The 72,089-nt window shown below is 37.4% G+C and overlaps 1 protein-coding gene across 1 annotated transcript; it reads left to right on the forward strand.

The window, feature by feature from the left end:
- Nucleotides 1-6,452: 6,452 nt before the first annotated feature.
- On the forward strand, nucleotides 6,453-53,421 carry AQR (aquarius intron-binding spliceosomal factor). Its single transcript, XM_058025994.1, has 35 exons — nucleotides 6,453-6,566; nucleotides 7,474-7,530; nucleotides 8,351-8,391; nucleotides 9,380-9,415; nucleotides 10,442-10,562; nucleotides 11,854-11,994; nucleotides 13,584-13,652; nucleotides 14,128-14,228; nucleotides 14,873-14,949; nucleotides 16,156-16,220; nucleotides 18,112-18,228; nucleotides 19,677-19,790; nucleotides 20,541-20,644; nucleotides 21,154-21,256; nucleotides 22,270-22,390; nucleotides 24,127-24,268; nucleotides 24,973-25,151; nucleotides 26,941-27,108; nucleotides 27,536-27,705; nucleotides 30,824-31,065; nucleotides 32,528-32,671; nucleotides 33,191-33,260; nucleotides 34,203-34,313; nucleotides 35,462-35,571; nucleotides 36,908-37,043; nucleotides 38,705-38,914; nucleotides 39,727-39,864; nucleotides 40,738-40,809; nucleotides 42,233-42,420; nucleotides 44,096-44,267; nucleotides 46,524-46,694; nucleotides 47,412-47,497; nucleotides 48,296-48,470; nucleotides 49,755-49,868; nucleotides 52,898-53,421. The coding sequence occupies exons 1-35, from the start codon at nucleotides 6,471-6,473 to the stop codon at nucleotides 53,141-53,143; spliced, it is 4,407 nt and encodes a 1,468-aa protein (XP_057881977.1). The 5' UTR covers nucleotides 6,453-6,470; the 3' UTR covers nucleotides 53,144-53,421.
- Nucleotides 53,422-72,089: the final 18,668 nt, after the last annotated feature.

Genomic DNA, 72,089 nt, shown 5'->3' on the forward strand with positions numbered 1-72,089 from the left:
TCACTCTCCACTCAAAGTCATCTGGGTGTGTAGGTGGATATGGTGACTGTCCAGCTTTGCCTGTGGCCCTGGAATGTGCCTTGCTGACTCGGTGAAGGAGGAGAAACAGAATTCTGTGGCCATTGCTATTTAAAAAAGTAAAAGACTGTTCCTAAACTAAAGAAGCCAGTTATGCATTGTGTCTCTCCTTTGTACTCCTAATACACTGCATTCAAATCCTATTGACATAAAGGAAAACACTCTCTGGATGCTGTAGCATTACTTCATCTGTGCATTTTTAAAGTATTAATTTTAATCCCTAGTATGTGTTTGTAAAAGCAGAAAAATCAGATTATTTTCTCAATTTCTAGCTGATTTTGTTTCTAAGATGATTCTGAAAACAAAGCAGAGCCAAGGGATTCCTGCTAGTGACAATAGTCCTACTAAATGAAGTAGAAATCTGCTAAGCTATCTAGACCCCCCAGGTGTAGCAGCCAATTTGAGGATAATAGAATTTTAAGTTCAAAACAGGTTAGGATTTTTTCATTACACTGAGAGCAACCTTGGACCAGTATTTTGCCAACATTGTTTGCTGTAGTGTACTATATCTTGTATTTTTACTTTTGGTCTTAAAAATAGCAGGTACTTGGATAATGAGAATAGCTCTGGAGGAATCCTCTCAGATGTTGAATAATGTGTCTGGATGCTAATGCAATCAGTGGAGGAAAAATGTCTATTTGCCAATGAGCTAAAATGATTTGTTGGGTAATATTGTAATTTATATTACAGTAGAAGGGTTGTTACAATAAAAGGAATTATTAAAAGTAAAAACTTTTTTTTTTATTACACGGGTGTGAATTTGCTGTTTTCCATATGTATTCTGTTTTATCGCTATTTTATACTCCTTTAAAATCCTGAAATGCCAATGGAAATGTCAACCAAAAACCTAGAGAATATAGAGAAAAGCAAGGATGAAAGCTTTAGGAAACTGGAGCTAGCTCTCAGCATCTTAGAATTGCTGTCTTGAGTTTTTTGCTGCATATTAGAAATGTTACAGTTTTGTCTGCAACCTGTATTTTCTTCCCTGATTGTGAGAAAAGAGATGTGACCAAGAATGTACTTTTGCAATGATGTTGCAAATGGATCCAAATTTCTATAGCACTTCTCATGTCAGCACTAGCAGAAAGGAAATTATTTGCCTTAAAAATCTCACTTCAGTGATGAAACTTCTCCATCAAACAGATTTATTTCACATTAATTTTTTCCACACAGAAACATCACCACGTAAAAGCCTCTCACAGGATTTTTATCAATATTGCTAGAGCTTTTCTGACCATTGATCTCACCTTCTTACCACTGTTCTCTCTCAGCTGGCAGGAACCTAGCTAGAAGTCTCTGAAGAGAATTAGAATAGTCCTGAGCCTGCTCTAACTTGAGCTGTTACCCAAATGTGAGCCCAGCAACAGAAAGCTAAGAATGACACAAAGTCTCCTCTTTCACCATCTCCTTCACTAGAGGCACTGCTTGCTATTCTGGGATATAAAAGCAGCTGGGTTGCTGAATTAACCATATTTTCCTCTAGTCATGAGCTCAGAATATCCATTAAAGTTACTGTAAGTTTTGCACAAAAATCAAGGGCAGTACATTGGCCAGAATGTGTGCTAAATAAATATTTACACACAAATCAGAATGCTACTGATGGCTTCTTTACACTTTAAAATTCTAAATATTTTAAGAAGCATCTGTTACTAAACTGAGGCATCATTTTTGAAAGTACCCATATTTACTGAGTGGAAGTACACATATTTAATGAGATGAACACAGTGATAAAAGTCTTGGACTAGAAGAATGCACATAAATAAAATAGTAAAACCAACGTGACATGATTGAATTAAAGCTGTAATGAACAGACTGAACATTTAGTTTATATGAATATTAACTGCTATGAAGGATGAGCTATAACCAAAGCAATAACCCCCTGTCATTGTGTCTAAGCTTTTTACATGTTCAAGGATTCCTCTAATCTTTTTTGAGAAGATTTTCCAAATTTTATTTACCTGAAAGCAAGTTTAAATTAATATATTTTTTCTATAATTTCAACCAGTAAGAGACACAGAGATTTCAGCTCTTCTTTGCTTAATGTACATATTATTCTATTTATATGCAGTTCATCTCCTCATCACTTTCAAAAACTTATTTCATATAACTTAGCAAGAAATATTTCAAAATATTGCATATTAATAATCACTTTTGTCCTTTGATTAGAAGAAAAGTGGTACATGCAAGTTGGTATATTTACGTGATGCATGATGACACTTGAAATTCTCATATGTCAAGATTTCGGTTCCAGAGCTTTTCAGAGGGATGCCTCTTGAAAATCTCATGTGTACGTGCAAAAGTCAATAAACTAAGATAAAAGCTGATTTTAAAGCGATGTGTTCCCTAAGCTTTACAGACTCACTTCACAGAAAGCCTACCCAACATATGGCTTAGTGTCACTCAGGCTGAGATTCATCTGCTTTAAATGAAGGTGTACAGCGTGCAGTTGGGCACCTCCCCAAAGCCAAGTGTACACATGTAGTACGATGCAATGACATTAGGCCAGACAACACAGGCCCATACAGCAGCGAGGTGCATGCCAGATATTTCAACCCCCATCCTGAGAAGCATAGTTCTATTAAAAACCACCTCAAAATCTGTAAGTTGTGCACAGAGAAAGCACAATTCAGTCACCAAAACTTCGCTGGTTTTGTCTTTCTGCACACAGAGCATGGCTGTCAGAACACTCAGGGCTCACTTTCAAAAAGGGAATGTAAACTTCCCTTGGCCTCTGAGTTATGGTACACATGGGCCAAGAAACACTAAGAGCATTCAGTATATGCAAAAAGGAGAAAAAACTGCTGTCGAAAAGGGAAGTACAGCCACAGTCAATGAATTGGGAAGGAAGAAGAGTCTCCATCTATCAGGCCCCAGTGTCTCTATCAAGAAGCAGTTGAGGCCAAAGACTCAACAGCCTTGGTCATGTACTGGAACTTTATGCCTAGCTCGAAACGTTACAGGTGGACCAGCAGCAAAACAGCTCCTGGATGGGAGAGCATGGGGCAGTACAACAGTGCTGCTGTCAGTGAGCTGCTTTTCTCTTTTATGAGAGTGGTGTTAGCATGCCCTCAGCTATGAGGGAACAGTCTTCACCCTGGAAAGAAGGTTTTGATATCTTCAATTCCATCCTATGTCAGGGGAACGTTTGTCCTGCTCCCCTGGCCACCTGGACAGGTGACAGTAGAGCTGTGAAAGTAGCCACCCCATCATTCCAGATCAAAGAGCCAGGAATAGTCACTGCTGCTGTGCTGCAGTGACCAGGCTGAGGCACATGGGGAAACATCTGCCCCAGCAGAATGCTTCCTTGGAGGAGAACAAGTCAGTTGTCCACCTGACAAGATGCCTGTTCATAATTTTGAAAAAATTGGATTACTACAATGGGCAAGATAATGCCATTTTGCATGCTGAGTACAGTGTTGGTATTTTTTACCTGCTTTGGAACCAAACTTTCCCACCAGAGTATACAAAGGTACAAGATGGTATCCATACAGAGTCGTAGAGCAGAGTTTATGTCTAAGAAACTGAAGTCTAAATCTTCATGTGATAGACAAACAGTCAAAAGTGAAACAGTGTTTACATTAGAAGTATGGCCCTGCTAAATCTATGGCACCGCTGAATCTGCTGAATTCACTGGTCATGTCTCACTGATGACTCTGTAACAGTAACAAACAAAATCAATAAATGTTTGAAATCTTTATCTATGAATTGTCTGGAGTTTTCATTGCCAGGAATTAATATGTTCTGTGGCTCTAGGAAGAATCTAAAATAATCCACAAGGTAGAAAGCAGAGAACATAGACTCAACCCCTGCTGATTATCACTAGGTACTTCCTGTTCTGGTGGAACTGTGCTCAGGAGAGTATAACTGACATAAAACCAATGGCCAGCTCACTGATGACCTTGCCTTACACAGTTTACAAAGAAAAGGAGAAAAGCCTATTTTTCCTGGTTACAATAATATAGAAGGGGAAGCATCCAAAACAAGAGGAGCTAATTAAGCGAGAAAGCAGCATGGAATATAAATTGACCAGGACTGCAGCCTAGGAATGAACAATAGTCTTGAAAACTGCATCTACTCAAATATGTGACTTTTAAATAATACATGTCTTCATTAATGAATTAACAGGTTTTTGAAAGGAATGTTTGATTTTCTTGACATGTTAAACCAATGAGTATAGAAAGATGGAGAACTTCACAGAAGGCTGCTGGGATGATGGGGTAGAGGATTTTATTTCTCCTCAGTTACAAAGGAGTTTGGAGGGGAAAGTGTCAGATGTGCCTCCACTCTGGGGAAACTGAGCATAGGAATTCAAGAGACCAGTCTTATTAGACAGTTGTGAGCTGGGGTGAGATTTGCAGATGGGGACAAAGGTACAACACTGGGTGTCATTGTGCTTAGTCTCCCACAATTCTTTAGAGGTTCCCCTGCTCTTGAGAATGAAAGCAGTGTATTTTCCAAAGCATTAATTTATACTTTTGCTATTCATTTGTAGTCCTACTGTCCCCAGCACTCTCTAAATAAACAATATAAAAAAATACCCTATATAGAGAAAAAAATTATTATCTATAGGGAGAGGATCTTTGTCACTTGATTTGACATTTTCACTGAGGGATGTAATCCTACTGCCTAACATTAGGCATCTAATATTAGTTTCTGATACCAGAAGCTCCTTCAGAGAATGAGAGCACTCAGATTCATTCTGGCTTGCCCTTTGGAAGGACATCTGTTGCCACACTGACTGTAGTGAGGTTGAAGACAACTGACCTCCTCACTGGGACACCCAAACGACTAAAGTTAGGTAAATGTGGATTCCTCCTTGAGGTTTCATAGCTTTGATAACATATAGAAATTTGTGGGTTTTGACACAGGCCTGATGACCCAGCATAACCAGAAGATTTAGGTTAGCCTTGCAAGGCTGTTTGAGAAAATTCACAAATTTTTTTACAAAATTTACAAAGTCCAAAATGCATTTGTCTCTCCTAATTGTCCCATCTTAGCACAAACCAAACTTTTGGCTTCCATCTGAAATCCAGTTCAGAAATGTTCCTATTTTCAGTCTATATATACGTAATAAAATTACATTCCTTTGTCCTTTTTTATCACTGTTTTGTAGCTTCAATTTCAATCCTTGTTATTTACAAAATTTGTTATTGGTACTTTTGTAAATTTTAAATTTTACGAGTTCTCGTCTTTGATCTTCCAAAGTAAAGGTATGCAGTAGGCATATTTATTTGAATGCAGCCATTGTCTGATCCTATTCAAGGTACTGCCATTACCTTTCCCACTCCCATTGTACATTCTAATTCAACTTCAAAAAGAATATTCAGTTTAACCTCTGCTTGAAGAAATGAAATGGAGATCACCTTGATATGAAAACAAAGGAGGTCATATTCAAACAGACTTCAATGGGACCTGCCTGGAAGTTTAAAGCACTCAAGTGGCAGGTGATGGATAATGAGCCCAGAAACAAAGCACAGTAACTTCCCTGGGGAGTCTGGTTATTTCCTCCTTAATTAGTTTACCAAATAGGGTAAATTAATTGCAAACCATTCTAAAGCATTACCAAACTGTTGACTTCCTTGAGCATGCAATTTTACCCTTGTAAAATTGCACACATTTCAAGAGATTCAACAGAGTACGCTGAGTTGGAAGGGACCGGTAAGGATCATCCCGGCCAACTCTTAAGTAAAAGGCCTTAATTTCGGGCCTGTGGATGGGACAGAGCGCTCAAACACGCTCAAGAGTCGGTGGCAACTGTTTGATATTAAAAAGAGTGTGGGGGTTTTCCACGTCAGATGGACGGGAAGCTGCGCTCTAGGTGATACATAAAATAGGAGTCCCCGTAAGCGTTAGAAAGCTGAGTGTGGCAGCAACGCGGTGCGCTGACAGGCGGCAGGGACGGAGCAGCAGTGCAGGAAGGAGCTGTGGCGGTGCAGGAGTGAGGGAGCTGCGGCGGTGCAGGGACGGAGCAGCAGTGCAGGGACGGAGCAGCAGGGCAGGAGGGAGCTGCGGTGCAGGAGTGAGGGACCTGTGGCAGTGCAGGGATGGAGCAGCAGTGCAGGAGGGGGCTGCGGTGCAGGAGTGAGGGACCTGCGGCGGTGCAGGGATGGAGCAGCAGTGCAGGAGGGGGCTGCAGTGCAGGAGGAGGGAGCTGCGGCGGTGCAGGGATGGAGCAGCAGTGCAGGAGGGAGCTGCGGCGGTGCGAGTCGAGCTGCAGCGGCACGGAGGGAGCAGCAGATGGCGCGGCCGCCGCCCGCCGCCCCGCGGCCGCTCCAGCCCTCCCGGCCCCGGAAGCGCTCCCGCCTCCGCTGCTCCCGGCCCGGAGGTCCCTCCCTCGGCCTGGCGGCGCCGGGGCACCGGGGCCTGTGCCGGGCGGCTCCAGCGGCGGCACCATGGCGGCGGCCGCGGCGACGGCGGCGTCCTCGGCCCCGCCGAAGAAGATCGTGGCGCCCACGGTGTCGCAGATCAACGCGGAGTACGTGACACAGGTAGGGCCGGCGGCGCCTCCGGGCCGCCTCTGCCGCGGCCGCGGCTCGAAGGGACATCCTGGCGGTGTTTAAATAGCCTTTGCAGGCCGTGGGTGACGGTGACAGGGTCTCGCTGGTCGCAGCTGGTGAGGGATGTACGCCTCTGTCCTGTACGAGAGGTGCTTCCCCCCGCGCTTCCGACCAGCGGGATTTACAAAGCAGCGCTGCCAAACGCACCCGTGCAATGCACTGCGCATCGCTGTAAGGCGTGCTTTAATGTGAGAAAAGCTGCCGAGAGTTCCTTGTTGGTTAAAGTTCTACGTGATTTCCTACAAGTCTTCTTTCTTCTTTTCTTTCTTCTTTTATTTATTTATTTTTTTATTTTTTTATCTGCTCTCCTTCCTCGTCCAGAGCATCAAGAAGCTTGAATAAAGTTGCACAGGAAGCTCTTGTCACCATTGCTCAGGAGTATTGGTGAAGTGATGGCTGCAGCAAAGAGCCTTACAATGCTACACTTTTCTATATCGCCTCTAGTTACTTGTCACATTCCTCAAGGAAGCATAATCACTAGCCCTTTGGCATTTGCAGTTCCTAAAAGTTTATGGCTTACTTTTGATGGATTTGTTAGACGTTAGTTAAGAATAGGAAATGTTTGTTAGATAGCAGCCTATGCATCTGAAATTTTTCCAAAGAATCGCATTTCTGTTGAAAGAGGTTTAGGCATAAAAGCCTATAAACAGCAGTGCTTATCAGCCTTAAATAAGCATGGCTGTTAAAAAACATGATTTTGTTACTTGTAGTTAGCATAAGCTGAAATTAAGCAAGATACTAGTGAAATAAAGTGTGGAGATGGGATATGTTGTAGAGATGTCGTGTCATTGACATGAAAATGTATGTATTTAACCTTTCTTTTTTTATCCTTGTGCAGTTAGCAAATAAATACTGGGCTCCACATGTGAAGAAAACATTGTCTTTTGATGTAAAGGTAATTACTCCTACTGGAATTTTGTTGGGGTCTGTAAAGGAATGAGGATCAACCAGTCTGTGATGTGCCAATATTTAGCGTTGCTTATTTTATATGAGACTATTAGGAGACTGCTTGGAAGGTCAGCTGTTGCTTGAGACAATGTAATTTGTTATGTATTTGTAGTTTATAAATGTAGGCACTACATTTACAGGAAGGTATGCTGTAGCATGCAGTTGATTTGTATTCTATTCAGTTTATTTTGGCCCGAAGTTATGAGGGCAAAAGACTTTCAAGCATCTCCTTAGAGGTGAAAAGATGCTTGAAGAGGTTCTACTTTTAGAAATCAAATGGGGATGAAAGATGCAGGTATTACTGAACTGTGTTCTTTCTAAAAGCTTCTTTGGTAAGCTTCCATCGGACAACTTTATTGCCATTCTGGTGGATATGTGCATTTTGAATGTTTAAAATTTGGCATAGTGTGTTAGGTTTTGTGTACTGCAGGGTACTTAAATGTTAAGTTTCTTTTCCTTGTGGATGTTTGCCAAAATCTCCGTTTAGCCTCAGTTTATTTTGTAGTATTTGTGATAGTTAGAACTGTAGATTGTTAGGATGTACATCAACATCTGAACAGCATCTCTGTGTCATGTGATGTCAAAATGTGCCAGACTATAAGTCAGTTACGACTTGTAGTGCAGGTTCTTTCATTATTGTTGGAAAAAATTTTTGAAAGTATTTTAATAGCTGTAAGCAGAGAGTATCTAATTCAGAGTAAAATGTCTTAATGCATTTTGAATCACATTTGTGGGTATATAAAAGTCTCTTAAATTTTTTTCCATAGGTCATTGAAGATGTTTATACAAAAGAAATTGTCAGGTCAAAGTAAGTAGACCAGTTGCTTTCTCTTATTTACTACCATTCCAACATTAACAATGTTGGAGTTGTTTCTAATGTTTGATAGAATACTTTCAAACTTGCCTATATGTTAAAAGCAGATGAAAATTACTCAAGTGCGTTTAAGTAATTTAACCATGATGGTATTTCAAAGTCTGAGTGTGGTAAGAGAGTTCCTAAGCCCATAAACCTTAAATGTGATGGTTGGAGTGAATATTTCAGACCCTTTCCCTGGTGGTCTGTTGTCTTTTATGTTGGTTTTGTTGTGGTAGTTATAGAAGGCTGATCTCTTCTTTTGCCACTAAGCAATGTAAAGAACAAAAACTGCTGCAGAGTGCACTGCCTCCACCTTCCTCCTCTGTTCTGGCTGCTCTTACAGCAGGGAAGGTGGTTTCAATGAATTGTACTGTTAGATGGGGGAGACAAATCCGAGATACCCTGCATTCTGCAGCTCTCTGTGCAGAAAAGAGGTGTAACTGTAGCTGGAGCTTTTTGGGGAAGATTGAGATCTGCAGAGAATTCTCTGTATTATTCCTGTATGAAAACAATCTAAGAATTTGTCATATGGAGTCAAAGCAAACTTCCATTGCCAGTCACTAAGAAGAAAACACCATTTTGAACAGATTAAATATATAATTGTAGTTTTCCAGGAGACGCTCTCATCCACAGGCAGTTTGTATCATCCAGGCTATTAGAAGTGGTGTTTTCATATTTAAAAGACCTACATGAATCTCTTTAAAATGTGAATTTAATTGCTTAATGAATCTCTATGAACTTGAGCATCTCCAGTGTTCCAGCAGTTGCTTCTGCCTTTAAGTGGTTGCTATTGCATGGAAATGTCAGGACAGAAGTAATTCCTGAGTGTTTCTACAAGTTTCCTTATATAATAAAATAAAGGAAAATATAGTCATTTTCCATGCAGCTGTGTATGGGAGGCTCTCTTTCCTGTGTTAATTGATTAATTTTTCCTTTTTAGGTTTGCCATTAGGAAGATAATGCTTCTTGAATTCAGGTGAGCTACTGGGAGGGAAATTTGGAGTTATATTTTCCTAGGAACCTGTAAAGGTGAGAAGCAAATGCAGGGCAGTTTGAAAGTAGTGTATTCGTTCATACTTTGTAAGGCCTTGAATTGTGAACTGAGGAAAATTAAGTGAGGAGACCTTAGTTTAAAGACGAAATAATTCCATAAATGTGACATCTCAGACTGTCTTATGATTCTCAATTTCTAGTGTAAGTGGAACACTGAGAAAGAGAGTATGAATGAAATAAGTGAAAAACTTGGGTCTGTAATTTGGAATGTATCATTAAGCCTTAAATCAGAACTCACTGAAATCAGAGAAGTTTTTGGATTATGTCTCTTAGTATGAGGTTAAAAATGGATTGTGCTGCAGCAGCATCATTAACGTTTTCTTGTCTTGAAAAAGAATGGAAGTCTGTTTAAACAGTGGTTCACAACTGCTTCAGACTTTCCTGGAAGAATTTACAGAGTATGTCTAAAAATATGTAGAAGAAATATTAGCAATATGTACTTAAAACCACATAATTTTATGTTCTATTTGGTTCTTATATCTCTCAAATCTTAAGAAAAAATATGAGATTTTTTTTTGTTTGAGATACATTATATGTTTCAGAAAGGCTCAAGTCTCTAAGTTAGTACCAGTAACTAAAGGACAAACTTCCCTTGGTTTTTTGCATCTTAATTAGAAAAAGTGTAGAAGAAAAAATGTCAGCTGTGGTTAAGGGTTTGACACTAACAAATGGCATGCAGTGGACTTCTGGAATTTGTATGTCAGCAGTAGAACAGGGTTAGAGGTTCCTGTCCTTTCTGTGAAAGTGTTAGTGTCATCAGTTACTGAGTCTAACAAGTTTTGCTTCAGTGACCTAGATGAGAGGTAACTTGAGGAACTGCTCACAAACTATGAAGATGGCTTTCGGGGGAAGAAGGGGAAAAAAAGCCTTGTGGATAACTGCTTTTTTAAATGAGTGACAGATTATGTGGGTGGCTGCAACTAATGAAATACTCTTTATCTCTTCACAGTCAGTACCTTGAAAATTACCTATGGATGAATTATTCTCCAGAGGTGTCCAGTAAGGCATATTTAATGTCAATCTGCTGTATGGTGAATGAGAAGTTCAGAGAGAATGTCCCTGCGTGGGAGGTAACTGATTTCAATTGCAGCTAGAATTGACTTTGATCTGCAAGTTGCAGCTTTTACAGTGTGCTCACTTACAGTGACAGAAGGTGGAAGAGCTTGTAGTGTTAAAAAGGAAATGGTGCCTCAGCTGGAATACCTCATGTGGTGTTCCAAATTTTGTGTTCTTTTTTGGAGAGGGGAATGGACAGGTGAAAAATTACTTGATTCCTTCTGCTGTGAAAGTCCTTGGTTCTGCTGTGAGATGCTGAACATTATAACCAGCATTTACTTTTTTGCCACTTGACAGAGGTTGGGTATTTACAGGGAAGTTCTTGTTCTGATATTGAAGGAAAAAGAAGGATTTCTATATCTGTATATTCAAGAAGGCACCACTGAAAGTCTAATGTATTATCCAATAACACCTTGCTTGAAACATGTGCATATTGGTTTCTACCTTTTTTTTGCTTTATTTTAAAATAATGTCTTACTCTTCTTTTGTGTATATTGTTTGGTTGGTTGTGTTTGTTTTTTTTTTTTTTTGGTAATAATAGGTTTAGAAATTATTTAATGTTTCTACAAACAATCCAGGTTTTACAGGCCACCTCAACAACAGAAGCCTAGTTATGCATGGCATTATTTCAGAAGCACACTGAGGTCAATGTGTGTGCCATTACTTGAGTGTTGGCAAAGCACAAAGGATTAATAACTTGCTCGTATATTATCTGTGTGCTTTTCTTCTTGCACACGTGCCAAAAGTAAAATGTCAGGTGCACATTATGTTCCAAGCAGCTTAGTTCAATTTATTTGGTACATGACTGCCCTTGTAAAGGAATGACTTTATCTTGGTGATTATTGAGTTTATCTTTTTCCTGCTCACGTAGCTCAGTGGAAGTTCCAGGACTATAATTAATCTCTGGTGGTTTTTATTTGCTGACTTTTTGCACATCACTTAAGGCTGCCATAGCTTTGGCCAAAACCTACCATTTATCTTCTAGCTGGGAGATGTTAGAGTATTTCTGTGCAGTCACGAGGTGAACATCCCCACAAAGCTTCACCTGTGCTTCTTGTTTAGTTTGTCCTGTGCATCACCTGTTAGACTATGCAGAAGGTATTAGGGGGAGGATCCCTTGTCAGAAGGATATCATTAGTCTGTTTTGCTTGTGCTGCCTAGTTAGAATAAATGAAAATGAAAAAAAATAATCCCTTCTTTTATAGATTTAAATGGATTTAGAGAATTTCTGCTATGTTATGTGGATGAAGATTGAAATTATTTCTATCAACCTGACTCAAATTTACCTTCCTCTTCTATTCCTAGACATTCAAAAAAAGGCCAGAACATTTTCCTTTCTTTTTCAAACGCATACTGGAAGCATCGCTGGTTGAAAATGAGAGTGAGTACTCTCTGCATGAACAGACAGTCCTGCTGCTTTTCCTTGATCACTGCTTCAATAGTTTGGTATGTTAAAAGTAAATGTAAATATTTCCAGTGTGTTTATGCTGTTTTGTGTTTGTAGCAGTTTAGTTTGAGCAATTTCTTCTTACAAGACAGGTGAAGCAAAATTCTGATTTAATGAAAACACAGTACCAGAGGGCTTTTACCCTCTGTTTTGACTCTGACTCATCTCTCTCTACACATTTGCTTTTCTCTGGTATAAGGTCATAGATGAGACTTGCAACTGAAGGATTGGCAGTTAGACAATTATAAAACAGGATTTAATATAAATTTTTGTATTAAAAACGGTACTGTAAAATTTATGTATTTATTTTTGAAAAGATGCTTCACATTTAAAACCGATTAGTTACTACTGTGCTCTCTTTAGTTTGCCTAAGAAATAGCACAAAAATTATTTCCCTTAATTATTGAGAAAGACAGTGAGGCTTTTTTCACTTTTGAAACCAGGTTTAGATAAAATTTTTATCTGCAGTTCTCCTGAGTTAGTTTTAAGAAAGCATTAGACCAACTTGTGTTCTCAATCTGTGGTTAAAACAGAGTTAAAGATCCTAAGTAGCAAGCAGGAAGAACACTTTACCTGTTATATGTAGCAGTGCTCTCTAACCTCTCTTGCTGCTGGGCTTTTTCCTTACTTATAGTTCATGTGGGATGTATTATCCAAAATCAGTGTCTGCACAAATAAAATTGTCTCTCAGACAAAACAACATAGAAAGTGTATTAGTTGATTTTGGGATTAGGAATGATTTTGGGAGCCAGTAGCCATCTTGAATTTTATGTGTATAGTTTATTGAGATAGTGTTTTTCTGTAGTGGCCACAATGGTAAAATGCATCTTCACTTTACATAGTTTGATGGTGACTACAGAATCCTTCTTGTAGAGCATATTTCTAGTAAAACATCATAGGGAAACTGTTGAAAATGTTCCTGTGGAAGCACACTGTTATTAGAAGCTGCCCTTCTTTGTGAAAGGCAGAATGGAATAGTCACAGTAGGGTTTTTAGTGAAGAGCACTGAAGTTTTAAGTTTCAGAATGCTGAGAATGGAGTATTTGTCCATGAAGACGTACTTAACATGCTAATTGAAATTTTTCAGTAGCTCAGGAAAGAAGGAAAACTTTGTGGATCCAGATCATAGGCATAGTTGGAGAGAGCACGTTTGAACTGACATGGAGAAAATGGTTTGTTTCAGACAATGGGAAGAGTGTAGAAGTGAGAGAAACTTGATAAATTAAGGGCTCCAGGAGACAAAGAACAGCTTAAAAACAAGTAGAGAAAGCACGGTGGGTGAGTTCAGGAATAAGAAATGCTGGGAGAAGGAACATCAGTTCTCAGCAGCTTTTGTCCTAAAAGTACTTGCAGGGATGGGGCCCATGGTGAAGTGTTAAGAACTGACAGACTCCATGAAAAGAACCTAAAGTACAGAGGTGTCTCTGGGTAGGGTTATAGTGCAGGTTCCTCTTAGGAAGTTGTGAAATCTGATAAAACAATATAAATGTTTTTGTCAGATTTGTACATAGATGTATTTTGTAAGACAGGCATATCAGAAAACATAAGAATGTTCTAAAATTTTTTACCATCTGTGACTTTCTAACAGGAAGTGGATTTGATCAGAGGACAGGTGCAGCAGCTGATTTCCTTACCCATGTGGATGGCTCTACAACCTGTAAGCATAACACTGTTAACTGGCAGAGCAGTTTTAGGCAGTGTCCAAATCCTGCACAGTGAATTCTCATGTTGAGGAACTCTAATATTTACAGCATTGCTGTGGAATTACATTTTTGTCTGCTTTGCTAAATCCTTTTTGGTTTTTTGTTGTAAATTTCCATGTAATAATGTTTTTTATGAAATTTTTCAGAAAACTGAGCTTTGTTGTTTATAGCTTCTTCAAGCTATAATTTGTAGACAAGGCCATGAGGTCACAGGGAGGCAGTTGAGTTGACATCTAGTCATGGCTGGACTCTCTAGCATTATTTCCTTTTTGTTTCACAGTGATACTTAGTGAGAGTAGACAGAGACAGTTCTTTATTTCAGTCTGTTATATATTTTTTCCTTTTTTTTTTTAATAAAAAGACTGGACTGTATTTTTATCTCATGAAAACAAGGTTCCTTGGTGACTGAATATCACTTTAACATTACAGAATCGATTGGAACAAGAGTTGAAAAAGACACCAAAACTAAGAAAATTCTGGAATCTAATTAAGAAAAATGATGCAAAAATGGATGAAGAGTCAAGAATGCAGTATGTACAGAAGCCTTTTTTCCTTAATGCATTCATTGTGTTTCAGCTAAAATAAATTGTTTCAATGAAAAAGGTGGTTTTTGAATACCTATGGCCAATGAGAATTCAGCATACATGGTCTCCTGGAAGCTGTTCTGTTTTTCAGTAGTTTTTATGCAAAATACTGTTACAGAACTTTATATTTTATTTGGTCAGTGAATTTGTGATTTCAAATCTTAAAACTAAAGGATGAAGGCACAAAAGAATATTCATGTAACTTCTCACTTTTTTTCACAACCTTTAGCAAGTGTTTCACTCTTAGGTATATATAGCTTATGCAAGAATTTCAGTAATGTGTGTCTATCTCACCAAAATTAAATGTTCCAATGCTTTGTGCTAAGGTGTAGGAGGGGACTGACTTCTCCTTGACACATAAGAAGCATAGGTTGTTAACCAGTTTCTGTGCCCAAAAATGTAGGCTGCTAATCTGTCTTCCTGAGTGCAGAGAGAAAAGTTTTCATCTAAACAGTTTAGGTGTGTTTCAAAGCAGCCTACTATCAGTATAATAATTTTGAGGCAGCTAACTTTGTATTTGTGAAAGCTACAATATCCTTCCAGTCTGCATTTAAGGAGTATTAATTATTTTGTCTTATGTCCAATTTTAGAGCATATCGAGAGAGAAGATTTCTTTCACAGCTCATTCAGAAATTCATTTCTGTTTTAAAGTCCATACCTGTCTCAGGTAACTGTGTTTCTTATGTTACTTTGTTATCTGGTAATCTGTTTGAAAATCTTTTTGTGTTGCTGAAGCAACTAGTCCTTAGGGTAGAAGCCTGAGGTTGGGGACCTTATTCAGATGAGCCTTGTAGTGGGCACTATGCCTGTCTGCATGGATTTCATATCAAAATGAATATGCAAATCTGTATAAACTTTAAAAATTAAACAGTAAAAAGCTACTTTAAACCTCCTTCTATTCAGTATGTATTTAGTAAAAACAATATTTCTGGGAACTGATATTCTTTACTGTGTGCTTAGAGCCTTAAAGCATTTCATACTTACTTAAGTACCTTATTAAATAGATGGTATAAATGGATATCATAAGGCTCTGTCTGTTCATACTGTTGATTTACAGTAAGAACAAAAGCCTAAGTGAAGTGAAATTCTGTAAGATTTGACTGCTCTTGAGTCATTGTGACAAGCAAAATTATCTCCTTGCCTGATTTAGAAAGGAAAAGTGTTTGTGGAGGAAGGTGTTAGCCTTTTAACAGAAAAGGGTTATTATGCTCTAAGCACAGCACAATTTGGGTGAAATCAGTTCCCAGAGTTTTCCTTTCTCTGTTAAACTCTTAGCAAACTTCAGCTCTTACCTAAGCTGTAAATTTTGTAATGTGGCTTCCTCAGAAAGGATACTTATCCATTCTGATTTCCTAATTATACTAAACCTGTTTTAGATGTACTTCAACATTTCTTTGGAGGCTGTAAGAGTTGGAAAGTCATCAAGGGAGATGTGGTGTGTTTTGACATGATTCTAAAGGCTCCTTAGGAGTCACCTCTGAGTACCTTTGAATATGGTCAAGGCCTCTTGCACACATCTTGTTTGCAGCTTTTAAAAATGTATTTTTGAGTACCTGGCATTAAAAGTTGTTAACAAGCATAATGGGCAAGTGTTACCTTGTGGAAGTGAGCATTTTTGCTTGTTATTCCAGGTTTTTCAAAGCAGATAAAATCACTCCTGAAATTCTGGTTCTGTTACTCTTTCATTGTTAACCAGAAGAATTTTTAATATAAGGATTGTTTTAAAAAGAGAATAATATTTTAATTAGCTTTTAACAAGATTAAAATTAATACTTTTATATTTGTAGCATTTATTTAGTTTTTAAGGAATTGTTCAAGTGTAAGTATATTGTGATATGGATCAATTTAAACTTTGTAAAATTTTTTTGTCTAGGTCCTATTTCTATGGACAAAGTTCATTATTGTGAGCGGTTTATTGAACTCATGCTAGACCTTGAGGTAAGTTTTTAAATGGATTCAGCCAGTGTCCAGGTGTACTTTTCTAGGGTTAAAGTGCATAAAGTAATTATTACAACCTTTTTCCAAATAGGAGGTGATTATGTCACAGCTGTGCATGTGGTTGTTTAAAAGTGATTTAAAAGTGATTTTCCATCTGTAAATTAGAGGTTGTAGCATTGCATCCATACTGGGAGCTGACCAGCAATGTTGATAAGCCAGCAGACAAAACTAGGATCCTAAAATGCTTAATGAAGAGGATTTAATTGGAATAGAGGTAATAATACTGGCCATTTCTGAAAATGTGTAATGCTTTAATTGGTAGGAATAATTCAGAATTATTCTTCCCCCAGTGCATAACAGGTCACTTAAAGTCTCTTTTGTGTTGTTGGGTTAAATCCCAGAAAGCAGCAGTAGTCTGAAATGCAAACTATTCCTGTTTGGCTAGACTTCATTATTTAGAAGTACCAGGTCTGGGGATCTGCAGTTTATTAGAGTCATAAGGCACGGAGCAAGGTTTTGTGAAGTTTTCAGCAGATACCAAGGAAGTGAGACAGTTTTAAGCACCACAGTACCAGTATTAAAATGCATTCATTTGCAATTTTTTGCATGAGTAATTATTTTAGAGTAACTTCAGATTCAGAAGGCGCTGTGAAATAAAACAAGCATTTTCTGAAACAGTGTCACAGGGAACTTTAAAATGCTTTTGTGGTGAATTTCTGCAGGCTCACTCTGTTAAATCACTGAAGTAGTCTGTTCTTGTAGTTGTAATAGATTGAATAATTTAAATTAGATCTTGCTGTCTTATGTATGTAATATACTCTGGTAAGAGAAAACGTGTTGGAAAGTGAACTAAAGTCTGACCTAAAATGCTTAGAAGCATTTCTAAGATTGGTTCCCTCTAGGTATTATAGAAAGATCAGAATTCAGACAGGTTTAGAAAGTCTGTTCAAGTGACTGTAACAAGCAAATGAGAAATTATCTGTAAATTCAAGTCTTTTTGCCTTTGTAGCATGTGGGCTACATGGGCCCTTTTTACTTGGCTTTTTTCAGAATATTACTGTTTCATATTACAGTGTATATGCTGCATATCAAAACTGGTGATTTGATAATTTGAAAGTAATAATTCAGTGGAGAGTTCTTAAGGTTTTATGAGTTTGTTTTCATCATTATTGTACAAGGCAACCAACATTTTCTATTACAGATTTTTTTTATTTTTTTCATCTCAGTTCTAAACATCATACTGATGGCTTTCTGGCTTTCTAAATTCAGTCTGCAGAGAACAGCTCATTTTTCACTTAAATTGTTGTGGTCTTCTGTATGCTGTTCAACATTTGCTACATATAGCAGCTTAATCTATTTATTATTTCTTTATTGAAAAGATCTCTATTTGTGTTGTTATTAAAGATTTGAAAAACAGTTGAGTATTTTGCAAAGAAGGGAAGATACCCTATCATATTTAGAAGAAGCAGTTGGCAATTTTAAAGACCTCAAGCTTAAAATTAATTTAGTTAGTGTAGAAAACAGACATTTAAAACAATGCTGAAGCAGTTTGACTTATCATTTTTAGCACACAATCATTCTGTAGACATTTAGTAGTAGAATAATTGCTTTATTTAATTTACTTTTTGACTGGCAGGATGACTGCTCACTCATGGCAAGTTCATGCCATGCTCCCTGTTATATAAAGGACTGTTCATAGCAGCTTACCTGCATCAACCCAGTGTCTTGGCATACATAACTGCTGCTTTAATACCTTTGTGAGGGTATTAGATATGCAAATAACTGCAGCAAGCTGTCTTAATATGCCTTCTTGCAATGGAAAATCCTGAGAAGCCAGGACGTCTTACTTTTTGAGGAGCTGCTTGTATTAACATGATGTTATTTACCACAGGCTTTGCTCCCCACACGGCGCTGGTTTAATACAGTGTTGGATGACTCCCATCTTGTTGTTCACTGTTACCTGTCTAGTCTTGCTAAAAGAGAAAAAGAGGGTCATCTCTTCTGCCAGGTGAGATACAATGTTCTTGAAAATAACTTTTTCATTCCCTTTGTTTCTGAATGCTGCAGTTGGTTTCTTTTTTTTTTTTTTAATAGGCTTTTGTTTGATACAAACTACATCTTTATTTAAATCTTTCACACAGTATTTTTTCTTACCTGTACCTATGTGTGTAACTACTCACATAACTTTTCATGGAATCACAGAGTGGCTTGGAACAAACCTTAAAGATCATCCACTTCCAATGCTCCTGCCATGGACAGGTTCCACTAGATCAGGTTACTCAGAGTCCCATCAAACCTGGCCATGAACACCTCCAGGGATGGGGCATCTGTGGGCACCCAGTTCCAGTGCTTCACCATCCGCACAGTGAAAAGTTTTATCCTGCTGCTGTCTAATCTAAACCCACCCTCCTTCAGTATAAGGCCATTCCCTCTTGTCCTATGACTACATGTTCAGTGAAAAGTCCTTCTCCATCCTTGTAGTTCCCTTTAGATACTGTAAAGGAAGCTATAGGGTCTCCCTGGAGCCTTCTCCAGGCTGAACAGTCTCGACTCTCAGGCTGTTGTTACAGAAGAGGTGCTTCAGCCCTATAGTAAACTCCTCCGGACATTTTCCAACAAGGTTTTTTAGTGTTGGAGACCCCAGAGCTGGACACAGTACTGCAGGTGGGGTCTCACCAGAGCAAAGTAATATTTCTGCTTCTGATTTTGAGTTCTTAAAAGTACAAGCTAGAAAGCAGTGCAGCTTCTGGCATGCTTTACCACACACATAGCAGAAGATGTCACCACTGCATCTTCTCTCGTTCATTTTGACTTCACCCTGTTTTGCACTGCAGCTGTTTTTCACTTCTGTCCTTCAGTTTACTCACTCATAGCTAGTACATTGTTTTTTATATGGCAGGGTCTGAAGATCTGTCCCCTTTCCTGCATCTCAGCTGCTTTTCCTGCTGCTTGCTGTCCCCCATCTCTGCCACTTCTTCGTTTTTGCTGAGGGTCAGTATTGATGGTACACAAAGGCAGCAGCATATCTGAATTATTTTCTTCCCCCAAGTTAAATAATCCTGTTGGAAGGTCAGATGAACTTCAGAGCTGCCATCAGAGAGGGCAGAAAGGCACAAGGCCTCTCCCTTTTGGTAACAGGAAGCTATACGTTGGGTTCAATGACAGCCTCTGGCTAGATCACCTTACTGGATGAGTTTCAATTTCAAGCCCTAGTATATCAAGAAACCATATTGCTTGTGGACTATACTGAAATTTTGATGGCTTGCAGATGAGATACCTAACCAAAACTGTTTTGTGCATCAGCCAAGTATAAAATTCAGATACTATTCCCAGTTCTTCTAGAACTTTGAGGAGCTCTTGTTTGTGCATTTGCCCTCTTGAACTGTGGTTTTGTTTGTCGTGTTTGTGGGGTGTCTCTTATTGTTAATCCACTAATTTATATTGATGATGTCTCAGCTTTTAGATATGCTCAAATTCTACACTGGCTTTGAAATCAATGATCAGACTGGAAATGCTTTGACAGAGAATGAGATGACTACAATTCACTATGACAGAATTACTTCTCTGCAGGTAAGTAGAGGATGAAGTGCTTATGAGAGACAGAGGATTTGGTTTTGCTGTTGTAGTCTAATTTGCATTTGGGATAGGCAGGCGGTTATTTCCCAAATCAAACCCTTTATTTTCCCTCTTGAGTTACAGGAATAACTTTAGCTTGGCTGTCTGTAGCAGTTGAAGATGTGTAGTGGTGGATGAGACTATGACTAATTAACATGCTCTAGCAAAACATCAGCATTTTTGACCTTGTGTTACCAGAATGAACTGTTCCTGTTGAGTCTGTTAAGAAGGGAAAGCAGAATGCTGTAGGATCCTGTGGTGATGCAGTAGGTGGCAGCATTTCCTCAAGATCAGTGTGCACATAGGGGTCCCTTGTACAAATTCACTCACACTTTTTAGAATTGTTTGCATCAGTTTTAACAGAACAATTCTAGGAAACATGGTTAAGTTAAACTTGTTCCTGGCTTTTCTTAGTTGCTTGCAAAGCTGTGTATCTGCATCCTTATGTTTTATTTTAATGACAACAAATGGTGGTATAAGGGTGAAATAAGGAAGATAGTGTGTCAGAAGTAGAGGAGTAACAAATAGATGGCCTTAAGAAAAATGGAGATTCAATCTGACTTGTATTTCTATCCTGGTGGGGTCCATAGAGTGGGTCATGTTATGAACCAGAAGAAACTGTACTTTTTACTAAGTATTTAAACTGTTACTAAATAATTTCATTAATACGCTTACATCCACTTTCCATGCATGGATCTTTTGCAGAGAGCAGCGTTTGCACATTTCCCAGAATTATACGACTTTGCACTCTCAAATGTAGCTGCAGTAGATACTCGTGATGCACTGGTGAAGTTATTTGGACCTCTTAGGTAAGTTAGCAAATTGAAATTGAAGTTCTTGATTCTCAGTGTGATTAAATTTAACAAATTTCCAGCCTTTTTTCTTCTGACTTCTCATGTGCATAGCCAGTAGTTAACGTCTAACTTGTTTAGTTTATTTTTTTTACTCTGTTCAGTAGAAGAACTACAGCAGAAATCATGAAAGCATGCCACTGTATTAACTGTACTGCATTGTAAATGCTGTGAGTAAAAGGATAGCAGTATGTATTTTGACAAAGGCAGTGTATGCTTTGTTGCTTGCTTCTGTGTCAGGTCTTGAAATAATACAAAAATATCCACCCCTTGCCATGTTATCGTGGGTGAGGGGTTCAGCTTACACCTTATACACAAACCTCACTTAAAAGCCTGACCCGTAATTGTTTAGCTCTGGTGGAATCAGACGGCTGGAGTTGTCTTTCCGGAAAAGGCAGCTGCAGTAAGTGAGTGCTGTCCCTGGTTTCAGTGTGACAGAGGCTTCTTGTTTTCCTTTCGCCGTGCAGCTCCAACGTTCTCCACCAGGTGGCGTCGTACCTGTGCCTGCTGCCGCCGCTGGCCGAGGGGCAGGACACGAGCCACGAGAAGGAGTTCCTGCTGGAATTGCTGGTAAAAACATGAATAATGCTCCTTGCGCTTCTTCTATTCAAAACTCAAGGCATAGCTACATCCAGCAGCTGCACTGCAGTAAAGTAGTCGTTTAGAATGTTTTCTGAGCCACCTGTGAGCCACAGCAGTGTTGTTGCAGTAATTGGAATGTTAAGATGGGGTTTAAAACTATATAAATTAAGTATTCGAAAATGCCTATTCATAAATATAGTTTCCATGAGAAACTATATTTATGTGTTTTTTAGGTCAATAAGCAGAGCCTTGGAAACAGTTTTGAGTTCTTCTGAAAAAGTTTTTTTCCCATTTAAAAACAAAAAGATCTGCTAAAGTAGATCTAGATATTCAGTATCTATTTGGGCCCCAAACCAATTTCAAATATTGTTTGATGCACATCATGGTTTTTTGGATATTCAAGGTGTAGCAATACTATTGTAGGCTTCTAATTGGATACCAGAATACCGTAGCTGTTTTTTGAAATCTCATTCATGAGTTTGTTTCGTGGTTGGTTTTTTTTAAAATAGTTCATGTGGTTTTCTACGGTATTGAAGGTAATGATATGCCTATGGCTGCCATGGAAAGATATTTGTTCAGATAATATATTATAGTATTGGATAGACTTTTTTTGTGTTCCAAAGAGGAAACAAAGACTAACTGTTACTGAATGAGTAGTATTAGTTAGGTACCAACCATATTTTTAATGGAAAGTAAAGTAAGTTTTATTTGAAGTTGATTCTCTGCTGAGCCTTGATTGAGTATTTTCAATTCTGTTGTGCCATTTTTGGTCTGCTGAATACCCAAAGGATTGTTTGATTCTTGTACTATGACCAGTAGTTGGACTATGTCTTTGTTCATCTTCTGATGTCACTGTTTGCATTTAGTTATATTAAAATATTTAATTAGAAAAATATTGATGGAGAAAACTCAAGTAACCCCCTTATGAATTATTGTCTGTTTCAAAAGTATCTTTATTTTTCCTTTTTGACTCAGAGATTTGAAATGCTTCCTTTCTTTAGGTTTCCCGTCATGAGCGACGAATATCTCAAATTCAGCAGCTCAACCAGATGCCTCTCTATCCCACAGAGAAGATTATTTGGGATGAAAATATTGTGCCCACTGAATATTACTCTGGAGAAGGTATGATTAGTAGTTCAGTAAATGCTGCAATTAAAAAAAGGAATTCTGATGTGTTCTGTTTATTCTGTCGAAGAAACTTACACACAGTACTTTGGCATCTTCCAGTATCTTAGAGTAAGATCAGGGGGTATCACAGGTTGTTGTGATGCTCTGAACCATTCAGGTTCTAAATGCAGGTCAGAGCAGCTCTACTGCCATTCATCCTGTTCTGGGTGGTTGACTTCTGTGGGCTGTGGGCTTATGTTTGATCAGCCAAATATATTTATGGCAATATGGGTTACAGAGGGGGAGGGAGGGGAGGGCAGGAGGAGAAGGCAGGTCATCACTGTGACTTTTTAATAGTGCATTAAAGAAATTTTGTTAATGATGAGGTGTAATTTGTCAAGTAACACTGGTTGCTAGTGGAAACATTTCCTCCTGTGGTGAACCCTTTTGGAATTATGGTATTGATGGTGCTGTCGTGAAGTATTTCTTTTGCTATCAGACTGTTACAAGTATTTTTTTTCTATTTTGCTTCTCTTGGTTTAGTTTACACTTTCTCTTTTTCATCTCCATGTGTTCTCTTGTCCTGGTTTCAAACAAAACAGTGTTGGTTTTGTGGTCTTACAAAGGTTTTTTTGTGTTCTTAAAAGTAATTAAATAAATTTGGTCTGCAATTTACGTAAGAGTAATTTAACCCAAGAATGTTAGGAGTATTGTTTCTATTTCCTTTTAGAAATGAGGGAAGAAGAACGTCTCTTAGATGAACACTGTGCAGCCTTAAAGAGATGTTGCTTCACACCTTGCCCTTTGTGCATATAACTAGCTTAACAGGACAGGGTTTCTTACTTGGTGTTGGGAAATGTGTTAAAGTATTTTATCACCATCAGACTTTCCACAATATAAATTACTGTGCTCTGCTGCCTTTCTTCATTGCTGTTGTTTCTCAGTGCATGTGAAAGTCAGTGTGTAGTACCTATACCAGAGAAAGGTTTCAACAATGATATTGCAAGTTTCATAAGCAAGATGCTTTCAGAGGTCTTAAACATAGATAACAAATTGTAATAGTAGTCCAGTAATGTTAGATGAGTAACTTATAGGAATTAAAATTATGGAAAATTTTCATCGAAGACTATCCTAAAACAATGGAAAAAGCTTTAGAACCTGTCTATGAGTTCTAATACTTCTTGTGTAGTAGGATCTAATCTTCCTCTGTTTTTCTTTCTCATTTAAAAAACAAAGCAGTAATATACACTTTAGAGATGTGTGTTAAAATTTGATTTTGTGACTTAAAGCTTTTTTTGTACATTAATGGTTTTTATGGCATCTAATAAACATAAGGCATGGGAATAGGGAAATTGTTGGATGGTTTTTATTATTTTATTAGCCTTTTTCATAATTTTTTAATGCTAACTTAATTGTTGCACTTCTAAAGACCATTACTTTGTTGTGCATTTGATTTTCCTAAACTTCATTTTGTTGTCTGAATACACTGATGGATTTAATATTTAAGTAGTTCACTGTATTAGTGCTAGAAGGATGAAAATTCGTTCAATCTTGTACAGGATCTTTTAGAGAGAACCTGAAAAGTACATGCTTTTTAGAGGTGTGTATTGATAAAAGGGGTGGTTTTTAGAATCTCCAAGGATAACTGCGATGGCAGATGTACAGTAAAGTGTGTGTCTATGTATGAATTCATAGAAACAGTGTATCAATTAATTTTTTTTTTGTTTGTCCATCATCCCTGAAATCCTTAGGCTGTCTTGCACTTCCCAAGTTGAATCTACAGTTCCTGACTCTCCATGACTACCTGCTGAGGAACTTCAATCTTTTCCGCTTGGAGTCCACCTATGAGATCAGGCAGGACATTGAAGACAGTGTCAGTAGGATGAAGCCATGGTAATATTTATTAACTGGCGCAAGCCAGTCAGTTCCCTTCTAATCAAAGTGTGTTTAGGAATCAAAAACTGATACTGTGTGTATACTAAGTACATAGTAACAAATGTGTTAAAATTATTACATAAATAGTGTGGTTTGTACTTACTCCTTCCATAAGGTGTTACCATGCCAAGGGTTGATATTTTAGGGGTTTGTGGCTATGTATCCCTGCAGGTGTGTTAAAGGCAGCATGCTGGGTGCTAACAAAAAGCCTTAGTTGTGTTAAGATGGGCGAGTTAATTTTCCATGGCTGACTTGACAAAATAGGCAAACGTCATAAACTCCTCTGTTTGGGGGGGGATGTTACTGAGTATTCTTGAATTTGCTATCTGCCACATTTTAATCTTCTTTTGGTTTAAAGGGTTTATTTGGTGTGATGTCTTTTATACTCAGTACTTGGCTTTTTGTTACCTTTCCTTTATCTTCTGTCTCTGTGAGTTTTTTGAATAATGCTAGCATAACTTGCTTTTGTTTTTTGAAATATAAGTCATGTTATGCTTCGATTCTAAAATGCAGGATTGCATGAATCTAATTCAGTAGCACATAAAGTTAAGAATTCTATATTTTTCTTAAAAGTTACTGTGGGGTAATTTTTTTGTAGTTTAAAAAAGAATTGAATCTATTATCAACTAATGACTACCAAAATTTTGGTGTTTATTTCTTAGGTTATCAGAATATGGAGGTGTGGTCTTTGGTGGATGGGCTAGGATGGCACAGCCCATTGTCTCTTTCACAGTGGTGGAGGTGGCCAAGCCCAACATTGGTGAAAACTGGCCCATGCGAGTGCGAGCAGATGTTACAATCAATTTGAATGTGCGAGATAACATCAAAGATGAATGGGAAGGTACTTAACGCGCTTTGAAATAAAGCGCTCAGAATAGGTGCTCATCAAAATACACTTTGATGTAGTCTGTTTTGTTGGAAAAGGAGGTTTTAATCCATGGTACAGATTTGTCAATCCTGATACACTGTTTAGAGGACAGTTACTCAAATTCCAAGTTTAAGGGGTTTATATTTTCATAAAGTGAAGTTTGAAATAATTACTTAGATGTTTCATTGGGATCTGAGTGTTTATTACTTCAGACTAATGTCAGTCAGTGACCAACTGTAAAATGATGTCCTTTACAGGACTGTGGAAAGTTAACTTAGCATTTTAAGCTAAAAATGTCATATTGGAAAGTATGGGGAAGGTGATATCTATCTCATACACAAGTGGAGAGGACAGATTTTTATTTACTTCAAATCAGTGCATTTCAGCAGTTTACAGTGTGTTTGAATATTATGAAGTGCTGACTGTACCAAATACTGTTCCTTGTAAGTATCCGCAGGCGACGCTTCTTTTGCTTGGGGATTTGAACTTTAGTTGACTGTGTTGGCAAGTGGCATAGAAGCATGCAGTTGTACTTGTGTTATCAGTAAATGTCACTCCTTTCTCTTTTGTTAGAGAAACCTGATAAACGTGCTGGAGCTGCGTAGTGTGATTGCAGGTCACATAGCACAAATGCTAAAGCTGGACTGTGTGATAAATGAGCAGATGCCGCTTTGGGGCTGTAGATTTCTCTTAAAGTAAAAAATCTAGGAAGATGGCAGAGAATTCACTATAATGAAGGTATCTGTATAGTGATGCACTTAGCTTTTTAAGTACTAAAACAGCCTTTATGATTTGTAAAAAATAATATTTTAATTAAATCAAAACTGAGAGGAAGAATTTATAAATCACTGCCTGACTTAACAGAATCTTGATGAAACTGCCTTCTGTTGAACAGTATCTGGTGCTTAATGAGGAATTATTTGTCTCATGAAAAATACAGCATACTTTCTGAGCTTTGAAGGTGTCTTAGATATCTGAGATTCTGAAGGTGTGCTGGAGAGAAAATTTAGTGTTCAGAATTATGTTAGTGAATTGGAGAAGCAGCATTTTACGAGTAGGATATAGTTCAACAGGGATGATTATTAAGCAAGAACAAGTCACTGTACAAATACATGTTGGGGGAATAACTTAACAGGCAGTACTTCTGCAGAACAGAAGGATCAGTGGTCATCTTTGCTCACAAGTGAATGTGGTTCCCACCATTGTGTTAGTACGGAGGGAAAAAGACAAAATCTCAAGTTGTATTGGAATTTATAAACTGGAATGTAACAGTAAGCAAGTAACTTGGTTAAGCGACCTTTTACTTTATTAAATAGATAACTAAAGTAACTTGGTTTAGGGTTTTGTGCCCAGTTCTAGGCACTGCACTTAACTTGTTGTAAAAAACAGAAAAAAAAGGAATTGGAGGTTTGTCCAGAGAGAAGCAATGAGAATAAGAGATTAATGCCACACTTCTTAGAGATAATTGAAAATAATTAGGTAAAAATAACTAGAGTAAGATTATTGGGAGAAGAATAATCTTGAAATAATGTTTGTTCTTAGGAAAAAAGCATTCAACTTCTACTTTTCATATCTATTATATCACAGTGTCCTGTGGTTTTGTATTCTCTAAGTTCAAGTCATACTTTGAAGCAAAACAAAATATATACAGGTGGGATTTTATAAAAGAAATATGAGTGCATTCTTTTATATACATATGCTGAGGAGCTGATGAGGACAGTGCCGTTCAATCAAATCTCTGCCTGCTCCTTTTGGGGCCCAGGTCTGCGCAAGCACGACGTCTGCTTCCTGATCACGGTGCGTCCCATGCAGCCCTACGGCACCAAGTTTGACAGGAGACAGCCTTTCGTGGAGCAGACTGGCCTGGTCTATGTCAGAGGCTGTGAAATTCAGGGCATGCTGGACGAGAAGGGGCGTGTCATTGAAGAAGGTATGATAGCCCAAAACTTCTTCAAGAGATTTATCTTTCTGTCTCTGTGGTTTTTTTTATATTTAACAGGCTAATTGATAATTTTTCTCTCTTTTAAAGAATGCTCATTGAATTAGTTACATACATGGAAAAAAACAAACCAATTCCATGAGCAGCCTGAGAAAGGTCAGCTAGTTTCCTCTGGTAAAATCTGATGTAGCTACATTAATTAAATAAATCCAGTATTGAGTTAAAGAGTAAAAGAGATTCTGTTCAAAAACTATTAGAATAATGCAGTGAAAATGTATCCATTGCTATGCAAAGATTAGTTTCATCATATGAATTTGTCTGAATTTCATTTGAGGAACAATTATGGATCACTTATTTGAATGATAATTTGCTTTTAGCACTGAATCAAATTCTAATCTTGTTGTTTCATTTTGGGCAGGACCTGAACCAAAACCAAGACTTAAAGGTGATTGCAGAACATACAGAGTATTTCTGGACCCAAACCAGTATCAGCAGGACATGACCAACACAATCCAAAATGGAGCAGAAGATGTCTATGAGACATTTAATATAATAATGAGAAGAAAACCAAAAGAAAACAATTTCAAGGTAAGATACTTGCCCCTTAGCTCTTAGGTCAGAAGGATGGAGCACCTCTCCTGCAGGGGAAGCCTGAGAGAGTTGGAGTTGTTTAGTCTGGAGAAGAGAAGGTTTCAGGGAGATCTGACTGCACCCTTTCAGTAAGGGGGCTTATAAAAAAGATGAGCACTAACTTTCTAATTATGGTAGTACAAGGGGTAATGTTTATTAACTAAAAGATGGTAGATGCAGCCCAGATAAAAGAAAACTATTTCATGATGAGGGTGATGAAATACTGGAACAGGTTGCCCAGAGGTGGTAGATGCCCCATCCCTGGAAATTTTCAAGGTCAAGTTGAACAGGGCTCTGAGAAACTTGGTCTGCTTGAAGATGGCCCTGCTCATTGCAGCAGGGGTGGACTAGATTAAGATTTAAGATTCCTTTCAGCCAAAACTATTCTATGATTCAGCCTCAACAGTGCTGAGCAGAAAGGAAGGAGCCACTTCCCTTCACCTGCTGGGCAAATTCATACTGTAGCACAAGGTGCTGTAGGCCAGCCTTCACTGTGAGGGTGCATAATTTTATACACCTAAAAATATTTCTTACTCAGTTTCTTTGCTTTTTAGACCTCTAAATCATTAATGTTCCTTGAATTTTCCATTTTGAAAATGCAGCATGAATGAAAAGCTACATTTCTTTTGGTGCCTTAAAATCATGCACTGCATAATTGAAGTGATTTTCATTTTGAGGGATTCTGTAGCAGGTTCTCTGTAAATGGATTAACAAGTAGGCAGGAAGACTTTTTTTCTTTCTGTATCTAGAAAGATAGCTCTGGTGTGAAGCAGCAGCTTGCAGCCTGCATGGACCATTGTGGTGCCATCATTTGTGCTGTGTACTTGCAGCTAATTTACAGGCAATTCCCAATGCAAGCCATTTTATGCTGGCATTTATGAAAGACTCATACCTTCATTTTTCAAGACAATCCAAGGTATTTCCCCATTTATCACATTGCTGCCAGTTTAGGTGCATGCATTCCATGCCATTTGCAAACCTTTCTAACTTCAGCTGGAGGAAAGAAAACAAGATGATGCTCTGATTAGTGTAGACAGTGTATGCAGCAGATGGAAGGCAGCTTGAAGTTTAAAGCTGAGCTTGTAGGAGAGAAGACAAGAAAACTCTTGTGCAGTCCTTGTAAATTAAACAGATGAGACAGCAGAGAAAGTGCAAATACAGTGTGTTTGCTGGAGGTGACACCACTGTGTCACTACAATTGGTCAGCAGTGTTAGTTTTTACAAGTATGAATGTTACTATTTTTACATGCATATAAATTACTTTTTGAAAAGCTGAAGCAAAGTTTTTGTGATGTAGAAGCACCACATTTGCAGTTAGGAACATATTTCTTGCTTCCTCTTAGAAACTGATCACTGGGTTTAGAAATACTACCTGAAAAAAATGTGACATTTTCTGATTTCTTTGTGCTTTTCTGAGCACAAACATATTATGCTGTGCTCAATATATGTTTTAGCCAGAAGTACTTGTTCTATATTTGCAACAAAAATATAAAAATTCTTACTTAATATGGGACTTGTCCATCCATATATCTTTGAAGTAATTCAGGCTTCAGAAGTTCTAAGATGCCTTCAACTTCATAGCTTTGCAGGTCTGTCACAGAATCCACAGCATAATTGTGACTGGAAGAAACATATTCAGAGAATGGTTAAGGTTGGAGGGACCTTAGGAGTTGATTTAGTCCAAGACCTGTTTAAAGCAGAGTCAGCTAGAGCGATTTGCTCAAGATCTTGTCACTATATAGTTGGAATTGGATATGTCCAGTGATAGAAACTCCCTAGCCAGTCTAGACAGCCTGTTCCAGTGTTGCATTACCTCTACAGTAAAAATATTTTAGCGTATTTAGGTGGAATTTCCCATATCTCAATTCATGTCCATTGCCCCTTGTCCCTTCACAAGGCACTACTGAGTGGACTCTCATTCCATTGACCTAACTTCCTCCCAGTGAATTTTATTTATACAAATCACTCAAATTCTCCAATGCTCCTTGAGTTTTGTGTTCTTGAGGCTGATCAATCCCAGCTCTCTCAGCTTGTCATACAACAGATTCTCCAATCCTTTCATCATCTCAGTGGCTCTTTGCTAGAGCCATTCCAGTATGTCTGTGTCTCCTGTCCTGAGGAGCCAGCACTGGACACAGCCCTCCAGATGTGGTCTCACCCACGCTGAGTAGTGGGGAAGAACCAGGACCCTAATAGAGGTTGGCTGAGCAGGGATGGTGATCACATTACTTGACTCTTTCAATGATACAGCACAAGCAGGAAAAGAAAAACCTACCCTTTGGAGATGGGTATATAAATGTAGACTATCTGAATAAAATTCTGTACTTTGATTTGACTGACTGTTCTTTTACAAGTTTGGCATTTAGAGGTTCTGTATTTTATTCTGGCATGGACGGCTGATGCACCGTGTTTGCCATTCATTTATGTCCATGTTTGGTGGCAAAGGAAGTCAGAGGATCTGGAAATCAGTGCAAATACATGGTGACCAAATGCTAAGTTTCAAGTGAGGTAGTTCTTCAAGCCTTGCCACTAAAGTAGCCCTTTAAAAGGAAGGCTAAAATTCAGTTACCTCTTAGTTAAAAAGCACACCTTCTGTGCAAGTCTAGGGTCTGGAGCTTTGGTATTTTCACAAGAGGGGAAAGGAGAGAAAACTTGTATAACCACAGATGATTAGATAAATTAATTTGTGGGTGAAGAGCAAATGCTTGAAGGAAGGCTTAAGCTGACTGCAAGGGTGAAGTTTATAGGCCTATAAGAGGAAACCTTAAACTGCATGAGGATCTTCTATGCGTTTTTCCCTTGCTGTGAATGTTCTGGGATGAAAACGTTACTGATGATTACAGTCATCTTTACTAGCTCTTATTTTATTCTTAGTTTAAGAATCCTGTGCTTTGATACTGGTGTTTTGTTGCATATATACACTGTCCATATATTGACTCAATCTAACCAAACACTGTCAATTAAAGTGTTCTGTTCTATAGTCTTAAAACAGATTTGATTGTTCTTCAGTATGATTTTTACCTGATAATAAGTCAGTCTCTTCAATCCTATTTTTTCTGGCTTTTCTTATCTACAGGCACTTCTGGAGACTATCAGGAACCTGATGAACACAGATTGTGTGGTTCCTGACTGGCTGCATGACATCATACTTGGATATGGAGACCCAAGTAGTGCACACTATTCAAAAATGCCCAATCAGATTGCAACTCTGGATTTTAATGACACTTTCCTGTCCATTGATCATTTAAAAGCTAGCTTTCCGGGGTACAATGTTAAAGTCACAGTTGACAATCCAGATCTGCATGTACCCCCCTTCAGGTGATCTTAATATTTCAAGTACTTCTTGATATTCTTGCTGAAACATGTTTTCAGGTGGAGTTATGTTCAGAGGTTGAAAGGAGATGCTCTTTATTAAAAAAAAAGATGGAGATATGTTTAGATTATGTTTAGATATGTAAGATTTAGATAGTTACATGATAGAGTTAACTGTATGACAGCAAGACCCAGGACCAGCTTCTGTTCGCTTCTATATAAAAATGCATCAGAGCTTTGCTTGTAGATCAGCCTACAGAATATATGCTAAAAGTCTCCTCAAGAATATATGCATCTAGTCTCCTCAAGATCAGGCTAGAGAATTTTGATTACATCATTTCCTTACATGTCTCATTACAACAAGCTAAGAACAGCAATTTCAACACCAGTTAAGATTTGAGCTTTTGGAAACACTGTTCAATCAACATAAAGGATTAAGTCTGAAATCCCATAATGCTTATTTTTAGAAATGATTTCTGAAATAGGATGCCATTGGCAACTAAATGAGATTTACTTGTTTTGTTTTAGTGGTGCTGTTGTTCAGCAATTTTAGACCTGACAATTCTGTCCCTCCTGGTCTGGTTCCTTGAATTTTGACAACTGAGTTTCACAGTGCATAGTATTGGAGAACAGTTCCTTCAGCTGAAGAGACTACATCTTTTCCTTGTAAAGGAATAAATCTGTGGAGGGAAAAGATGCCTTTCCCCTGCATCAGTCAGCTTTTATCATGGCTAAACTGAATCTTGAAAAGCAGGGAGGTAATCTCCTGAGCTTTTTTTGGAAACACTACATGGAGAATTTGTGTGGAGAAGGCACTAACACTATATAATGATATAAAAATAGTCTGAAGGTATCAGGAAAAGATCTCACACAGTTTTCCTCAATGACCTGTTGTTCAGTTTCAGTTCAGAGATACTGCTCTTTATGAATAGCTGTTGCTCTTCCTACTGCTACATTTGTCCTGTAAGAGATTATTATTGTTATAGATATCTACATTTTGGATGGGCATTGGGATTTCTTCACCTGTGATTTGTTTCTGAATTAAAGAAGCTTGCTAATATGCATAGAAGGCTATAAAAAATTGAAATTGGAGGATAAAAACCTTCATCTGTTGGAATAGTTTGGAATACTGACACAGCTTATGTTCCATGATAACTTTTCTCCTGTCCCTTCCATTTTCACTTATGAACTCCTTGTCTTCAGTGTTCTTCCAGCTGGCTCTCAGCACTGCTCCTGGCTTTTCCAGTTATGAAAAGAGTGCTTTTGACACACTTTTTGTTTAATCAGCTTCATCATTTCATTTGGCATTTCTCTTCTTTATTCTCCTTAAAACTTTGTCATTTGCAGCACTTGTTTCCCTGTTGTATGAGAGTTTGTCTTAATGGGGAGAAAAAATCTTTATCACCTTCTGAGACAGTCCATGTCATAGTGAACATGTTGAACTTTAACCTTAAATTATGTGTTGCAGAATAACTTTCCCAATGAAGGAAGGTAAAGGAACGAAAAGAAAAGAGGATGGAAGTGAAGAAAACCCTGAAGAAGCTAAAACACTGATTGTAGAGCCTCATGTTATCCCAAACAGGGGACCATATCCATATAATCAACCAAAACGGTAAGAAATGGATGGGAACTTAGTTTCAAATGACAACACGTGCATAGCAGTTCATTTTCAGAAATGAGACTGGTTTGTTTTATATTTGAATCAAAATTGTCCCCCATCTGTGAAAAATTTATTCTGTTGTCCCCCATCTGTGAAAATAGTCCCTCGAAGAACAGTGAGAAATACTGTCTTCTTGTGATTTTTGTCTCAGGAATTTGAATGTTAGGAAAGTAATACCTAAATAATTTTACAACATTCTCTGCAAATAATGACTAAAGACAAACAGGCTTTTAGATGGAAAGAGTTGTCACATGGACAACATGATTTACTGTCTTGCTCAGAAATTTCAAGACTGTTGAATCTATAAAAACGTAGTTCTAATGCTGATTTAATTTGTGCAGAATTTTGCAAATGTGTTGTTCAGGAAAGATATAAACAATTAATTGAAATAAAACTTGTTAAAACAATTGCTTTTACAAAAATTGTTGGCAAAGTCTATCAATTTTCTGATGTCGTTCTGCTTTGTTACAGCAATACTATTCAATTTACCCATACTCAGATTGAAGCCATCCGTGCAGGAATGCAGCCTGGACTAACTATGGTGAGGATGTTTTCAAGGATTCTAAACTCTTATTTTATTAATTCTGGCCTTAGGTACATTCAGTGAAATCCTAGTAATGCCCCTTTCTGTAGCCTTGCTGAGGTAATTTCTATTAATAGTTTAAGGATATGAAGAACTAACTTTCAGAGGCTCAACATGCACCAATCCTCACAAAATCATAGAGCAACACATCTCTGTATCCTGTGTTTCCGTGGCTGAATGCTTTCCACAGCAACTGAATTTACTTTTGAAGTGGTTGGAGAGTCTTTAAATAAAGCAGGAATGCTTTCATAGCAATTTGTAATTTTATGTGTAGATGCTTATGAAAACTGCTATTCTGTGCTTCTTAATCATGCAAAAATTGTTTTGAGATGCTTTCTTTATAATATTTGGATACCTTTAAAATGTCTGAGCTGTCAGTTTTGGAGTGTTTGTAGAATTGAGCCTATGAAAACATTAATTGTTGTAATATGTCTATATCATCAGTTGTAGATTTCTGAGTAAATAGAAGGAATGAACTCTCTCTTTTTAAAAATTTTTCCTGTTCTTTATGTCTGTTTCTCCCTATTGTTTTTCAGTTGTGTGTCTTGATTCTCTTTTCACTGTTTCTCCCCTGTTAAGCCTGTTCTGAGGCTAAACTGCCTTTTTTCTCTGAGAACATCTGTTTTCTTATTAGTACTTCCTGTGCTGGATTACCACATTCCTTTTAGTCAGGAATCTGCCAAAATAGTCTAAAGGAATCTTTTATAATATGTTGTATTTGGTCTGAAAGTTCACCAGAGCCAGGAAGCAATGTGTAATGTCAGTGTCTTGTGAGATTGTTCTGGGTTTTTTCTTCCCCAGCCAACTCTTGTTTTTCTTTATTTTGTTGAAGTATTCTGATAAATTGTGATTAATTTTTGTTTGGTTTTACTTTTTGTGTGTGTGTGTGTTTGATTTTAGGTAGTGGGTCCACCTGGTACTGGAAAAACCGATGTAGCAGTCCAGATAATCTCCAATCTTTATCATAATTTCCCAGAACAACGAACTCTAATAGTTACCCACTCTAATCAGGTAAAGTGTCAATCATGTGTGGAATTTTCCTGTAATTGCGATGTAGAAGAGCAGTAGGTGTAGAGATCAGTAGTTTGGGAATTGCATTTGTCTCCTAACAATGGAAAATTGAGTCAACTTACGTGCAGTTTTGCCAGTTTGATAATGAGAAATTAAATTTTTGAATTTCAGGTGTGTAGTTCTAAACTATTTACCTGAAGTTTTCAATGTGTTTAATTGGTTGGAGGTCAAAAATAAGAAAGTATTTTTGAAAAAGTATCATTTGGTGAGGAGTTACAGCGTGGAATAATACAGGCCAGTCTGCAGTGGGTGGCAGGAGAGTGACAGTTGGGACAGAGGGTTGAGAACATTGAGAACAAGTCCATTGAGGAGAAAAAGAAGGAAATACTTCGAGGCAGATAGAAGACTTCTTACTAGACAAGACTTTAATGAGGACATTAACTTGAAATTGTGCCCTGGGAAATTAACTGTATCTCAGCAGGGTACATTACCCATGCTTTGATGCTGCACTTTAACATGTTTACATCAGTTGCAGCTGCAAGTGGAGCTTGTTTGTGTTTATTCTTATTTTCAAAACTAGATGATCCAGTGCTTACAAGCTTGCTCCTTTGAAATAAACGAGTTAGTTGATAGTAAGCCACTAGAGAACTGAAAAGCTTAAGGTAGAAGATGTAGCACACCTAGAAGTTTAGTTGAGCAAAATTCAGTTATCCAAAATGGGATAGAGTCCCAGTACCTGACAGCCAGTACCAGATCATACTTCTCTCATGTACAGTAAAAGTTAAATTGTTTAATATCATTGTACAAAAATTGATGTTTGTGGGACAGTTTTGTAAATTGATAGCTTTATCAACTGAGTTAACTGTATGATTACAATTTCAAAATTTAATTCTAAATCAAATGTGATAGTTGTATAAAGTATGCAAATAAAAGAGTGTTAGTAAGCTAATTTCCTTGTTGTCAAGATTAGGAGTTTCAGTATTAACTTTGTTTTGTTAAAACAAATTATTTTTGTTTGTTTCAGCTTCCATTTATACTAAATTAGGAAAAATCTCTTATTTTACTTACAAGTAATTCCTCCATTTTCCCCTGCAAGAGCCTCTGAACTTCTAAAAACTACCTTTTCTCCTGTTCTTGTCAATCTTTAGGCTTTGAACCAGCTGTTCGAAAAAATCATGGCTTTAGACATTGATGAGCGTCACCTTCTGCGTCTGGGTCACGGAGAGGAGGAATTAGAGACAGAGAAAGATTTCAGCAGGTGAGGAAGGAGATGCTAATGATAAACTCCCTTGTATAAACATGGCAGCAAGATGTCTCTGTCGAATCCCCTCTGCCTCCCAGGCGAAGGAGCGGTGGTGGACAAGTTTTACCCCTCTCATGTTATTCAATCCCAGTAACACAGATTGCACTATTTTTCAGTACCAGGTTTATTAATTTTGGTTCTTACTCTGTACAGAAGCTGTGCTTCCTTGAGCATCTAGAGACAGTCAGTTGCTTTTTCACAAAATCAACTGCTTGAATAATAGATATTTATATACTTTTTTGACCCTCATACCTTCATGCAATTAATCTGTGAGAGAAATTAGAATAATAAGGTGAATTCTTAGAGCTACAGTTTTTTTGTTCAAATATGGTATCACTTCTACTGTCATGGTGATTTTTGCATTAATGAACAGGAAATTAAACTTTCTGCTTTGAATTCTTCTTCAACTTTGCTTAACATCAAAGTTGCTTATTTCATTGATAACGCGTTTTGAAGTATACATATGTAAGGAAAGCTGTGAACTCTGTGTCAGTACAAAGACTTAAGAACCTGTTCTTCTAAATATTTGTGTGTTTGTCATGCGTTAGTCCAATTGACGTCAGTAGGATTACCCACATTCATGAATGTAAGCGGGGTATAATGGTCGTGCACTGGAAATATCTGAACTGTCCAGTACTGGATTATCATAGCAATACTTTGACTTCAAAAGCTGTAGTAAAAATTATATATAGTCACTAGAAGCTACCCACATATACATAGTTCAGTATTTAGCAAAATAAATGCCTTGTGATTTTTTTTTCTTTTGAATTGAATGCTTTGACATAGTCAAATTATTCCAGAAATTTGATAGCCAAAAACTTACTGAATGATGCCATAGCAGATATTTATTTAGTACTATCCATAGTTTAGTATATTCCTTGAACTGTAGCATTCATTGTTAAAAGGAATTTTCTTTCTGACGCTATGTTGTCTGTTTTCACACTTTCTCAAGGTAACTCCAGACCTGTGGGATATTTGTGCAAGCATTATGGGTTCTGGTAGTTCAAGAGGGAGGGGTAAAGGTTGAGGAACATATTTGAACATGGGCTGCACTACTCTGAGAACTTAATTTCTCATTAGCTTGGCTTTGTGAATTGTTAGGGTTCAACTGATAAAAATAGTCAGCATGTAACAAATTCTTAGGCTTTGTAACAGGGTTGTACTTGTGACAGTGTTTTGGCAGGGTGCTGGGGTTTTTTGTGATCTCTCATTGTGATATTGAGATACTATTTTGAGTTTAATAAAAATTATTATTATATATTACATATGTTATATATAATCTGTTTTGTAGGTATGGAAGAGTCAATTATGTGCTGGCTCGAAGACTTGAACTTCTGCGAGAAGTTGGGCGATTACAAGAGAGTCTTGGAGTCCCAGGAGATGTATCTTACACTTGTGAAACAGCTGGCCACTTTTTCTTATACCAAGTAAGGACTGAAATACTTTTGCAGAGACTGTATGACCTAAATATGTTACGAAACACTGTGTAAAACTTGCAATGAATTTTTCAGAGTTGAGAGTAAAAGCAAAAAGCATTTTCCTTGGTGATTCACAATACAGTAACAGCTAAAGTTAAAATTGCAGCATGACTTGCTTGTGTTGCTATTGTTTTAAATCCTGCCTGCTGACTCACCAAGTCATTGCTGCCCTTCATGAATGCTGGCAAAGATTCTAACCTGAAGCTTCTCCTTCAGATAGGAAAATCTGTGGGCTGCTTTATATTTTGGACAAGCATTAGAGCAGCTACTTGATGGTACTGATAGGAGGCTTTTATAGCATTAAATGCCAGTGTGAAATTAAACGTACATTGTACAAAATGGTGTGTTGCATGTCCCTCATTTCTCCTCCATGTATTTTTCAGTGATGTAGTCTACATTTGCAATTAGTGTTGCATAAGGAGGTTTACAGAGTGGAACTTAGGACTGAATGCACTTACTTGTGTATGTTTTTACAGCAGTTACTCTGGTCTAGCTTTAGTGTGGACCTTAACATTAAATGGACATTAGATGTTGAAGAGTGCAAGGAGCACTGCTAGAGGTCATCTTCTGCTTCAGTTTCCTCCTAAATGAATCCCACTTGGTATTTAAATCAAAGTAGTGTAAGTGGAGATAATAAAGAAGGTTACTTCTGTACTGGGTTTATGTGGCAAGGTTTTGGCTGTAGGAATGCCCTCTGAGAGGAGGCCAAGGGCTGCCCTGTGCAGGACCCAGGCAGCTCCAGCAGACCCACTGCTGAGCAAAGCTGAATCCATAGTGAAACTGGTGGTGTGTCTTTGAAAACCTCTTTGAGAAGAGGCCAAAAACCAGCAGCAGCTGAGGGCAGAGAGGGAAGTGTGAGAAACAACCCCATACACCCGGGACAGAAGAAAATGAGGGGGCAGGAAATGCTCCAGGCCTCAGAGCACAGATTCCCCATAGCTTGTGGAGACAGCCATGGTAAAGCAGGTTTTCCACCTGCAGCCAGTGGAGAGGCTGTGGCAGAGCAGATACTGCCAATGCAGCCCATGGAGTTCCCCATGCTGAGCAGGTGGGTATGTCCTGAAGGAAGAGGCAGCCTGTCAAAATCCCATGCTGGAGCAGAGAAGAAGTGTGAGTAGGAAGGGGTGGCAGAGATGTTGTGTTGTGAACTTGAATGATCTGTACTAGTCAGGGTAGGGAGGAGGTAAAAAAATTGACAATGAAATTAACCCTGGGAACAAAGAGGGAGTGGAGGAGAAAGATGGTTTTAGTTTTGTCTTTGTTGCTCACCATCTTACTCTGTTTTTAATTTTCAATAATAATTTTCCCTGTTTTGTCAGTGATGCTACTTGCTAAGCAATCTCCCTGTCTTTATCTCAACCTGTAAACTTTTCTGTCTTAATTTCCCCCACTGTCCTGTTGAAGAGGGGGAGTGGGAGAAACTGGGTTGGGAGTCTGGCAACCAACCAGGGTTGAGCCAAATGCAGCCCACCACAACTTCAAAAATGTCTTTCTGACACAAGGTCAAATTACGACATACCTTACTTCTGTGATAATTTTTTTAATGGTATGCTGCCAGCCTGTATATTGCCAAATACCTTATGATATAAACCCACCTTGCTTTGTCACAGGTAATGTCTCGCTGGGAGGAGTATATCAGTAAAGTGAAGGTTAAAGGTGGAAAATCGCCAGATGTTGCAGATGTCTCCAGTTTCTTTCCTTTTCACCAGTATTTTGCAAATGCTCCTCAACCAGTTTTCAAAGGCAAATCATATGAAGAAGATATGGAAATTGCTGAAGGGTGTTTTAGACATATTAAGAAAATATTCACTCAGCTTGAGGTAAGACATGTAACTGTTAATGGCAAGTGAATCTGGCTAATCTTGTAGAAAAATTACACGACTCCAAAATTCTCATTTTCTCTACTTCCTAGAAGAAATATACATGTCTAGGCAGCTTCATTACTTGGCAAGGTGGGAATTTCCACCTTAGAGTAATATAGGTATGTTACACAGTAGGAGCAAGGGTCTGGTCTCTTTTAGTTGGATCATGGGAAGCAGCCATTCTGCATCCATTTTCACTGATGAGGTTACAAGGATTGGTACACCTGTCACTACTCCTCTGATCCTCGCAGGGTCTTTGTATTTACAGTGAGATGCCTTTAATCAGATAACCTAAAAGTAACAGATTATCTTCTGGTTTTGCCAGAATTGCTTAAGAGGCTATTAAATATTAGGATAAAGGTGATTTGTGATCATTTGATTTTATTAACTGTAATGGTCTTTCTACTACTGAATTTGATGTCATGTTATGATGCAGTAAAGTAGGAAACAAGAAGATATAGTAAAAGAAAATTTTGGGGGATTCTGAGAGGGTTCCTCAGAATTATTTGAATATTTGTCTGTAAATTTATACGTACGTACAGGTTGGAATAATTCTTTCATAGGTTTTTACGAGATTGTTTTTCAAAATGCACTAAACCTGGAAACGACAACAAATTATTCAGATGGGATTGTTAACAGTACATAGCCTCAGAGTTTTCTTGTTTAATTATGTCAAGAAGGTAGCCACAGAGTTTGAGTGGATTTATTACTCTATAAGTGATATTTTTTTCATATTCTGACTTTCAAGACTTTTCTTTTGTCCTCCATAGGAATTCAGAGCATTTGAACTTCTCCGCAGTGGCCTGGATAGATCAAAATACCTGTTGGTGAAAGAAGCAAAAATCATTGCAATGACTTGTACTCATGCTGCTCTGAAACGACGGGACCTGGTTGAATTAGGTTTCAAAGTAATGATTTTACTAGTGTTACTGTACTGCTTGATTTTGGTGTTGGTTCTCCCCTATTCCCCACCCCATATGAATCTTTTTATCTGCCTCAAATCTAGGCCAGCTAGATTATTTAGAGTTGCATTTTTATACCTGTATGTTTCAATTTTTTAATTTTACTGAAGAAAAATATAACTTCTGTAAGTAAAAGATTAAATCACTTTTGACTTACTGTATATACTAAAATTGTAAATAGTGCTTTTTTAAAAAAGTCAGTTTTACCATATTACATGATAAACAGCAGTGATAGGATTAATAAAATAGAGGTAGAACTGGCCTCTATGGCCAGTAAACATGGCATTTACAGCTTTGTTTACCTAAAAACTTTAAAATTGGAGGAAAAATAACTATGATGCAATACTTTTTTTCATTCCAAAGTGGTAACTATAACTGTTAATTTAGTGCAGTCTTTGTTTCTGAGAAAAGCCAGCCACCAGTAATTCTTCAGTATTATTTTTCACTGATCATGTACTGTATTGGATCACAAAATGGCTTCTCTTCAGCTTCAGTGCAGAGATACCAAATTATTTTGCTCCACTGCAGAAAACTTTTCTCTTGTGGTTATGGCATATAGGAAGCATGTAATGTAATTCAGTCTTGGATCCCTTCTAGGTATAAGCCCTGACTGCTACAGAGAGTTCTGCCATTTGTGTAGTAGGACTTCACCTATTTGGTAATACTGATATTCTCCCTATAAGGTGAAATCCTGCTGTAACCATTCCACCTGGAAAAATCTGAAGGAGTAATAGATGCTTTCTTTTGGTAGGCTGAATAAATACCTTTATTTGTGTTACTGTGTTTATGGAAATCTCTTTACTTTTTTTTTTTTCTCAGTATGACAACATCTTAATGGAAGAGTCTGCTCAGATTCTGGAGATAGAAACCTTTATACCTCTCCTGTTGCAGGTTAGACTTGAAACATAAAAGATCTTAAATAAGACTTTGTGCTCCTGAACACTATTGAATATTAAAATGAAAAATATCATGTGCAGGAAGTAACCCAGAACTGATATTTGCTAGTAAGACCTTTCACATTGATTTGACTGATTTGATTTTTAATTATGAAATTATTTAATGCAATGAAGTAACCATCTTACATTTTTTTTCAAACTTTTAAATGAGCATTGATTAACCAGCTGCATCTGGCAGTTGAGGGAAAGTAGATATATGTGAGCAATGCAGAAACTGAACAATTTGTATAATTAGAGTAGACCATTTCACCATAGAGGCATATTCTGAAGGATATTCTATGAGTTTATTTATGTGAGGCATCCAAATACTCTTTGAAAATTGAGTGGGTTTTAATTTTAACAAAACCTAAGGATCTAGCCTTCCAGAGCAGCAGTAGTTGATTTTTTTACTTGCAATTCAGTGAGAAATTTTTAAAAACAGAATTCTGGGTGACCTCTTTGTCCAAGATTTAAATGGCTGGTACGTCCAGAAAACTATCTGGAATGCTTCATCATGTGCAAAGAGGAAACTTCCAGGACTGAGTAAAAAAAAAGACAGTAAGCTTTGAGTTTTTGTGGGGTTTTTTATTCTTGCTAATAAAATTTTTTCCATACTCTTTTTTTCTAAGATGTTTTCAGGCTTGGGGAGTTGGAAGTCCAGAGTTCAGTTTTCTTTCCTTGATGTCTGATCAGAAACTGCTTCAGAGCTCTTCCACTTCAAGTGTCGGGAGAAGGAGCTTTATGCTCTGTCTCAAATAGTGTTCCCATAAGAAAGGGAATTATCACAGGAGTGTGTAATGAGGATCTGGCAGCTGGAAGTCTCCAGGATGCTAATTGTGAAGAGCATTCAGCCCAAGAGCCAAGACAGGAATTAGTTAGGGGCACATCCTGGTCATGGGAGAAGCTATTTGAGAATTACAGAAGTAAGCATGATCTACAGAGACACTTGAAAGGCAGGTTCAGTGTTGCCTCAGACATCTGAACACTAAAAACTGTTTCAGATGCTTCATATTCACTACCTCAGAATCCAAAAATAAAGTTCAGAGGGCAGTTGTGGGTTGACTGCTGTGACTGAAGTAATCAGGGGTTTTGGCCTTTAAAACAATAAAATAGGATCTTTATTCTGATATTTCTCTACTAATTTTAGTAGATAAAGGTACTTTATTGGTTTTTATTGTTTTATATGAAAAGAGACTTTATTTACAATTATACTCTCTGATTGGATGGAAGCTAGCAATCTTTAAAAAGACTGAAGTTCAGTGTAGCTTAAAAAGAAATGTTGAAGGGCTAAGACAAAGGCAGACAATCTGACTCTTAATGTGTTTTGAGTGCCTTGATTATATTGTAATGGTTGCAATGGTGTAACTGTTCCATTCTAGAACCCCCAGGATGGATTCAGTCGTTTGAAGCGCTGGATTATGATTGGTGACCATCATCAGTTGCCACCAGTCATTAAGAACATGGCTTTTCAGAAGTACTCCAACATGGAACAGTCTCTTTTTACACGGTTTGTTCGTGTTGGAGTGCCAACTGTTGATTTGGATGCACAAGGAAGAGCTAGAGCAAGGTAAGACAGGAAATCCTTTGTCTGGCTTGTAAGAAAGTAACAAGTTGAAAGTGAGAGAGCACACACAGCTAGGGAAGCTGGTTTTTATTGTTAGGACAGGAGTTTGCAAAACTGGAATTTAGTTCCATTAATTTCAGCGTAGACTAGGAAGGCAGATTCTACTTCTCTGAAATGCTATCAGATTAATTTCTTCATTGTTATTTTTATATAGCAGTACTCTGCTGTTGCATGAGTACTTTAATGAAAATTGTATTTCAAGGTACTTAATCATCTTAGATGTTCAGGGTTTTTTTACAAATGAAATTTTACAGAAGCTCTTTTTTCTAAACTAATGTTTAGTATATTCAAAGTGAAATAAAAATCTGATTTATTTCACATTGAATATATAATAATTCCCTTAAAGACTGTAAAAGGCTGCTTTTCTGTAGTATTTCAGGAGAGATGCATCCAGAGGTTGGGCAGATTCAGGTTGTCCTCATGAGAACAAAAAGCCTTTTTTATAGTAAAGGAAATACTGCAACTCTGTAGTGTAGTAGCTTTTTTTAATCTGTCATTTTTAATCTGTCATTTTTAATCTGTCATTTTAATCTGTCATTTTTAATTTGTCATTTCACGGTAGTAATTTAAACATCAGATTTATTGATTGTGTAAATTGTATATTTGTGGTGTCATGTTAAGAACAAAAAATAAAACCAAATAAGAGAAAATTACTTCATATGAAATCTTGCTACTCTAGGTTTAGTTCTAAATCTTTATTTTAGGCATAAAGTGTAGTCAACAATATAAAGGATAACTTCAATTTTTTCATGTAGGAAATGCTTGGAATCTAGAATATTATTTTCTAGTCTTATGAATGACAGTTCAGTATGATTTTTAAAATTAAAATTTTATCTGAATGTGCTGGTGAATAAAGTTTATTTTTCAAAATCTTAGTGAACTTCTTAGTGATAAGAGAGCAAAAGTCTTTCACTTTGCAAGTAATTTCTTGATCAAGAAGCACTTCCTGTGCTTTGTCTTTTGTGATCATGGGTAGCTTCCCCCTGAGCTATCTGCTTCTTGGTCTGGTCTGGATATTGTTAGGCATTTGTGAATGAGACATTTTGTTAGCATTACTGTCCCTAGAAATATCAGGAATCGTTCAGAATTAGGTAGATTTTGTTTGTTTCCATTCATGTCTTTTGTTAATACTAGGAAATACACAAAATAAATAAGGAAATCAATTTCTTTTTACTGTTAGAAAAAGTAAAAAAAGTAAGAAGCTTTACCACAGTTAACGCAGAAAATACCATTTTCCTTATTCCTTCTGTTTTGTAAAGAAGGACTAATATTCCTTAAGTTTTGTTACCCATCAAAGTTTTCGCTAGAATTCTCTCAAAATTTGTAGCTTGATCAGGAGGAACAGACTTAAACCCAAGTGTGCCACATTGACATGGCATCTGAAGTTTTCAGTGAGAGAGAACAAAACAGAATCACGACCTAAAAGTAGTATCGCTGGATAGATTGTTCGGGTGTGTTCGGGTGTGTTTATATATGTACAGGCTGCCTAGCAGAATTACTCTTTTCACTGAAATCCTACAAAAGCCTTGATCCCAAATGCATGTGAACTCTCTGGGATGAGTGGAAGAGCCTGCTGTAGCTCACTCTGCGTGCTTTGTGTCTGTGTGCTTTTGGACAGTTTGTGTAACCTCTACAACTGGCGCTACAAGAACCTGGGTAACCTGCCTCACGTGCAGCTTCTGCCAGAGTTCAGAACAGCCAATGCTGGCTTCTTGTATGACTTCCAGCTTATAAATGTAGAAGACTTCAATGGTGTAGGAGAGTCTGAACCCAATCCTTATTTCTATCAGGTAAGGGAAGTACTGCATGTGTTATTTATTAACCTCAATAGGGTTTGTTAGATCTGCAATGAAGACAGACTATCGAAAACAGTAAACTGACATTCAGTTCATATTCTCTGATAATTGAGTCATGTGTATGATTTTTTTCCTCCTTTTAATGAGTTTTGAATGTTGAAAATGAAAACATTGTGTTGGGGCTTTTGCTCAGTGAATTACTTTGTTTTCTCATTGTTATGGGAAGGATGAGACTTGGTGTAATTCATTACAAAATGTAATTTTGACCTAAGGCAAATTAAAGTCCATTGTAATTCAGCTGTACTGCCATGATAGTGGAAAAACAGTAGCACTTCCCCTGAGCACAAAGAATGGAAGCTTGCTTGGTTGCTCATACCTGAGTTTGAAGAGTCACTGTGTTATTTGTGCTATAGGTAGGAATGCTAAAATGCCCATCTATTAAAGAATAAAACAGTACTGCTAGTAATATACATAAGAGGCATAGAGACATTGAGGGTGAAGTAAATTGCCAAAAAAACCTTAATCTTGGATTTTCTCAACTAAGTTTTGAAACGTTCAACTAAATTTTGGAATTAAGCCATCATCAACAGTCTATCTGTTTTTCTTAAATTAGGAAAACATTTTACACTTGTAATGAGATGCTTATATTTTCAGTCCTTTTATTTTTCTTGTTTTAAAAACTAGTGAAACAAACTATGGTGTCTAAAATAGCAAACCTGGGCTTTGGAAAAATAAGAGCTGGAGTGATGTGCAAGTTAAGGAGTTTAATTCAAACATGGAATCAACACCTTATACTTTGCTCAAAATTATGGAAATCAAACAATATACTTTATGATAATAATATTAATATTCATTTTTTCCTCTGAAGATTAGTGAGACTTATGTGAATCTCTGTTTTTAAAAAGGTATGAAATATATTCATAAGTTTTGCTTGGGTTCTTCTCAGTGCTTTTTCAGTACAAATTAGTGGGCTGCTAGAGAAGAAAGCAATGGTTAATCATAATCATAATCCACTTTATCCCATTGCTAGAGTGAGGACAGAATTGCTTGGAGATACTACTTTGGTTTTGTTTTTGAAACTCTAACATGCGAGTAGTAAAAAGTTGTCCAGTGGAACACAAACAGCTGAAATGAGTGCCTCATAATTTGGAATGCTAGCACTGCTTTAGACTACTCTTTGGCTAAAGAAGATTAAGAACACTGACATGAGGACACAGAACACACTTCTCATTATATCAGCACTCTCATGTGCACACTCTTCTAATACTTCCTATCATTACTTTTTTTTTTTGTGATCTTGATAATTGATGTGATAGTTAGCAGAATATGTTGGTGGCATTCTAGGTTTTTCATGAGATAAAGATTGTTGTCATGTATAATTCTCTTTGTGAATTTTGGCTTTTCTTTCCAGAGTTAAAGGGGATTAAAATTTGTAGAATAGCTTTACACCCACAGGTGTTTGATATGCCTGGCAACTGCATTTTCCAAGTAATGCAGAGCCCACTTAGTAAGAAAAAATAAATGAGGCTGGTATGTCCAGCCTATTCAAACATACGCCAAGTGGGGATAAAATTCCTTGTATAAATAGAGCAGGAGTAAATGTCAGCATTTGAGAACAACTTTTTAACCTGAAAGATAATTTTTGTTGACAGAAAATGGATTTAAATAGCCTATGAATAACATCAGTCTGGAAATAGAACAAAGCTTCCCATAGCCAGAAGAGTAGTACTTTGGAACAGACTCACAAAGTAATGACAGAGAGACAAAGTTACAATATACAAAATAACAGCTGGTAATTTGTAATTGAATAGCATGGCCTGCAGTGGAAATAACTGGATTTGATAATCCAGATGTCTGTCTCCTAAGCAATACTTAAAAAGACTTTATACTAGTGTAACTAGTTCTTACTTTCAGTTTACTGGGGAGTGAGTCATTGCAATATTTTTTGAGTAAATATTGCAAAGTTTCAATCAGTGACTAACAATAATATTGATGTAGATATTTTAACAGTTGTCTGAGAAGGAATGAGACTGAAGGTATTAAACCTAATTGTGGTTCTTTCATTCTTTCAAAGTGGCTTGTGTGAAGTGAGCAAAGAATCATCAGATCTAGGGACATTTCTCTCAGCACTAAAATATTTGTCTAAATACCTGACAGTGTTACAGGTGTTATTCTTTGTAACCTTACACGATGAGTAACCATTTTTTTTGTCTTTTTCTTCATGTCTTTTTCTTTCATTTAAAACTTTAGAATCTTGGTGAGGCGGAGTATGTTGTGGCAGTTTTCATGTACATGTGCCTGCTTGGCTATCCTGCAGACAGGATAAGTATCCTGACAACATATAATGGACAGAAACACCTGATCCGTGATGTCATTAATCAGCGATGTGGAAACAATCCTCTGATTGGAAGGCCAAACAAGGTGACTTTGAAAGTGTATCATATCAGTCATTGCACTAGTTCTGGTTTCTATTGTCATATTTTTCTATTATCATATTGTCAATTGTCAATTTCTGGTTTTTAAATTGTCATATGGCAAATCTGGCTGATTTAAGCTATACTTATACAGGTATCTGTGGAAGTGTTTAATATATTAATAAGTATTTAACCACATATTTATGAACCTACATTCTATGGAATTTCATAGATTAGTGCCCTTGTTTTTGCCTGTGGATAATTTGACAGAGTGAAGTTGGTGAAGGTGAAAAGACTACAGGCTGTGTGGGACAGAATAACTCTTTATTTATAATTTATTTTTTTAATCACAAATGATAAAAAAATAACATCATTCCCCAAAATCACACCATTCGAAAGATCCACCCAGAGTGGATCTTTGTAAAACTGTCTTACAAAGCTAATGGCTTTCTGTAATCTTTTGGAATTAGCACCTTACTTCTCTGTCCAAATTTAAATAAAAAGAAGTAAAAGAAACAGTGTACAGTCAGACTAAAGGTCCTCCCAATATATTCCAAAAAAATATGGCTTTTATTTAGAAGCCAGCTAAATCAGTTAAAGAATTCTCTTTTCATGTTTACTGCAATCTCAGTCCAAAGTCAATGTTAAACTTGTGGTGTCATGTTTTAATTGAAATGGCAAAGATCAACCTATAGAGTTTTTTCCTTCTTTTTGAATTCTCTAGGTAACAACTGTGGACAGGTTTCAAGGCCAGCAGAACGATTATATTCTGCTTTCCCTAGTGCGTACCAAAGCTGTAGGCCACCTTAGGTATGTAAGAACATCTTCCTGTAGTGCCATAGCAGTACTTGAACTCTGTATCAGATACAGAAAGGTTTATGGTGCACTGTACAAAAAATTCTATTGTATGAGTATGTAGTAGAAATGAAGTTCAATGCTATGTATCTAATGAAGTTCAGAGAGACTTCCTTTTCTAACTGCCTGGTACCCTCTTCTCGAGCACTTTATCCTTTGGTAATGGCTCTTACCCTGTAATTAGTTTATATTGCTGCAGATAGGCTGACCTTGGTTTCACCCTAGGTGAATGATAGAACTGTAGTTCTTGTTGAGCAAATGCAGGCTTAAATTTTCTCATAGATCCTTTCCTGTAATCAAAGTTTTTATTTATTTTGCATCAGAAGTGTTTGATCATTGCATAAGTTGCATTATTGTGTGTAGTTTTAAATGTTTGCACTTTTGCTTTGGGATGTGATGCAGAAACAATCTTAGGTAGATAGATGAGTTCTCAAATTCATCTTTACTTGTTCAGATGCTGAAATGCTATTGGGATTTTTTCTCAATGTCTACTCTCAATTTCTGAGGTGTAGGAAAACAGTAGAAGGTGGTTTTTCATAGTGGTATTGGTACAGTGAACCAATATATTTATGTTTCTATATAATGGTACTAGGATTTGCTAGTTACTGGAACAATGTGTAGTAAAAAAAACTAAAGACAAGATAGTATTTGGGCAGGTGTTTTTATATTTCTTTTAATTAAGACTCATGTCTAGTTATTTTTATTGCAAATGTGTCATCGGTGGAAAATAATGTTTGATTTTATTTTCTGAAGGGATGTCCGGCGATTAGTCGTTGCCATGTCAAGAGCTAGACTTGGACTTTATATCTTTGCAAGGGTATCACTATTTCAGAACTGTTTTGAGCTAACTCCAGCTTTCAGCCAGCTCACAGCTCGACCACTTCACCTCCATATCGTTCCCACTGAATGTTTTCCAACGGCAAGACAGGTAGGGACAGCTGCACTGGATTTTGGTATCTATAATGGGTGTTTGTGTTTGCTCACTTTTTTTGAGTAGGCTGAAAGAGGTGAAACTGTTTTCTCTGCCAGACTGGTGCATTTGCTTCTTGGCATTGGACCAGGCTGCCCAGAGAAATGATGGAATCACCATCCCTGGAAGTATTTTAAAAAGGTGTGGATGTGGCAGTTGAGGGTTTAGTGGTGAACTCAACAGTGCCACTTGATGATTGAATTTTGTTGATACTAGAGGTCTTTTCCAACATTAATGATTCTATTAATAACTCCTTGGGGTGATCTTTTGTCATGATACATACTAGATGTTTCCACAAAAGTTAATTATCAGTATAATTTAATTATCAGTAGCTGTTGGGCCTGCTTTTTCCTGAGTTCTGCCTGTGTGAATGATTTAGTATTCTTTTTTTTGTGATCAAAATAGTTTTTTAGTTCTTATATGTTTTTGGTGATATTATGAAACCAAATTGCACTATTTCTCAAGCAAAGCTACATAAAGCTACTAATTTCTCATTTAAAGAGGTAAAATTACATGTAACCAAGTAATTGAGGATTACAAGTTAATTTTTTTTCTCTTTGAATTGGTTTCAATATAATGAGAGTTTTGCTGCTGAGATAGGTTCATAAGTACAAAAACCTAATTTGTAATAGTGCACTAGATCTTTAGGGGAAAGGTTCGTATGGAGGGTCTAAGCCCAGGGCACACAGCAGGATGCTCAATGAAGACACAAAGGAGCATGTCTGCTCTGCTTTCTGAAGCTTTGAGAAGGGATGCCTGCATGCACCCAAAACTCAGTTACAGCTCTTTCCCTGGTCTTAAATGTTGTTGGTTTGGGAGGGAGCCCTTTCAGTTTAAACTTTCAGATAATTGTGAAACAAGAATGCAACAAGCGTGGTCAGTGAGTGTGAGCAAGGAGCTGGGCTGCAACAGGCAAGAGGCTAAATCCTAATCTGATCATAACCAATTTGTGCCTTTAATATGTTAAATTACTCATGTCCAAAATGTACTTCATGGAGTAAGAATCAGAACCCAGCCTCCCCTTTTGAAGTTTCTTCTCCAGGCTGCATTGTCGATTGATTCAGTTCCCCAAAATGTAAGACCTATGCTTCTGAACTTTCCAAAGAATTCAACAATTCTTTTTTCTTTGAAAAGCGTTATTTAATTTCTTGGGACTTTTGACTTCTAGTATAGTTAAATAACCTTTGAATGGTGGTTGTTTTGCTTTGTTTGCTGACTGTCAACTTTTTTCCCCTTCCTTAGAATGGAGAAAGACCAGCTCACCAAATACATGTTATTAAGAACATGCCTCAAATGGCTAACTTTGTGTACAATATGTATATGCACATGATACAGAGTACACGCCACCATCAACAGGTGAGGAACTTCTAAGTTTTGGAATGCATTTAAAATTAATCATTTTTTTGTAAATGACATGAGAAGCTGTTGAGATTTGAGTCTGTTTCTGTTATATTTAAAATTCAAGAAGTATTCATGACTGAAAGAATATTGAGGTCTTGTAAAATGTTGCAATAGCAAAAGATGTATCTTCTAGTAGTGTAAGCCCCAGTTTAAGGCCCCAAACCTATCAGTAATTGATGACAAGTGCATTGATGGCTCTTTCTGGGCCAAAAATTCTGTTCATTAATACTACAGAACTAGCTTGTCCAGTACTAATGTGAGGGAGACTTGTGTGTTACCTTTCAGGTAAGTGTGGGATTTCAGCTAGTTGGATTATAACACCACTGCATGATGTAATAATGTTCTGTAAGGGAAACACCAGATCATGTCTTGAAACCGTTTTGATCCTGTTGAGTCTCCCTATTATCCAGATTGGTTTGCAACTGTAGTGTTTTTTGTTCTGGAGCAATTTTTTTCAGCCATACTTCGGCATTAAGGAGAATTGCATGGGGTTGGAAGCTGTTGTAGACACTTCTGTACCTAGTTTTGTCACTGTTTAATCCCTGAAGCAGAATTCAGAACCCATCAGAAAGTCTTTGTAGTCTCATGTAAGTGAGTGGAGAATTAAGGTAGCTTAGATAGTGTGCTGAGCAGAAAGCTGCCTTTACTCAGCATACTTGGAGCTGTAAAGCCTAGAAGTGGTTAAACCAAAAGGGAATGGTCTTAAATGCTCCCCCTTAACTGCATCAGCTTTCACACAGTGTCTAGGGTCTGTCATCTTTATATTACCTATATATTATTCTTCATATATTATATATGTTGTATTACCTATAATTTATTCTTTCATGGTTCTCTGAAGTTCCCTTATTGGTTTTTGCTCTTCTGAAAGATTTCCAAAAGTGGACAAAATTGATGTAAAAGGACATTGCTTACTTTGTGTTAGCTGATTGTGAGAAGAGAATGTGAACATGATTGTCCTTGAACAGATAGTCTAAGAGATCTAGGTCCTGTTCTTTAATGCAGGGATGTCTCTGCCACATCCTTTTTTTCTTTCACTTCCGTGTTTCATCTAATATGGAACAGTGTAATCAGTGGAGATCAAACCCAAAAGTAACCAAAAGTCTGAACGTCAGACTTTCCAAAAATTTATTTTTCTCTGCAGTTCTTACCCAGTGACTTCTGGATTTTATTTTTATTTCTGAGAGAAAGCTTCAGCCAAATTTGAAGTGTTTTGTTACCCAGAAAAATCCTTTTCCAGGCTGAACAGAGAGGATACTTTCTCAGTGTTTTGAAGAAATGCTGTAATTACCTGTGTGCTATAAAAAAATGGGGATATACAAAGAGGACACTATTAGAATTTCTTCTTACTGTAATTTTTTTTAGTAGTAGTGAAGTAAGCTCACACTGTTTTTTTAGAAACCCAGTCCTATAAGCATCTGATGAGACTTGCTTTGAAGCCAGTTTGTGTAATATAGTTGGTGATCTTTCAACCATGCAAAATGTTATGTGATGAAGACTTACTAGATTGTGCAATAGATTGGCCACATTTAGGTGTAAATTAATAGCATTGTCAAACCAGGGAAGTGTATACATGTCCTGAAAATCAGATGATAGCACCTAAATTTTACCAAAAAGCATTTGCTTGACACTTTAATCAAATGTGGACACATTTCTCCTGCTAATACCCATTACTCTTTTTGGCATCCTAATCTTATCCATTGCTAGCTAAAATTAGTTACAAAACTGCTGTTTTCCTACTGTGACAATGAATCACATTCTCCTTGCAGGAGAAGTTGAGAAGTGAACTACTGAAAAAAGCAAAGCTGGCACTAAATTTCTTTTGTTCTATTCAGTACAACATTATTATTTTCCTTTTCTTTTACACTAGTCCTTACAGTAGTCATCAGAAAGCACAAGGTGCCTCTAAGTAAGTCACAGAAGTCTGAGTTTGTCTCATACATCAAGAATGTATTTTTGTAAAATCTTTGTTTGGAACTACACTTTCCTGTGTACAGATGGATATAGAGACCAGTCTGATAACTTCAAAGTCTATAGAAAATGCTTTTTATATCTCTGCTGGTAATCATAATTGATTTGTAGATTTGCCTAGCAAATTTATAATATTAGTGTCATCTAACTGAAAGTAAAACTTCACTGTAATTAAACACCTAATTTGTCATGTGATACAAAGTTGGTTTTTGAGCAAAACAAATGGTCAAGTTTTCAAGATTGCATTTCATTGAAATGGTATTCTGAAGAAATATCCATCATGTCATTGAATAATATCAGGCTGCAAGAAGTATGAGTGCTTCTGTTCAGCCTCCAATTGAATAGCATTCATCCATACTCATCAGCTCAATGTATTCCTGGTATTTTTTGTCCAGTTGTGTTACTTGGCTACCATTCAGCCTAGAATGTTTTACAAACTATTTCTTTGGTAAGCACAACACTGTGAATATATGAAATTACTTTTTCAGAAGTATTGTGTGAAAATATTTAAGCATTGTTTAACTGCTATCGAAACTTGAATTGTGTAAGTACAGGTAACATTCACATAGTATTTCATAATATGCTGCAAGGGGAAATTATGGATATGAGTTGTTAAAGACAGGCCTGTTGAAGGCATCAAAACCAAGTTAAACATGTCTTGGAGTGTGAAATGGTGACAGATGAGATTTGGGTAGAAATACTCATATTGCTCCAAGTAGTGATTTACCATAACCCTATTACTTGTCTGAGTGTTTAAGATAATGAAATGTGTTTTCTGTCCTTAAATTGGAAGTCTTGAGATTTTTTACGCCCTCATTTAAAAAAAACCAAAATATCTAAGATGACTGTATTGTGACCATTATTCTAATTTTTTTATATATAGGCGTGAATTGCTTACAAATCATTACGACTTGTAAATTTTAAGTGTTTGTTGTTAATGCAAAATTCCAAATATGAGATGAGCAGTTCAAGCTAAAGTGCAAAAACTTAAAATCCTTCCTTTTTCAATCATCCAGCATTTACTGCCCCCACCTGCCATGATTGAAGAACCAGAACCGACACAAACTGGAGAGACTGAAGCAGAAGGTGAAGTTCAGGGCCTGCAGGAAGATGCAGCAGAAGAAAGGGAAGTAGTGGAAGAAATGATGAAGGAAGGAGAATTGAATGTGGATGAAATTGATGAACATCGAAAAATGCCAGAACACCCTGGAAGAGACAGTGATAGTGGAGACAGTGAACCTGAGAATGAGACTGAAAAGTGATTGATGGAATCCTTGTCCTTAGTGCATTTTGGGAAATTGGCAGGGAAAAGAGCAGTTGGAAAAATAACTGCTATTTTTACATTGACTTTCATTAAATGGTTGCCTCTGTAATACCTGGTTGGTATATTTTTCACTGAATACTTTGTGGACAAGCAACATATTTGGCAAACATTCTACTTAGTTCTTGTCACTATTGGTAATGTAATTTGTTTAATGGCCTCAAATTATATGCATTTTCCTTTTTATAAGTTGTTCAGTAAAGATGCTTTTTATACCAATTTTGAATATTTGACTCTTAATTCAGTCACCCAGTAAACCTCACTAAGTATATTCAGTATTGGTCAGACATGCTTTATGGTTTCCTTAATATTTTTCCATGGAGAGTTCCTCATGCAGGGCTGTGCTTGTATACACTGAGATGGTATTTTAGGCATAGGCTCAAGGTCATTAAGATATCTGATTGTATGTCTGAGAAATGTGAATTGTCATGGGACTTGGAAGTGATCAAAAGCTTTATTGAATTTTTACCTTATTGGATTCTCAGGATCCACATAGTGTAGCAATTTCTTATCATTTGTATCATTCTTCTGATGTTGTTTTTATTCTGTACAGAAGAAGGAAGGATGCAGCTTTTCAACAGCACTGGGTTCTGAATCAGTGTTTTGAAATAAATTTCTCTTGCTTGAAGGAGACACAGTAATTGCCCAGGCTAAAGCCACATGAGGAAGAAAAGAGAAAGTAGTTCCCTGAATGCAGGATACGTAAAACACACAATATTTATATTAATGACATAACGGTTGAGTGGGGTTTTTTTAGGGTAACTTCTGAGTGTGCACATTTCATAAAGTGATCAGAGAAATGATTTGCCCCTGATTCATTATGAATACTTGTCATCATGTCAAATTAGTCAGTGATTTAATGAGACTTAGGAATTTCCAAGTAGGTTTTCAAGCACAGCAATTGCCATAAGAACGCCTTTTGCTGGCAAAGGGAAAACTCTTGGATTTCAAGTGTTGCAGTTGTGAAGCTGCCAGATGGACTTGCTAGAATGATTAGAAAATAATTAAGTTCCAAGCTTTTTTAACAGCATTGAAGTTTATTTCCTTAATATTTTTAAAGTATAGTACAGGAAAAAACAGTATGAAGTTAAGTGTATGCCAAGCTCCTTGAAGTTCATCTATTGCATACCAGTCTGTGTGTGCTGGGATCTCATCTGCCCCTCCTCCTGAAATCATTCTCTCCCTTCTCTCAGAGGCAAGCTCAGGAGTAGCAGATCTGAGTACTTACCTTCAGTACACACTGTTCTTTAATGTTCTCTCTTTGCTGAAATGAAATTTTCTCAAACAAGAAACTAATAATAATGCAGAATTTGTGTTCCATCCTTGTTTTGTGTTTTGATTTAAAGGATGGTACTGTTTATTACTGAATTGCCTGCCTTGGAAGAACTAATTGTGTTGAACATATGGGTATTAAGCTTCATGCAGTAACAATCATGTTCATGCAGAATTTAATAATACTCAGCCTTCAGGCCAAAAGCAACTAGCTCAGATGAGGGTTGTCATCTTTGTTTTCCAGCTAATTTTCTATAAATACCGAGTTTGACAATAATTTACTCGGTTTAGTATTTTAGGAATTTGAAAAGGACTCTCCAGTTGTTTGGGATTTTTTTTTCTAAAATGAATAATTTAACTGGCAGAGGTTCCATAAAAAATTAGGGCAGAATGACTCTTAATGAACACCTGAAGCTGAAGGGGGCTGCAGAGACGTTTTCGAGTTGTGCAGTTGGCCGGGGACAGCGTCCCCAGCTGGCTGTGCCACGCTGTGCTCTGTGTGCCGGCCCCAGGTGTGCCTGGTCACTCTGGCTCGGTCCTTGCAGAGCAGCAGCCAAGGGTGGAGCTGTCCCAGACAGACCTCAGTGGGGCCCTGAAGGCAGGAGAGGAGTGGCAGTGGAGGTTGTTTCTGGCTAAAGTGCAGGAAGAGCCAGTGGAACTGCAAACAATTGTAAAAGCTTGAACAGCTTCAATGTGCACCTTTCTGATGCACCAAGCACCACCTGTAAAAAAAAGTGGAAAGTTTTGTTGAGGTGACTTGGGCAGAGCAGGTCCTTCATTATCCTTAATGCCATCTTCCACATGTTAAAATTGCCTTTTTTTCAGAGACATGTTAGGAGAATGCATCCTCAGGAATTTGGGAAAATCATGTTGTCATTCTAGCGGTGGTTGGAAAGTGATTCTTGAGGCTTTGATTTGGAGTGTGAGGTTGGGTTTGGGGCCTTTTACTTCCAAAGCTTTTTAGTTCTGTTTTTAATTTTTGGTAAAGGACGAATTTTGTCTTTTCCACCAAAATAGTTTTTTATGATTGATTCGCATTTTCTTTCAAGAAAGATTAGGTGGGGGAAGTGAAAGAGTCTAAAACTGTAATTTTAATCTATGTGGTTTGCTTTCCAGTGGCAATGTTTGTTTAGGACTTAGCATCTCTGTTCAAGTGAACAACAATATCCAGTTCTTAACTAAATGTATTGAAATTAAAAAAAAAAATACACACAAATTTAATAACTTTAAAAAGACAGAATCTTTAACAAAATAATTTTTAATTGTTTAAAAAAAGTCTCGTCAAACGTTATTGCAAAGATTATAGCAGTGCATGAAAACCTAGTGAACAAAATTAACATCTTTCTGAGGGCAAGATTCCCTAAGAGTATGAACTGGAGGAAAAGATAGAAAATTGCTTTATTTTATTGTCCAAAGCTAAAGAGTAAGAAATCCATTAAGGACATTTGAGTGAAACTAAAGTGCCATTAGGGATTTTTCTTCATATTTATTTAGTCAACCCTTACATGAATTGCCTCATTTTCCTCTTACACTGAACCTGTAAAACAACTTGGTTACTACTTTCCAGACTTGCTTAGAGACTGGTTTGGAAACAGCTGAACCCTTGGGTGCTGATGTAGTGCTAAGGCAAAAACGATACTGTAAGGCAATGTCCTGTTCATTTCTGTAATAGCCAGAAAAAGGAAGGTAAAGAGCAATTTACTTTGCGCTCTGTCATCCATATGTAGGTGAAATAATGCTACATAAACACAGACTGTTTTCTGTCTGTGACTGAAATAATGCAGGTTTTGCTATTATCAAAGAAATGCCTTGGTAACTCAGAGCATGGTTTGCTTTCGCTTTAGTTTTTAGTATGGACTTTGAGAGGGCTTGGCAAAGGTGGTGAGTAGGTCAGGACTACAACATTCAGGAGCAGTTTTGCCAAGGGGAAAAAAAGGGACAAGTAAATGTAAGACATACGATACATATAATCTGTAATATTAAATATACTAATATATGATAAACTTCTAAAGACAGGGCCACGTTTTGCTACCCTACATTGTATTTCCTTTAGTAGTGTATACCAAGTACTGCTCTGTGTGTTCAATAAGGTAGAACCCAACTTCTTTTGGAGGGGAGGCAAACACTGGCAGTTTCCCTTCCCTCTTGGAATGGATCTTGCCATTTCCTGGCATGTAAAAGGCTTTGAATCCTGAAGAAAAGTATTCTCACAAGGAGTAGAAATTAAGTTTTTTTTGTTTTTTAACAGAATGGCTTTGCTGACAGGACAAGGGTGACCAGCTTTCTGAAATCACTGAATTCTTTTGAAAGAAGGCCTAGAGGTGGTGACAATCACATGCTGGATAAACACGGTGACATAAAATTCTATTGAAATGGGAAGTAGGTAAGGCTTGAAATCTTGTAGCAAGCAAACAAAAAGGAATGTCCTGGTCATCAAATGAATCACAACCCACAGCAGTCAAGAAGCTGTGAGTGCTGTTAAGATAGATGACACCATAGTTTCCTTTGCCAAATATGGTAATGCTCTCAGGAGAGAAAATCAATTGAAAATGAATGTTTTTGTGGCAGTTTTGGAAGCTGTTTTTATGGTCCTTAGTGTTTCCTTTGCTATGCAGTTTCTCAAGTGTAGTTCTTTTGCAATCCTTTTCCTCAAAGTATTGGTTGCTTAGGTACCTGTTGGAAAAGCCCAATAACAGTGTAATGTTCATATACTATAGTGTTTTCAGAGAATGCTGTTTCCATTGCAAATTGCAGAACATTCTTGAAAGACTTTCAGCTAAGTATCCTCTGTGAATTATGTATTTTCCTAAGTTTTTGGGAGGTATCTGAAAAAGTACAGTACACAAACTTCCAAACCTTGCAAACATGAGCATCTACAACATGGCTACATAGAAGAGAAAAGCAGAGAGAGAAACAACAATTGTATTACTCCCTCTCAGTTTCTAAATAGTAGTATTTCTGACTAAACACTACTACAGTAATGAGAAAGTGATTTTTTTTCCCCCACACTTACGGTAGGTAAGAAGGACAGATCATCTCTCCAGGCCTTGCTCTGGCAGGGCTTTAGCTTAATCTAAACAATATAAGGGACAATGTAATATGTTGCTATTAAGAAAGATAATGTGTTTTATTTAGCTGCCATTATGATTTTCACTCACCTTGAAAAAGGAGCAAGGGCAAGGATAATTGAATCAAGTAATAGCATTAATTATGTGTAATACAGAGTAGCCTGTTGCTGTATCGCTGTATCTGGAAAATGAGATTGAAAAAGAAGGTGAAGAGGAGTTGTTTCAGCTATAGGTAAGAAACTTCCCAGAGTTCAGGCATTATCTTTAGAAATACTGTCAGAGCAGAGTATGTTTCTGTACAAGTATGTTCTGACAAAATGTAGACCCAAACCAAAGGTTGAGCCAGCAGCTGACAATGACAGTTCACCTATAGATGTCAGTGAAAAAGCTATATACAATAACAGTGCATGTTTGCTTCATCAAACATTAGAATTTTGTGATTCCAAAGAACAGCATAGAAAAAGCAAGCTGGATTGCCAAATAAGGATCAGGAATACATCAGCCCTGGCACCATTTGCAAGAGATAAAAAGAAGCCGCCCGTATTGCATTTATCAAGTGTGAATTCCTAAATTGCTGCAACCCACTGTAAGAGAAGCCCTGCTACACATCTAGAGACGCTTCAGCATCCTGCTGTGCTAGTCTGACATCTCTTGTGTGTCAAGAGCACTTATTTTTAGATGGGACAGTCCTTAGGGACAGAACGTGTCTTAGCTGCTGTAAAGGAAGAAAGGAAGTAGTTCAGGGGCAGCAGGAGTGGGCAGGGAGAAGCTCAGTACAGAGGCACAAAGATTCTCTTTCTGACCATAGGCCACAGCAGTTTAAGCTTGCCCTATTTTTTCAGATTGAATTTTGGCAGCAGCAGCCATGTCCTATTGGGCAATACCTGTTTTCTAAAATGAGACCATGTTTTGCAGGCTGAGTCAGAGAGGGGAGAAATCGACTCACCGATAATCTTCCTCTGCTGAGGACACATTCAAGAGCACTGGAGCAGCACTAACTGGGATGAAAAAAAGTCCAACTGTGGAAAGGTTTTCTTGCTGTCTGTCACTGAAAATCCCTGGAAATGTGATCAGGGTTAAATAAAAAAAAATGCTCTATTGTAATTATGTAATGTAATGTATGATCTAAATTTGAAGAGAACTCATGCAAATCCAAATATTGCATCTGTATAGCTCTGAATTAAACCTAAGAATCACTAAATTTAAGATAAGAAGAGATAGTGGTTTTGCATATGAGAAAGAGATTCTGAAAATTACTATTCTTTGATTAAAATATTTACTAAATTTCTATTAGGAGTTCTGTGGTTTCATACAGATTCTAGAGGAGAATGCTACATATTCACCTTCGAGAAAATTTTGAGTCCTTATTTTGCAGACTGTTTTTTTACTGATAGCCTACTGTGTATTGACCTGGATTCTCTTATCTCTGTTGATGTGTAGTAGTGAGAAATCTTGTGAAGAGCAAGGCCAGAACCCATGGCTTCCAGTTCAAGTCTGTAGTATAACTTTGTATCTGAACTATTTCAACATGTGTATTACATAAACTTTAAGTGATGAGCTGTGCGTTTTCAACCAGAAAATAAATTACGTTCTTTGGAAATTCCTGTGGGATATTGTTTTTAAAAATAATGGGGTTCTAGACTTGAAGACAGTTTTCCCAAAGTGATGCTTTCCCCAAAATATTGCAATTATGTTGCAGTTTGTTGGGCATTTGTTTAAAAACAAACAACAAATAGAAACTGTTCAAGCACCTTCCTTGTATAATTAATGGAAGGGAAAAGTACATTTCTTTTCCCTTCCATGAATTATACATTTTTAGGAAGTCGAGGGATGAAATAGAAAGTAAAAGGTGCAATATTGAAAAACACCATAGGCAAACAAAAAAAAAAAAAATCAACCAATCAAACAAAAAAACCCACCCACACCAAAAAAACCACCCCAACACAATTGATTGTTCAAAATTTCTGTTGTTTTGTTTTGTTTGTTGATCCAATTAGCAGTGAAAGGAATTTAAAATTTGGAGTTTCACACCAAATGAAAACATCAAAATGTGACCAGCTCTGGTCAAATAGGTTTGAATATTGAACCATTCCTGCACTACCACTTGTGCTCCAGTTTTGGAAAATGGCCTATCTCTTTGCAGAAGTGGGTGATTCACTATGACCTTCATAAAGTTCAAGCTATTGGAAATGTCCTAAAAGCCCTGCCTTCCTGTCCTGGTCAGAGATGTAGTATCATACTGTTTATTTCCTTGTCCACTCTGTCCATGTTTGAGGCACCTGCTAGTTTTACTCAGAGCTAAGAAATGCTAAGAAATTTTCACAGGCTCAGTCCTTTATCTCATTTGATCTCCAATGTCCCGGATTGCTCCCTGCTCCCGCAGCGCTCCCGCACTGGCGCTCTGTCGGTCTGAGCTGCGCAATGAGAGCAGACACCGAGCACAGCTGCTGCTCCTGGCTCATCCCAGCGCTCGGTACCTGCTGTAACTCCGAGCTGAAACAGTCACTGTGCACTGGAAACAAGTACTGAGCAAACACAGCAGGTTTAATGCTTTAAATTTTTATCCGTTGAAACACAAATATCAGTGCAAGTACACATGCATACCTTCTGTAGTGGTAAATTTATATCAAGCTGATTCTAAAGAGAATTTCTTACTGTTATCACAAATGTGTTCAGTTTTGCCCATATAAAGCCTGAGAGTTTATCTAAATATAACTTAAAGTCTACTTTGTAAATTATTATTTTTAACCAGCTTTTTGATACTATTTCTTTTTAAGGAACTGAGTGAATATGCTTTCTTCTTATGTAAATATGCAAAAAGCCTTTCAATTTAAACAACATAAAAGGGTTTTTTCCTGCAAGTTTAAAGTTATTCTATTTGCATTTATTTTATTACATTTAGAAATTATGCCTTACAGTGTTCCAAAATGAATACAGTGGAATAAGGGGCCAATGCAAGTTATTGTTATTGCTAATGCTTCTCTAGCATTAGAAGAAGGCAAGAGAAGGCAATCCCTCTCTTACATTTTGGAATTCTGCCAGCAAAGGAGAGTACTAGAGGAAAGCATGTTTCACCCAAGCTAATGAGGCTTTTGATTAAAACTATTTATCTTGATTCTCCTAGACCTTAGAGAAAGATGCCAAATTTACCCATGTATAAATTTGTCCTAAAAATTGCTACCCAAACCTTTTCATAAGGGGTTGCATGGGTGTGAGTAACTGGGACCTGAAAGGCAATAGGTACAAGCTGGTGAGACCATTAGATCAGAGGTGCATAATATGCCATAAGCACAGCAAGAGGAGATGCCCAATAATGTGTAGCAGTGAGCTAAATGTGTACCTCAGTGGTTTAGCTTTAATTTATGAATGTAACAACAGCTCCTTGTTTCTTCTGGCAACATCTTGTAAATGAGCTATAAATACATCTGCTTTGATAAAATATTTTCCCAGCTGGCACCTGTCTGCACCTTAGGCTACTTTTCTCCTTTGAGAAGCAAAGGCAACTGTGTTTGCTACTGTTTTCACACTGATGCCTGCAGAGCCAGCTCTCATCCTCAAGCCAACCAGAAAAGCCTTAATGGGAATCTTCCCCTACCCTCTGCCTTCTGCCTCAGTTTGCTCTTGATAGGAACTTCTCAGCTTGGAAACTTTGCTGAATGGGTTTTACAGACTTCTGCACTCTAGGTAGGGCCACATTCAACTCACAGTTGAAGGGAAAGACATAAGCTTAACCTTGCAAGGTGAGTCTCTGAGAGATTAGTGTGAAAAAAGAAAGAATTTGTTCATAAGCAGAAATCTGTATAGGGTTTATAAGTGCAACTCTAACACTAAAGTGTCAAACTGCCACTGCCTGACTCAATGTCAGCCATGCACATCAAAGTCTCTCCTAAGCCACACAACCCTGTTGCATTAGGTAAGAGATATATGCAGATTTTCAGGTTATGGATTTTGATTTTGATGTTTACGTGCTGTTGTATTCACAAAAGTTTCGGTTTGGATAGGGGTTTTTCCTTTCAGATCTACCTCTATGTTGATATGGGTATCAGAATCTTTTCAAATCAGCAATCTTGAAGACAAGGAACAATTATTTATAACAATCTTTTGGGTAATTCTGAGAAAAGACTTGAATGTGTTCATAATGTTTTCATTAATTTTTTTTTACTATCACCATTTCAGATGCCCTTGTAAAATCTGTTTAAAATAGGGAACCCCCTCACCCAATAGAACAAAAAAAGACTACACATTCTTCTCGTGTTCTAGCCTGATGCCAGATTTGAGACATCATAAATATATTCATAACTGAGAACTTTGAAGACAGATTTAATTAGCTATTTAATTGTTTAGGAAAAGCAATCAGAAATTAGACACTAATTTGCAATTGTTTCTTTCTGTGTGTACATGTTCAGAGTGAAGGGTTTGTTTGTTTTTGATTGGAAGAAAAAATTCAGACCGTCTCCAAATTAGTGTTAAGGGCCTATTCAGCAAATATGAAACTGAAGGTACAGTGCCATTATTTTGCTGTGTCCAGTGCATTTTCTTTATTTTAATTTGTTTTTTTGCTTAAGTTGACTGTGTGTTTAAAATTTCAGCTGACAAGCTGTCAGGCTTGCCAGCAGCATTTTAGCTGTGAATATCATGAAATCCATATACTTAGATTTTCAACAAAAATATTTGTTTTGCAACTTCAGTGATGGAATAAATTTATGGAAGAAACCTGACTTCTTCGTATACACTGTGAAAAAAAAAAGTTGACATAATTCAAATCGACATATATTTACATTGACTATAAGATGTTTTGTTAAACTAAATGCTCAACTCATTTTGTGGCAGAGACTTTCTTTGAGATATCTCCACAAGAAGAGAGTTACTTAGAATATCTTACAGCATTTCACTCTGATGTGATTTAATATAGTCTAAGTGAATTTTAACAGAATTTTCTGAAGCATAAACATTGTTGAATTATAAAAAAGCTGTCTATACAAAAGCATTTGTTAAATGCCTTTTAAAAAATTACCAAATGTGCTAACAAAAATACAGATTGAACATTCCCTGGAAGCCATAGAATGTTCTTGTCATCTAGCAAAATGATGGCAAAGACAAGTTAAATGGAGGATTTGAGGAAGTGCTTGTATGATGAATAAAAACAGAAACTTTCACATAGGGTTTTTGGGACATGTTTTCCTCCCTGTCTGGTTGCTTCCTGTTTGTTTCCTGTTTCTTTGGTATGCCTGTACCAAAATCACAGAATCACAGAATATTTGGGTTGAAAGGGTCACTGAGTCCAGCTCCTGGCCCTGCACTGCACCATCCCCAAGGCTCACCCTGTGCCTGAGAGCATTTTCCAAACATTTCTTGAGCTCTGTCAGGTTTGGTGCTGTGACCCCTTCCCTGGGCAGCCTGCTCCAGTGCCCAAACCACCCTCTGGGGGAAGAACATTTTTCCAGTGTCCAATCTAAACCTCACCTGATTCATGCCATGTGAATGACATGAAGAATATGCTGTTTCACAGTGATCACAGTGAACTTTTCTGTAAGATCACTGCAAAATTTTTCTAGTCCTCTTTATTTTTCTATTCCTGTCACGGAATGAATGGAGGGACTAGTTTTTAATATCTTCAGGTGTGCCATGTCTCTCCTCCAGAAGTTTTCACTAATCAAAACACAGCATGCACATGCATTAGTGTCTGTTTTTAGTTTCCTTGCCTCATGGTTTTGTAGCTGAGATCAGAAGAAACTTACTGTATTCACTGAAATGCATCTGCCAAACCATAGCTGAGGCTGGAAGCTGCATCTTCAGCTCTTCAGAACAAGTGACATACAGGGGTCTTACCAGGGCAGCCATCGATGCCTCTTGGGATGTGCAGTCTCTGGCTGATGCTGGTGACATCTGCACCCTTCTGTCCTTGCCCAGCAGCTCCAGATAGCCCAGCCACCAGCTGGGATTCCATGAGCCAGCACAAAGATATTTCCTGCCATGGTTGCTGGTTTACAGGTGTGAGTGTTGGGGAATGTCAGGCTCAGGACCCCTCAGCTCCTGAGAGACATTTGCTGACCACAGAAGTCCCTCTGTCCCCTGCAGCCCTCCTGAGGCATGGGCCACTTGCTGGGACCACACCTGTGCCTGTGGCATGGCTGTGTTTTGGCTACAGTGGGGTTGGTGGTGTTTGGGTGACACAAGAGGAGACAGCAGGGTGACAAACATTGGTCTCCTGCTTTGGTGAATACCCACTGGAGAAAATGTGATCATTTAGAAAGCCATTAATCTGTGCTGTCAAGGTAAGGAAGGCTGTTTCCCATATATTTTTCTGGTTTTACTCATAATTGATAAATTGGTGTACTTTACAGTATGACATCATAAGGCACTAAAAATTCAGATAGTTAATCCACACCTTCTGATCTTTGAGCCCTTCTTTGGTCCATTTTCATTAACAGGAATGATGAAAACTGCATTAGTATGTTAGTTAGATTAGCATTTTAGATTTTGTGATTGTGTTAGTATGATCAGTGTGATTGCTATGAAATTTGCCCACGAGCAACACACTCTAGGTAAAGCTATACTGTTCAAGAAAGCATTCTTTCTGATCATATTTTAAATGCTTTATAAGCAGAACTTGTCTGAAGAAATGGAACTGTGTATGTTGCCCCTACATCCAGAGATACTCTTATTTTTCATGTCACTGTTTACTTTGTCATGATTTTAAAGAGGTGCCCCCTGTGTGTTGTTCATGTATTCCATTAACATCTGAATTGCAGCAATCTGTTTAACTCAATAATACTGTACCATATCCAGCTATCTATCTCTCATTAGACTGAGAAATACTACTTTTTACTACCCCAACTTTTGCTTCTCTTTCTCTCTCCTTGATGTTTAACCCCTTTATCACCTTGTACATATAACTAGTTAACAGCAGTCATCTGATAACCAAGAGTGTACAGAGTTCTTGGATTCTAATTTTAAAAGAATCTTGTATTTTTACCATGAAATCTCAATTATGAATTATTAAAAAGGAAACATTGAGAAATGTCTCAGTATTTTAGATATAATGCTTTATTTTTCCATTGCATCCTTTTTTAAGGTTTATATAGTTTTTGGACCTCTCACAAGACCATCAGAAAACGGCAGGTTGTGTTTTCAATTGTGTGGTGTTATCATAAATATATCTGCAATTTTCCTGTCTGCTGAAAGAATGAGCAAGGCAGAAATAAAATACTCTGACAGCCCACAACACATCTCAGTCATTGGGGAGATAGCTGTTAATATTCTTAGTGGATAATAGGCTTGATGGATCTGTTAAATAAAGCACATAGTCTCAAAGCTCATCACAGGGAGTAGGTGATAATGAAAAGGACCAGCAGATATGCAAACTTAATTAACCTGCTACTGGTTGGTTGTGTGCAACCTATTCCTTGTTAAGCCAGAAAATAAGCAATGCTGTCAGCCTGCAATGTTCTGAGCTTTACAGACTAGCCATAGTCTTATTCTTGGTATTTTAATAATGTATTATATTCCAAATGTATTGTCTTCCATACATTAATTTTATTCTTCATCTATAGCAATATTTTATCATGCACTGAAGGGACATTGAAACTTATCTCTGTAGAGCTGTGTTAAAAGTTTGCATCTAAGTCCTTCTGCTCTAGAATGCTACTCATTAAAGTGACTCTGGTATTTTCCTTTCTTGCTCAGGAGGAAAGCCCAAAAGGCATCTGTGACTTGGTATTTTTTAAATTAGGCTTTTGTTAAATAGAGGAAACAGGTCTTCCTTGGCTGAAAATATCTGTCACTCCCTCGCTCAAAAAAAAAAAAAAAAAAATCAGAAAAAAGAGGTCTATCTATATATCTCTATAGGCACTCACAGTCAAAATCAACCCTTCTTTTCCATGTCAGTGGTTTCAGATGGCAGAAACCACTGCCATCTGCATATCACGGAGATTATTTTGCCTCATGCCTTATTCTGCTGGTGTTTCTTGGCTGGCCCATGGGTGCAGCCCTGTGTGCCCTCCCTGGATTCCTTTCTCGTCCCTTGGCTCAGCAGGAGCTGATGAAGGAAGCAAAGTGTCGCTGAAGGGCGCAGCGCTGCTGGGGAGGCAGCGTGCCCACGGTGCATGCAATGGGCAGCTCCTGCGCCAGGCAGGGCAGGCAGCTCTGCATCACAGCAGCTCTCAGCTGCAGGCTGGGGCATTTCAGAGTTTACTCTGTTAATCCTTGTTTTTCAGGTATGAACAACCTTTCTCTTGAGCATGTCACAGAAACCTTAACAATCCAGAGGTTTTGTCTCCTAAAATATACAATGGAAGCTATTGTAGTGAAACTGAGTAATGATACCGTGTGCTTTCAGAAGGTAGCTTACTTGGAAAAGGTAGATATATATGCATTTATCAGGTTTTGAACTCAGTGTCAAAACCTAATTAATTAGAAACAATTGAAAACAGGAGGATAGGGCAGCCAAGATGGAGGTAGACTTGAATGTAACAGAAAGAATGAGGTTACAGGGCTGATGAGATGTTGTTGAAAGATTTAGAGGAAAACAATGCACCCAGGAATGGTACTTATCTCTAACATGGTTGTGGAAACACACATATTACTGTGCCAGTAATATTGGTGAAAGTAAAGACCCAAAGCTCACTGAGGAAAAAGCATTATGGTGGTATATGATGTCACTTCTGAATTTCAGCTTCCTTCTTTAAGTCTCCCTGAAGACTTTGTGCAAAGACAATTCAGTGAAAGTATATGATGCCTACAAAGTCAAGAATCTAAAGAAGGGAATGTTTCTCTTAGTGGTTATGTAAAGTTAAATGACCGCAAATATTCTCTTCAGCAGGGGTTTTGGTATCACTACAGGGATGTGCTTTGGGTGTGATGCTTCAGACTTTAATTTTATTCAAACCTATTCCAGAGCTTTTCATATGTGGAGATTAATGTACCCTCTTGTTCTGCAGGACCTTTGGAAAACTCTGTGGTGAAGAAGAGTGCAGGAAAATGTCTGAGGAAACCAGAGTCCATCTTCTCCTGCCAACAGCTTAGAGAACCATCTCCAAGGCTGTTTTCAGTATTTATGTAATGCAGTTACTTTTTAGCTAATGAAAGGGAAGGATAGAGAAACAACCCCCAAATATCTCTCTTAATATCTCAAATATTACCTCTTTTTGATGATGCACTTAATCATCAGGGTATAGTGAGAGATTCAATCCTGTACAGCTATCCATAATTACTCTTGTAAGAGCTAGAGCTGCCTTGAACTTGGCTCTGAGAGGCAGTGACATATATTTCTACCTCAGTAGGAAAACAGAAGGATTACATACACTATTTGAGAATAAGCTATTTATGAATAAGCTACTGCAATTAAAAACCTTTGGAAAATAAAGTTGACCATAACTGATGCATTTTTAGCCTTTAGAAAGTGGTTTCAGGCTGTGAATACTGAAAACTGGCAAAAAAGAGCATCTAAGCTTTGAAGATGAATGGTATTTCAGAAATACCCTTGTCCTCATTTAGCCTCAACCTTCCAGCATCATCTTATGCTGAATTGGGTGATGATATACAGAAGAAATTTAATATTTTAGAGGATAGGACCAGAGAATACACAATGCTGATTCACTGGGGGTTTTTTTTTGCTGATTCTGTTCTCTGAAACATTTAACTTCCCCTGCGTATTAACATGGGAGCTGTGAATTCTGCTAGGGCAGAGCAGACAGATAAAACTTAGACATTAAACATTCATCTAACATTCACGTTAACACATCAGGTGGAAATATGAGATTTAGATTGGGCGCAGTATGTGTTTTTGATATTAAAAATAAGAGAAATAAGTACATCCAAACTCAAAACCTAAACTTTGTATGTGGTTCATGTGAGGGACTCCCTGTAGGTTGGTTTTTAAGTGCTGGAATGAAAGCATATTTTTTGTTTGACTTATTTAGCACAGACAGGATGACTCAGATATTTTCTCTTTTCTCCCTCTTTTATAGCTCCATAATGATCGAACAGAATTGAGAAAAACTTCTGAAAAATCAGATATTTTGAAATACCTGTATGTGTTAATTTTTGCTCTGCATAGAAGTCCACTTTCTAAAAATCAATCTTGTAATTAGATCTCCTTCTCAATCACAAATGTTGCTGTGTGACTTCCAACAGCGATTGCACTGGCTGGTAAAATGGAACCTCCAATGCACAAACATCTTTTAGCTACTCAAGCCTAGCAGGTGCTGCTTGGGAGCACTGGAGCAGCAGCTGGCTGGCTCTTTGTGTCACTTCTGTCACACTCCCAGTTACACACCCATGGGCACCAACGTGTCAAGGCTGTGTCTGTGGCCCAGGGCCCCAGGAGCATTTGGGAGACGTAGACTGGGAATTAGGATGCTGAGTGATCTCTGTGAGCACCTCTTTAATTTGCTCTTCCCTCTCCTCAAATAAAAAATTAGCAGGTAATTGCTCAAAAACTTTTGGATTGCAATGAGTTTTGGAGCCCACCAATCAATTCAGATGTGAATGTCGGTCATTCTTTTCCCTTCCCTTTCACTCTTGATGTGTTATCCATCTTTAGTCTCCTTAAGTCATTCCTCTATTTTTCCTGTTTTGCTGGCTTTTTCTTTAGTTCATTGTAATTTTCATCTTTTTTTTTTTGTAAGATTTTTAATTGTTTTTTTTTAATTTGAGATTTTTTTAATAGATTTTATTTTCCTTCATTATATTTTCTACCTTCTCCATTACACTCTTTACTTTGTTAAAGTCCCTTTTATATTTAAAAAGCTGCTTTTATGCCTGACATAGCAATTGTAGAATTCTTTGTGCTGAGTATGTCTTGAGGGGTTGTTGCATTTTGTTTTGTGTTGTGGTGCTTTGGTTTTTTGTTGTGTTTTTTGGATCACAGTCTGTTAAACCTTATGTTATTAAGTTTTCTTGTTCAGCCATCCTTGATCAGATTTTTGGACTACATCCTATTGTTTATCGTTTCCTAGTTGGAATGGGCTTCCAGCATTAAATGTTCCAGGCTGGTGGTCTCCAAACTTTTTTGATTGCACACCTCTGTCAGTAAAAATTTTAAGTGAGCACATCCAATCTATGTGTATTTATTAATGTATAACTTATGTATGAGTGCTACTGTAGTAACACATTCTGTACACTATAAAACCTATTAAAAAAAAAAAAACAAAATTAGAGAGTGAATGAGATAAAGATTAAACAAACACAATTTTAAAAATATTTTTATCTTATCTAATAATGGTACAATGAATATGTTCTTCCTGCACCCCAGTGGATTTTCTTGTGCACCCCCTTTGGTCCTTGCATCTCACTTGGACCCCACAGAATTTACCTTTTGTAACATTCTTTTCCTTTACTCAAATTTCTAGGATAATTTCTTCAGTCTTCCTTTTAGAGTTCACCTATCTCACATGTTTTTTTTTCCATGCTAAGTAATTAATCTCTCATGATATCATACAGGTTGTTTTGCTAGCAGTGACATTTTTATATCCAACTACATTCTCCCAACAGTTCCAGAACTAGGAGGTAAACCAAGAATATATGTTAAGCTGTGATTTTCAACCCCTTGTGTTTCTGTGCTCAAGATTTTTTTTTTAATTTGAATAATGCAGAGATAATTTTCCTAAAGGTAAGGCCTCCAGTATTTAGTTTCCTTTTTATTAATAATTGAAGGCAGAATCTTACTCTGAAGAAGCTCTTTGGCTTCAGGTGGGTATAGCTGCTGAAACCAGCAGTACTTTCCAGGGCTTTCAAGAAGATCAGCTTGGAAAACATGGCTGAGCAAAGGAGTTTCCTCATGCTGACAATTATGCCATCATGTTAAAGTCATCTGCAAAACTGCATGCCACAAAACACTCGAAGGAATGGGGGATATTTAGAAAATTTGAGGACTGTAGGACTGATGCTTAAAACACTGGAGTGGTACTTCTAAGAAGATTTTTTCCTATTTTTGGGTTGATAAACAATTTGTTTATCAATAAATCATTTAACCTGTACCTCACTGCTTTATGCATGGAAGCCTCACAGGAGTTTTGGGAATGTAAAATTCACTAAGAAGCATGAACATCATAGTTATATCAGACCAGAAGACCTCTGAAGAGCCAGAGAACTACTGACTTTAGGACAGAGGCAGGCTGTTAGCTAGCCCAAGAATGTAATTATAGTGCATATTCTATCTTTTTCTCTTAATGTTCAGGCTTTGAGAACTCAGTTTGTATGAAAACTTCCTAGTGTATATGCTCCCAGGCCAACTGGAATTTTCAGAGTATATTTAGACATTATATTTTCAATATTCATCCTATTACTTATTTAATCTTGAATTTATTTCATGTTTGTATGGAAATGCATCTTCTTCCTGGTGTTATGGAAATTGACTCAGCACAATAATATGTCAGCTGCTTAGTTCAACAGGAATAGTCCAGTTTCTGCTGTGGTTTGAACTCTCCCAGTATCCTTTCAAGGTGACAACCTAAATTAACAGTTTTGTAGGCTACACAGTAATTCATATTTAATGACCAGAGTAAACATGCTAGTTATATTTCTACCAAACAAATGTTTCTTTATCCTTGGGCATTTATGCCTTCTACATAACTATAAATAGTTGTTGTGTCCTTCTTAATTTGATAGGAAAGAAATACACCTAAATGATTCTTCTTGGACATATTCCAAAGCCAATAAATTCAGTGAGGGACTATAAAGAATTTTAGTGCAGTTTTTATGAACTCCTTAGGCTTTCTTCTAAAGATTTTCTCTCAAACACATCATGCTTCTGAATTTCCTGGAGTTAATTCCCATTTTTCTTGGACTGGAGTACTTAGAACCTGCCTTCTGAGTGCAATGGTTTAATTGTTTAATTCTGACAGCAGCCATTTAGATAGCTTCCATCTGAGCTGTCCTAGGGTCCTCACTGGGAATCAGCTTGACCATGAATGACACAAAAAGGAACCAATGAAGATGAGTCTTACAAAGTATTTCTTTTCAGTTTCCAAAAGCTTTAACAGAATTTGCATTTCAGGAGAGATTCTTGTATTTAAGGCCTTTAGCTTTAAAATCGTATCTTTTTTGAAAGCATCATAGATTTTAATTGTTGCTTTCAGAAAAATAGGTGTATTGTGCTAAATGTAAGGAAGGCTGGGGGTGCTGCACACCTAATTCTTAGCTGCCTCTCACTCAGCAGGAGTCTAGAGAATTGGCATAGGTGTCTTGGTTCCACCTGCAATACGTGAGATGGCTTGGAACCCTCAGCAAGAAACTGCTCTTTTTTACTACTTTTTGCTGAATCATTCGTTTTAAGGTCATTTTATCTCATTTTGAAACGCAGTGTGATATATTTGAATTTTTTTTTCATGTCAAGCTACGTCATGAAGACAGTACAATTCAAGACAAGACATTTGACACTGGGAAACAAATGCTCATCATGACAGCCTTTCCTCTGAAGGCAACCTTGTAGTTGCCCTGGCTACCTGGTAGTTTAGATACCATTTTGCAAAGTATTTAGATTTTCCTTGTGGTCCCTGCCTTTGGTTGTACTATGCATATTATTTTCAAAAATATTTTATGGGGAAATAATTGCTTCATGAACCATTGAATTGACCTTTCCTTTTTCCCCCTGAACATCTACTATGCTTAAGGCAATCTATTAAAACCAGGTTTTCAGCAACACTTTCCCCAACTGACTTAAATGATGAACTTTTGCCAGTGAGATTTTACTGATTTCCATCTGGTACTTTCTCTGATCTAGAATTACTGAGATTTTTAGGTAGATTACCTGCTCCTTGAATAGGCATTTAACCTTTCAATTTTTAACCTTTTAACCTTTTTTCCCAGAAGTTTCCCAGAGTTTTGCAATTATTCAAACCCCCACCTGCAATGGATCATTGTTCCCAAGCTTAGAATAGCTCTTGTTAGTCAATTCTTTACTGGATGAATGACAATCAATAGAAATTTTAGCTATGACTTAACAGCATTTTAAATGGAAAATTCTCTTACTGGTGTCTACAAATCCTACCTGCAGTACATATTGGACAACTTTATACAAAATACTAATTGAAATTTGTATTTTAGATACCTTTGTAGCAAGCATAAATAATTATTAAGTTTGATGAGCCAGTAACATATCTTCCTATGTTAAGGACGACAGTACCTTGAATAAAGTATTCCAATACCTTGGAAATCCAGTTTTCTGTTCTACAATTAACTCAGAAATGCCATGTTTTCTATCATGTTAATGAAATCTTGGCAAATGCTTAGTCTTGTATAAAACAGGGCTTTTTAGCAAGAAAAATGAGGGACTCCCTGACTTATTTTTTTCTGTAGTTGGGACTTTGAATAAATAAGTGACAAAATAAGTACTGGTAGAAAATATTTCCCACTGTCATTCTAGAATACTATTTAGAAAATTATTAAACCCTGAATGTAATCCCCTCTTAGTCCACTGGGATTGTTTCCATCACCAAGCATTCTATAATGATTTAAAATGTGGTTTTGCTATTCTCATTTCACTCTGATTTTTTTTTGTGGTATTGGTTTTCTTAGCCTGTAGGTACTCAATAGGAGTAACTCAAT

Source organism: Melospiza georgiana, chromosome 6, assembly GCF_028018845.1.
Source record: "Melospiza georgiana isolate bMelGeo1 chromosome 6, bMelGeo1.pri, whole genome shotgun sequence".
Classification (NCBI taxonomy): domain Eukaryota; kingdom Metazoa; phylum Chordata; class Aves; order Passeriformes; family Passerellidae; genus Melospiza; species Melospiza georgiana.

What these genes read in the sequence shown, in the direction of transcription:
- AQR (XM_058025994.1), top strand. Translation starts at nt 6,471, where the DNA reads ATGGCGGCGGCCGCGGCGACGGCGGCGTCCTCGGCCCCGCCGAAGAAG. An exon ending in ACAGAATTACTTCTCTGCAG is followed by an intron (nt 19,791 to 20,540) that starts GTAAGTAGAGGA and finishes GATCTTTTGCAG; the next exon opens with AGAGCAGCGTTTGCACATTT. An exon ending in AAATATTCACTCAGCTTGAG is followed by an intron (nt 38,915 to 39,726) that starts GTAAGACATGTA and finishes TGTCCTCCATAG; the next exon opens with GAATTCAGAGCATTTGAACT.